At 36.0% G+C, this 52,617-nt stretch overlaps 1 protein-coding gene and 3 long non-coding RNA genes across 6 annotated transcripts; all 4 read left to right on the plus strand.

The window, feature by feature from the left end:
* The first annotated feature begins 9,695 nt into the window (after nucleotides 1–9,695).
* LOC148692250 (uncharacterized) lies at nucleotides 9,696–10,037 on the plus strand. Its single transcript, XR_015954051.1, has 2 exons — nucleotides 9,696–9,758; nucleotides 9,843–10,037. It is a non-coding gene; the product is annotated as an uncharacterized LOC148692250 (long non-coding RNA).
* Nucleotides 10,038–10,453: 416 nt separating this feature from the next.
* Nucleotides 10,454–13,939, plus strand: LOC148692251 (uncharacterized). Of its 3 annotated transcripts, none has more exons than XR_015954028.1 (7): nucleotides 10,455–10,695; nucleotides 11,166–11,229; nucleotides 11,447–11,487; nucleotides 12,601–12,750; nucleotides 12,882–13,023; nucleotides 13,241–13,359; nucleotides 13,471–13,939. It is a non-coding gene; the product is annotated as an uncharacterized LOC148692251 (long non-coding RNA). The 3 variants fall into 3 exon arrangements; XR_015954027.1 differs by having other exon boundaries at nucleotides 10,458–10,695; nucleotides 12,851–13,023; XR_015954026.1 differs by having other exon boundaries at nucleotides 10,454–10,695; nucleotides 12,601–13,023.
* A 7,802-nt stretch (nucleotides 13,940–21,741) lies between these two features.
* Nucleotides 21,742–32,071, plus strand: LOC137745697 (uncharacterized). Its single transcript, XR_015954343.1, has 12 exons — nucleotides 21,742–22,149; nucleotides 22,454–22,925; nucleotides 23,610–23,665; nucleotides 24,078–24,163; nucleotides 24,853–24,897; nucleotides 25,317–25,379; nucleotides 26,304–26,440; nucleotides 26,943–27,034; nucleotides 29,762–29,823; nucleotides 30,445–30,514; nucleotides 31,637–31,705; nucleotides 31,789–32,071. It is a non-coding gene; the product is annotated as an uncharacterized LOC137745697 (long non-coding RNA).
* Nucleotides 32,072–45,164: 13,093 nt separating this feature from the next.
* LOC137744273 ((-)-germacrene D synthase-like) lies at nucleotides 45,165–49,653 on the plus strand. The gene is made up of 7 exons (XM_088681925.1): nucleotides 45,165–45,361; nucleotides 45,851–46,112; nucleotides 46,255–46,630; nucleotides 46,726–46,944; nucleotides 48,397–48,535; nucleotides 48,612–48,857; nucleotides 49,178–49,653. The coding sequence occupies exons 1-7, from the start codon at nucleotides 45,230–45,232 to the stop codon at nucleotides 49,469–49,471; spliced, it is 1,668 nt and encodes a 555-aa protein (XP_088538051.1). The 5' UTR covers nucleotides 45,165–45,229; the 3' UTR covers nucleotides 49,472–49,653.
* The last annotated feature ends 2,964 nt before the right edge of the window (nucleotides 49,654–52,617 follow it).

Raw genomic sequence — 52,617 nt, forward strand, 5'->3', positions numbered from 1 at the left:
AACATAATTTGACCCCAAAAAAAATTGAAAACATAATACTAAATTTGTATATGTATATCATATTGTCACATAAATATTACTTGAAACATAAAAACAACATTTGTCTTTTAAGTATTACATACTCCAAAATAAGAGTCTAATGAAAAAACATTAGTACATTACTACAAAATACCAAATGTTCAAGGATATGCAAAATGAAAGGAGTTGTGTTTCAAGGTTGAGGAAACCTTGCACGGTTTTTGTGGTAAAACCCTTCAATTTTCATCAATCACCAAGGGAAATGATATTGGTTTATTTTGAACTCCCTTAAAAATACTATTCGTGATGTTTGTATGGTTTTAAAATTCAAACGACAATGTACCTATCCTCAAGCGTACAAGATGCAAGACGAGTGTTTGCATATTTTTTCACATTTTTCGCACTTGTAAATTAATTATTATATTATTTTAATGTGTTTGGTATTTTTAAATTACTTGATATTTTTCTTTTTAATGTGTTTTATAATTTTTTATTCTCACTCCCTGCCCACAATATACTAAAAATAAATAAAACTTAATTTTTTAAAATTTATATAGAATAATAATACAATAATACACATTTTAATATACAATATATGCATATACACTATGGCTGTTGTATTTTATAGCAAGTTTTGTTAAGTAGTTCAAAAAATTAAAATCATCAAAATAACTTTTTTCCTAACGTGTCGAAACGGGTTACCTGTGTGTTACTCTCATGTAAACCTGTAAAAAACCCGTTATTAACAGGTTCTTATTGTGTGACTCGATAAAGACCTGATTAGTTATTGTGTCGATCTAAAACCCGTTATCTTCGTGTCGGTTGCGTGTTATGTTAATGGGTCGCGTAAGAAATTGTCAAGTCTAATAAAACTGGCAAGACCGACCAGTTGGTAATATTTTAATTTTCATGTTTTAATTATATTCAATAAACACAGTCTCTCTCGGGCCAACCAAATTTAACTAAATCCAAGGCCCAAAGGGCTGTAACCTAACTAAACCTTGGCTCCTTTTGGTTGTGCCTTCTCTCTTTTTCTTTCTCCTCCGCCATCTCTTATGTCTCCTTCGTGGATCACAAATCTTATAGGTTTATGTTTATATCTTGTAGGCTTCCAGTAATTTGGCTCAAATTTGTATGAATTTATCGGTGGAAACATATTGTTGAATGTTGGAGTAGGACTCAAGAAAAATAATATATATATATATATATATATATATATATATATATATATAAAATTCAGTTTAGAATTGATAAGCGGTCAAACTGATTCAGAGTCGCCCTGCTCGTTTTTGTTAATAAGTTTAAGTAACACCAAACCAATCAAACTGATATTTTATGGTTTCAATTTCGATTTGAGGACTAAACTAGAACAAATTGGAACGTCCCCACCTCTAGTTTTTAGAATTCAAAATTCAAATTGAAGCAAATTATGCATTAATTAATTGTTTAGAATTCTCTTTCTTTATAGACCTAAAGGGCAGTTTTGACATAGTAAAAGAAAAATTTGAGAAGTCTAGGGCTTAGACTAGTTTACGTCACTTAGTATTACGGCCTAGTAGTATCTAGACTAGTTTACGTCACTTAGTATTACGGCCTAGTAGTATCATTCTTTATTTGTAAATGAGAGGTCTTAGGTTCGATTTTAGCTAAAAGTGAATTTGAACCACATTATTGCTAGCCTGTTGTGAGGCTTAACCTATTCCCCCACTCCCTTAGTATAAATAATATCGTTTTGTTCAAAAAATAAATAAAATAGTTTATTGTTTTGCCACTTCGGGTGATATTCTTCTTTATCGGTAGGTGAGAGGTTTTATGTTCGAATCTTGTGACTGACAAATTCAATACCAAGTCTGGAAATCTCTCTTTGCTCCAATTTTCCGAAGAAATAAGCTGGTTGGCATCGTTGATGGCTCTGAAGTTTGTCCGCTGCCTTATGTTCTTGATGAATCTGGTCACAATATTCTGAATCGTGCTTTCGAGATTTGGTATGAAAAAGATCAGAATATATTGATCTGGTTGAATTCAACTCTTTCTGAGGATATTATTCCATTTACTGTTGGTGTCACCTCGGCTTGCGATCTATGGTTGAACCTTGAGCATCGGTTTGGTGGCGTCTCTACCGCTCATATTCATCAACTACGCTCGTCTTCACTCTGTGCACAAGGCGATCTCTCTATCTCTGATTATTTGCAGAAAATTAAAAGTCTTGCTGATTCGTTAATGGCTGCTGGAGCTCCTGTATCTAATCATGATTTGATTGTTGTTACTCTCAATGGATTGCCTGATGAGTATGAGTCTTTCATTGACTCTATCATGCTCCGACTCTTAACCACAACATTGGATGAACTTCATGGATTGTTGCTTAACAAGGAGGTTTTTATGAATCGCAAGAAAAAAGGTGTGCACTCTTCTGCTTCTGAGCCTTTTCAGGCCTTTACTGTGCAGTCTCAACCTCCCCTTCTACCTACACCACCACAGTTCTATAATTTTCCTCAATCTTATGTGGCTTATCAATCATTCTCCAATTCTCCACAAAAGTTTTTTAACAACAATCGTGGTCGTGGTTCATTTCAATGCTATAACCGTTGTAATTTTCATAAGAATTTGAACAATTCTCGTGGTCACTTTTACACTTATGGGGGAACTCATGGAAATTACAGGAACAATTTTGGTAATTGAAATCATTTTGGTGGTGGTCGCAATAATTTTGGTGGAAGAACTCCTTGTCAAATCTGCAACTCTTTTAATCATGAAGCTCTTGACTGCTATGAGAGAATGAACCCCGCCTTTGCTGGAAAAATTCCTCCTGCAAAGTTAGCTGCTATGTGTGCTCACACCAGCTCTAAACAATCTCCAACTACTTGGTTGATGAACTCGGGTGCCACATCCCATATTACTAATGACATCTCTGCTATTCAGTCTCCCCATCCATACTCTGGCGATGACAATGTGTATATTGGTGATGGACAAGGTATCGCTATCCATCACACTGGTAATTCTACAATTTCAACATCACATGCTAATTTCAGATTGAGTAACATTCTTCATGTTCCACTAATGAAATTCAATTTGCTCTCTGCCTATCAATTCCCGAAAGATAACTATTGTTCCTTGACCCTTGATTCTGATGGTTCTAAAATCAAGGATCGTTCTTCGGGGATGACGCTTTTTCGAGGGCCAGTTGAAGAAGGTTTTTATACCTTTCAAGGTCTTCCTCATGTTCCTGCTACAGGGATACTCATGTTCCTGCTACTCATTCTGCGTTCATCAGTATTAAAGCATCGTTGCAAACATGGCATAAAAGGCTTGGTCATCCTTCCTCTGCTATGTTTAGGAGAATATTAAATAAGCAATGTCTTGATCATAGTGGTAAAAAAATTGTATCTTTCTTTTGCACAGATTGTGCCATAGGCAAGAATCACAAGTTGTCTTTTTCTTCTAGCACTAGTTCTGTCTCTACTAGTCAAGAATCGTTACATTGTGATGTTTGGGGTCCATCTCCAATCACTTTTGTCAGTGGTTACAAGTTTTACTTGTTAATTATGGATGAGTTTACAAAATATACCTGGTTGTTCCCCATGGAAACTAAGTCTGAGGTTTTCTCTATCTTTTTCTATTTCAAAGCCTATGTAGAAAATATGACTGGCAATAAAATAAAAGTCTTGAGATCAGATGCATGGGGTGAATTTACCAGCTCTTTGTTCAATTCTTTTTTATCACGCACTGGTATTTCTCATCAGTATAACTGCCCTCATACTCTAGAACAGAACGGATGTGTAGAATGAAAGCACAGACATCTCACAGAGACTGCAAAGACTATTTTGGCTTCTTCTCGGGTTCCACACAGGTTTTGGGTTGAAGCATTTTCAACGGCTCTTTATCTTATCAACAGACTGCCAATTTCTCAACTGGACAAATCTCCCTGGGAACTTCTCTTTCATAAATCTCCAGACTATTCAAGATTAAAGGTGTTTAGCTGCAGTTGCTATCCTTGGCTCAAACCATATGTTTCATCAAAACTGGAAGGCAAAAGCACTCACTGTGTTTTTCTTAGTTATAGTCTTCAGCATAAAGGATATCGCTGTTTAGATATTCAATCTCAACGACTTTATATGTCAAGACATGTTTTGTTTAATGAAGGGCACTTCCCTTTTCATGATGCACATAATCTTTCCTCTTCATCAATGCCACAGCACACCGAGCCTTCCTCTTTTCCAGCCGTTACCCTTCCATTTCCCATCTCTCAGCATGATCCAGCACCTTCTGCAGTACCTTCCCCACCATCAGTCATGTCTTTATCACCTGTTTTATCTCCGCAATCATCATCTCAACCTTCTTCTCTTTATCCCTATTTACCTTTGCCATCTACTATCCCTGCAAACTCTCATCCTATGACTACACGGTCCAAAACAGGTCTTTTTAAACCAAAAGCTTTCTCTGCCACCAAACATCCTATTGATATAGATAACTTTGTGCCTACTACTTATTTGTAACCATCAAAACATGCTCACTGGAATCAAGCTATGTTAGAAGAATTTCAAGCACTACAAAACACAGGCATTTGGACTCTTGTACCATCTTCTCTTCATCAAAACCTTGTTGGCTGCAAATGGGTATTTCGTATTAAGCAAAAACCCGATGGCACAATTGACAGATACAAGGCTCGTCTTGTGGCAAAAGGGTTTCACCAACAAGAGGGTATTAACTTTACATAAACCTTTAGTCCTATTGCCAAACCAGTGACTATTTGCATCTTGTTAACTCTTACTGTTCAGAATGATTGGTTTCTAAATCAGCTGGATATTAGCAATGCGTTCCTTCATGGATCACTGAAAGATGAGGTGTTTATGCAACAACCTCCTGGTTTTGTTGATGCTTCTCAACCTTCCTTTGTCTGCAAGCTCAATCGGTCCATTTATGGCTTGAAACAAGCTCTTCGGGCTTGGTATGATAAACTTGGTCATGCTCTACTCTCTCTTGGTTTTGCTAATTCCAAATCCGATTGTTCCCTGTTTGTGCATACCTCTCCTCATCTTGTGATTGTATTGGTATATGTGGATGACATCATAGTCACCGGTCCCAGTGCATCTTCTTGTCAAGCATTCATTCACAAGCTCAGTTCCTTGTTCCCTGTTAAAGATCTCAGGCCTCTGCATTATTTTCTTGGACTAGAAGTTCATCGTTCATCTGAAGGCATTTTCTTGTCACAAGGAAAATATGCCCTGGATCTTCTTCTTAAGACGAAGGGTGTAAACCGTGTGCTACTCCATTTGGCACTGCCAAATTAGATCATCTCGGAAATCTGTTGTCTGATCCAAAGGAGTACAGGTCCATAGTTGGTGCTCTTCAATACCTAACATGGACACGGCCAAATCTTTCTTTTGTTGTAAACCAAGTGTGTCAATTTCTTCATTGTCCTCGAAATACTCACTTCCAAGCAATCAAACGCATTCTACGGTTTCTCAAAGGTTCTGTTGATCAAGGACTTTGGTTTAAAAAGGGTTCTGTGCAGCTTACAGCCTTCTCGGATGCTGGTTAGGTAGGATGCGTTTTTGATAGAAGATCAACATCTGGTTACTGTGTTTAATTGGGCTCAAATCTTATTAGTTGGAGTGCTAAAAAGCAGCCAACCGTTGCACGATCTTCAACTGAGGCTGAATATCGATCTCTTGCTCTTACTGCTGTAGAAATCACATGGATTTGTAAGATTTTCAAGGATATCACCTTTCCTCTTTCTCATACTCCTACTTTGTGGTGTGACAATGCTTCTGCCATCTCTTTGGCTTCAAATCTTGTGTTTCATGCTCGTACGAAACACATTGAGATTGATTACCACTATATCAGGGAGCTTGTTCTTGTTGATTTAATCAAAGTTTCGTACTCTGAGTTGTATTCCTTTCTCGTTAAGAAAGAAATATAAAAGAAATTCTTTCTTTACAATGTGGTGGTGGATGGCTAAATATTTGACTGGAAAAATTAAATGTCTGCCGAAGCCGACTTAAAGAGTGGAGCAAAAGGAAGTTCAGACAAAGGAGCATTGAGATTGAAAAATAATTAACGGGGCTTGATACTCTTCAAGGCAACTAGAAGGATAATCTTGATCAAATTCAAAATGTGTCCATCTAAATTGATCGTTTATAGGAGCAGGAGGAGAATTATTGGCAACAGAGATCTCGGGTTAAATGGTTATAGGAGGGCGATGCCAATACCTCTTTCTTTCATCAGTCCGCAATTCAACGGCGATGGCGCAACAAAATCCTCAAACTCAAGGATGATCATGGTTTTTGGGTGGATAACCCAAAGAATATACGACGCATCGTGGAAAATCATTACAAAGCTTTGTTTAATTCTGAAGCTCCAGAAATTGGGAGAATGTATTGGCAACTGTTTAGTAGGAAATGAACTCTAGTCTACTATGCCAAATTAGTGATCAAGAGGTGGAGGATGCAGTTTTCCAAATGGGCAAACTTAAAGCACCGGGACCGGATGGCTTTCAAGGAAATTTCTTTCAAATCTATTGGGATATTATTTCTAATGAGGTGAAAGGCTTAGCAAAGGAATTTTTTTTTTCATCGGTGATGTCAGCCCAAAGCGGATTAACTCAACAAATATTATCCTCATCCCTAAGGTTCCAAGTCCGGAAAGTGTTTCTCAATTTCGGCCTGTTAGGTTGTGTAATTTCTCTTGCAAGGTATTGTCGAAGATTTTAACCAATCGTCTCAAGCCATTACTGCCTGAACTAATTTCCCCAACGCAAAATGCCTTTGTTGATGGACAACATATATAAGATAATACTATCATGGCTCACGAAATTTTTCATTTTCTCATACTTCGAAAGGCCAAGCAGAAGTTCGAAATGGCAATTAAACTTGATATGCATAAAGCCTATGATCATGTTGAATGGGATTTCTTGGAGCAGGTGTTGATCAAAATGGGATTCGATAAAAAAATGGATCATGTTAGTCATGTAGTGGGTTACAACAGTGGATTTTTCAGTCATCATCAATGGTCAACAAGGAAAACGGTTTTCACCATCACGTGGCCTTCCTCAAGGTGACCCTCTTTCACCTTATCTCTTTCTTATTGTTACTGAGGTTCTTTCGGGACTTATTCGGGATGCATCTGAACAAGGCTACATCAAGGGCATTAATATTAGTCTTACTAGCGTCATTATTTCACACTGTGGGGAAGATCAAAACAAAATGCTTTTTCTTATATTAAAGAGAGGTTACTGAAGAAAGTTCAAGGATGGAAACATGGGCGCTCGTCTCAAGCAGGAAGAGAGGTTCTTATAAAGGCTGTGGCACACGCGATTCATGTGTACCCTATGAATGTTTTCAAATTTCCCGTCTCGGTTTGTCGTGAATTTGATGCTCTGCTCTCGGGCTTCTGGTGGGGTCAGAAAGCAAATGAAAGGCAAATACATTGGGTTGGTTGGCATTCGTTGGGTAAGCCAAAGAGTGAAGGTGGACCTGGTTTTCGGAATTTGACGAAATTCAATTTAGCACTCCTTGCAAAACAGTGTTGGCGGATCTTACAAGAACCAGACGCTGTCTAGGTTAAGTTATTGAAAAGTAGGTATTTTCCGAATTCTTCTTTCTTGGAGGCTAAGAGAGGTAGTAGGGCCTCATGGGTATGGGCGAGTATTTTAGGACGGGAAATTCTTCTGAAGGGGACACATTGGCAACTTATGAATGACTCTGAAGTACGCATTTGGGTAGATCGATGGCTACCCTCCATTCCTAAAGGACATCCTGTTCCTCGTTCTGCTGGCAATGTTGATGAAGATCAACGAGTAAGTTCTTTAATATGCAGTCATAATGGAAATTGGAACCCATTGCAAATTTTATATCACAGCGAGACCATTTTTTGATCCTGAATTTACCTCTTGGGGTTTCAATTTGCTCTACTCGTCTTATTTGGCCCAAGGAAAAGAAAGGGGTGTTCCCTGTACAGTCGGGTGTTATTGGCTCCATGCACTGAATAATCCTAATGGCCATTTGGGCCCATCTACTTCTATGCAAAATAGCAACCTTGTCTGGAGGAGCGTATGGAAATTAAATGTTCCTGCTAAGATCTCTTGTTTCCTATGGAAAGCTTTACACCGGGCTCTTGCTACCATGGCAGAGCTTTTTAAAAGACGTTCGGCTCCTACTTCTGCTTCTCCTTTATGTTTGCAACAGGATGAGACTATTGAGCACTTGCTACTCTTATGCCCGTGGGTAGAAGCAATATGGTTCGGAGGCCAACTCAACTATCGGGTAAATCATTCGAACATCACTTCTTTTGGCGCTTGGCTACAGACAATGATAGAATTGCGTGTGGGAAATGTGGGGGATAGGAATCAAATTTTCATTTTCATTGCTTTTACTTGTTGGAACATATGGAAAGCAAGGTGTAATGCTGTTTTCAATCATAGTCCAGTCTCCCCTATGCAGGTATTTTTTTTTCTAAGGAAAACTAATGAAAAGAGCTTGAAAACTTTGAGTTTTAACAATAAGGACAAAATAAAGGGTAAAATAAATAGTATTAGGTTTGACTTTTTAATGTAAAAATATGATTTTTTTGTTAAAATAAACAGTACCGCGAACTTTTCGTTAAAACTCTATTTTTTTCTATACAAAATAAAATTAGCGTTTTTTGAGCAGCCATGGAACGGAAGCAACATACTGATCAGGCACATCACGAAATCCCAAGGAGTATTGCATGTGGGTCCCCTCCAACTTCTGATATGTATAAAGTTAACGTAGATGCAAGTTGGCGACACGGGCCACATGGCGGCTATGTCGGGGTGATTATCAAAGACTATGCTTGTTGATTTGTTGCTGCAAAAAAAATTAAAAAATTAAAAATTAAAAAAAAACTCAAGATCTTAGCTTCTAGGGTTGAGGTAGCTGAAGCATCAGCAGTAATGGAAGGATGTTGCCTTGCATCACAGATTGGTCTTACGAGGATTGTAATAGAGTCTGATTCAAAGGAAACAATCCTATGTCTCAACAACTTTCCTATCTCTGGTAGATGGGAAGCATACGCTATCCTTCAAAAAGTTCTTCAACTACGGCAAGCTTTCCAGTTATGTCGCTAGTCATGGATCCCCAGATCACCAAATAGGGCTGCTGATTGGCTAGCGTCCTTTAAAAATATGAGGATGTGCGTTTCTACAAGGGTTGATCGGCACCCATCGTCATTGGTCCATATTTTGAACAAGGGTGGTCTCCCTTGTCCACCTTGAATGTATTGTAGAGGGGTGCTGGAAAGAGACATTACTCTTTGCTTAGTAGTGTTACGTCCTTCCTAGCTTTCCAGCACTCTTTTTCTTTTTCGAAGTTTGAGTTTTCTCTGTTAGTCCCTTGTTTGGGCTTTCTTATGTATTTTGATGCCTTTAGCCCTAGAATGTAACGTCTAGTTTACCAAAAATAATAATAATAATTAACCCTTACTTTTGTTAAAAATTTGTAATTAAATCCAATTTGGAATTGAGCAGCTGGATTTAATGACATGGCAAACGTCACATAATTTAGTACTCGAATTTAAATGCACAAATTTTATATTCTTAACATTATTAATCTAAAATTATAAATTAAGAAGTCACCGCGAGTCAATTATGCAAATGAACATACGGAGGTTAGCCTCTTTTGTCTAATAATTTATATCAACTGATTGAGCACCTACTTCATATGGGAAGAAGAGGCCACAAAGGCAAAACAGGGAACAACAACTACTTCATATGGGAATAAGAGGTTAGTTTAATTGTAATTATTTTTTTATTTGGTTAGATTCGAAGTGGGTTGGCTTGCATCTAATTTGGTCGTTTGCTTACACAGGTTGAAGTCACTGGTTTTATTAATGTTGGTGATCGAAATCAATCCAAGTTAATGTGAAAACGATATCATTATTTTGTTATGGTGAGAACTGATTTAAATTAAGAAATTGAATTACTTTTTTATACCTCTTTTGTGATCATTTACTCAGAATTTGTTAATTGTTTTAATATATATGAGGTAGGATTTCTACGTTCATTTCCCATCTTTAGAGATTGCTGAATTTCTACATTCATTCCTTATCTTTAGAGATTGTTGGATTTCATATTATCAAATAGTTTATGGATTTTCATATTAAGTGCGTCAATACGTTGTTACAGTAATTCAATTAGATGTGATAAAGTTGATGTGTTTATACTTTTAAACACAATCTTTCACACAATTTCTAATCCCACATCAATGCACGGGCAAAATTTTCTAATATATACTAAAACCCGGACCAGGATCCTCTCCTAATCTAAGGATGAGGATCCTCATGACCAAGAGATGTGGGCCGTTGGATTTTTATCCAACGGTTACAAACAAAGGGATTCCTTTAAAGTTATAATAATTATAACTATTGGATTTTTATCCAACGGTCCACATTTCTTGGTCGTGAGGATCCTTATCTTTAGATTAGGAGAGGATCCTGATCCCTAAAACCCAAACACAATGTCATGTTCATTAACAGTGAAGTGGCGAAATTGCCCTTCAAAATTTTTGTTCCGTTCCTTTTCTTTCCTGCTTTCTGCAGTGATTCCTTTTAAACTACTTTTGGTCGATTTTTTTTCCCATTTCTTTTGGTTCTCTTCTTTCATAGCCCTCTGCTCTCTCTTCTCTCTTCGCCTCTGTTGGTCTCAAAGTGGATAGTTTTGTGGTGAGTTCTTCTAATCTTGCATCTACAACTTTTTTATGCAACTGTATGGATTGTGTTATGTTCAATTTTAGTTGTTAGAAGCTTTTAATTTTTTTTGGGTTCAATTTTAAATGGGTTGTTGCTGTGGGAGTTTTCGTTTGATGACAGAGATGGGGTTTTTTGGGGAGAAACTTTTAATCCGTGAGTTTTTTAGTTAGGTTGTGTTGTGGGCCCTGACAAATTTCTAGCATGTTTATGCATGCAGTTTTTGTTTCAGTCCTCATAGATTTTTTTCGGCCGCGGGAGGGATTGTTTTTGGTGAGTTTTGGGGGTTTCTGAACACAAATTTTTGTATTTTTTTTGGTGTGATTTTTTATTTGTAAATGGATTTTCTGTTGAAATTGTTTCTCTTCTAATTTTTGATTTTTTTTTTTTTGGTGCCGTTGGGTTTTGCATATGGGTGTATAATCAGGTTTTCTTTTGAATTTCAGGGGATTCAGGTTTTTATTTTTCTGGAACTTTTGTCTGCAGCTTTGGATGACATTTGTGCTTAAGGTGAGAAACTTTGGTTGCTCGCCTTTGGGTTTTGTTGTAGAATTAAGGTTTTTTTTTTTTTTTTTTCAGAGTTACATTCATGGTAATTCATTTGTTCTTCTTTTTTCCTGCATCTGAAAAATGCCACCTGATGTGAGTTTATAATTAAATATGAATATCAAAATGGGTTTTCTGTGCAAATTTTCTTTTTTTCTAATTTTTCGGTTTTTGTTTTTAGGCTTTAGTGCCGTTGTTTTCCGAAACCCTCTATACTCAAAGGTAAGCAATTTAAATTTTTGGTGGATTTAGATTTTTGTTTTAAGTTTTATTAAATTGGAGTTAAATTCGGTTGCACCTTGGAGTTGGTTTTTGTTTAAGCTTATACTGAAGTTGAATTTGGTTGTGACTTGGGGTTGATTTTGTTTAGTTTTATTTATGCTTTTAACTTAAGGAGTAATGCGGGGTTGATTGAAACAAGCATATGCTACATGGCATATGCCTGACATGATTAGGACTTTAATGTCACAATACCAAGAAAGACATCTCTATGTTCCTACTGAGTCAAGTAAGGCATCGTCAATGATATCCGTTGTTAGTATCTTGGGCAATCGGCACTCTTCTCATTATAAATAATAAATAAATATTCCAAATGCTAAAAATGTAGTCCGCTTATGCTTCAGTTATAGGTATTAATCTTATGCATATGTTATAAGCTCAAGATCTTTTCATTTGATGAAATCATATGTATACACCTTTCGACTTGCTCTTTTAATTTATCATTCTACCAATTTTTATCTTATTTCTTTTAACATCTCTTTCTTTCTTTTTTTTTTTTTCATTCAAATATGCATTACTGATGCTTGGTTATGCAACTAGCTCTTTGCTTCTGTTGTCTACTATCACTTTCTACTATTGTAATAGAACTTTTTACTGTTTTATACACTTTTAAAACGTGCGAGCTCTACTATGAGTACGCCCAACTCTAATTTACTGTTCATTAACAGTAAACTGCCAAAAACGCCCCTAAAGTTAGTCTTCAGTCAATGCTTTTTATACAGTGATTTACCGAATGTACCTTTTCTATCCAGCGATCCACCATCCGCGAAGCCTTTCTTTTATCCTGTTCATGGTTTTTTAACCCCACGCACATGGTTCGTGGTACAGGAAAAGATGAAAAAACAACAATAAAAAATCGGTTGTAGGACGAAAAAATGATTAAAAATATCAAAAGTTAAACCCGGCCACAGGATTGTGTGGCACAAAAACGATAAAAAATGATAAAGAACGTGTACACGTGTTGGTCATCGTGGGAAGGGAAAAGGCTGGGTTTTCCATTTGTTTCCAGAACGAGGCCTTCCCATTTGTTTACTGAAGAATCTCTCGTGTTCTCAGTCTCAGAACCGCGAACCACAAACCACGATATCCTTCTCCGTTCGACATCTCCTTCCTCCTCCTTCGTTGTACAACATCTCACCCTCCAGGCTCCTCCCTTCTTCTTCCTCCTCCTCCATTGGGCAACATCTCCTCCGCTCCTTCTCATGGGTATTTTTTTCATCTATGTTTTTCCTCAGATCCCTCTTGCTTCTAACTTTTAATGAGTTTGATTTAAAAGTGGGTACTTTTTGGTTATTTGGTGAATTAGGTTTTTGTAGTTTTAAGAGAATTTTTAACAGTGGCGACATCTGAAGGAGCTGGTGCAGTGCTACACCACAAACTGGGTAAAGGTCACAATAAGTATTAGTCACTACAAGAGTGGTGCACTGCCCTCATTCTGGAACCAGGTTTAAGAAGGACCTGACACTGACATTGAAATCGGTATATAACCCTCTTCTTTTCATCTTTTAGTCTTTCGCTTACTCGAGCATATGCTGTCATTTAAAGTTAGTGGTCCGGTTAATGTACTAGTATCAGTAATTCCTCTCTTTTTAATGGAGTGATTCCCTTTCTTGCGTATGTAAAATCTTGATGTCTGCATATGCAAACACCATATGACTTTTAACACAAGTCTTGCTTCTATCATTCGATGTTGCAGTGGGACTTTGAGTATTATCTTCAACAACTTCACTGGAGGACGCACTTTTAGTAACGTGGTGGTTGAAGCAAAGCAGGCAGGTACTCAGGCGGATTGATTCATTAGCAAAAGATATAGGGGTAACTGTTTAATTAATAGAATTTTAATGGTGGATTGCATTTCTTGAGTTATAAATATGGTGAACCCATTATTTAATAGTGCTGCTCTAACAAGTTGTTCGTGATTTACAGTTTGCAAGTAAAGATTTGAGAGTGTTCAAATAGCTATGAGGGAACAAAAATGGCATTACATGCAACACTTCCTTGAGAGAATAAAAGATCAACGTTAACGGCATTCTCTCCAATGCTTGGAAGAGTGTACCAAAACAACGTCAAGCTTGGATTAAGCAATCTTTCTATTCTTTTCGTTTTGTTTTTTTTTTTTTTTTTTTTTTTTTGGTGTGTTTTGGTCAGGTTAGGCTCAGATTTAGACTCAGTAAGTTGGCCCACCCGCAAGTCATCATGGACCAAGCGTGGCCCGCGACATGAGACCATTATGACTATCATTTAAACTAGTACATAACTAAATACTAGTATATTTTTGGGGCTTTTAAATCTAGGTCCAAAAACAAAGGTAGTTTTTTAACTAAGTCCAGTTATCCAATTACATATATTTTATACCAATTTTGTCCTTTTAGATAAAAATATTTAAATTCTTTAATGTTTGTATCATTTATTCAGTTTTTAATTTTGAATATTTAAATACTGACTAAAATATTATCTAGTAACCACCTAATGATGTTTACCTACAAAACCGATATAATTTAGTAACTACCTATTGTATAGGAAGAAAATTACTTTATATCAACAAAACAGATGTAATCTACCTACAAAACAAAAATAAACTACCTATTGTATAGGAAGAAAAATGCTTTATACCTACAAAATAGATATAATCTACCAACAAAATAAAAATAAACTACCTATTGTATAGGAAGAAAAATGTTGAACCTCCATGGCAGAACATTAGAATAGAAATATGATATAATATACCTCAATTAAAGGAACAAATACTAAACAAAAAAAGGAACAAATACCAAATTTCAGGTTACCTTTATGATACGCACAAAAATATAATAGAGCAAATATAAATGCATGATACTGTATTATTGCTTGCAATTGATACTGTATTGCCGAACGAATATGTAAAAAAATTGTGAAAGCTATGTAAAAACTGAAATTGTCATGAAGGAATTTGGAGGGAGGAACACAAAATATCACCCATGAAAGATGAGAGAAGAAAGATGATGATTGATTCCATGATCTAACAAAGGGAATTGTTTAGAAGAAGGAAAAAAAAGGAGGGATGAAACGGACTGGGGGTTGAGATTTTATTGCTATAACTAATCCTACAATTAAGGGATTAGTTAAACCACAAATAATCATATAATTAAGAAATTTTGAATATTTACTACAATTTATAAGTCTAAGGGATAAATATGGTACAAATTATAAATAAGCTTACGTGGAATATCAATTATTGGACCTATTTCAATGCAGTGAACTAATTATAGTAATGGCTCACAAAATTGGATCTATATCAAATTATCCCTATATTTTTTTCATTATTGTTCAACTACCGACATACATTTTGGAGCTAATAAGAATAGGTATTTGTGATATTTAGCTTTAAGCTAGATTCGAGTAATTTTTTTTAAATATTTTAAAATAACTAAAGTGTGGTGAGTCGCTTGTTTAGTGGCACGGTCCAAGCATGGTTCAGGCTCGTTTCACACTTGTAGTTGTTAGACCGTTTTGACACTTTTAATTGTTAGTAGTGGTGAGCATAAAACATCGTAGAATTGAGAAACTGAACCGAACCTTGACAAAAATAAAAATAAACTTTTATCCAAGAACTGATTTGAACCGGTTCAGATCGATTTTGATTCCGATTCCCAAATTGAGAAAACTGGCAGGACAGAACCACGTGATAATAGTTTAATTTTCATGTTTTAAATATAGTCAATAAATACAGCCCATCTTATACTAATCTCACTCGGGCCAACCCAAATTTAAATAAATCCAAGGTCGAAAGGCTCGTAGCCTAACTAAACCCTGGCTCCTTTTGGTTGTGCCCTCTCTTTCTTTCTTCGCCCTCTCTTTCTCCTGCGCCATCTCTTATTTCTACTTCTTGGTTCACAAATCTTGTAGATGTATGTTTATATGTTGTAGGCTTCCAGTAGTTTGGCTCAAATTTGTATGAATTTTTCAGTGGAAACATACGGTTGAATGTTGAAGAAGGACTCGAGAAAAATAATATATATAATTCGGTAGATAAGCGGTCAAACCAATCCGGCAGCCATCATGATCATTTTTATTAATAAATTTAAGTAAAATCAAACCGATCAAACTAATTTTTTATGGTTTCGATTTCGATTTGAGGACTAATCAAGAAAAAAATTGGAACGTGCCCACCTCTAGTTGTTACAAAATCCAAATTGAAGCAAATGATGAGTTAGTTAATTGTTTTTTGTTTTGTTTTTTTTTTTTTGAACAAACGATATTAGCTACACTAATAAGGAATGAGTGAGCTTAGTTAATTGTTTTAAATTCTCTTTCTTTATTGACCTAAGGGGTAGTTTTGACACAGTCAAACAAACAATTAAAACGTCAAAGGACATTAATTGAGGAAAGTCTAAGGCTTAAACCAAAATAGTTTAACGCCACTTAGTATTACGCTTTAGTGGTATTCCTTTTCACTTGTAAATAAGAGGTTTTAGGTTCGATTCTCGTCAAAATTGAGTTTGAAACACATTATTGCTAGCTCATTGTGACGCTTAACCCATTTCCCTATCCCCTTAGTGTAGATAATATCGTTTGTTAAAAAAAAAAAAATAGTTTAACATTTTGCCACTCAATACTATAGTCTGGCGGTATTCATCTTTAGTTGTAACTGAGAGGTCTTATGTCCGAATTTCATAGATGGCGAATTCGATACCAAATTAGGCTGTCCATTATATGGTTTAGCCAAACTCCCCTCTTCCCTTAATATAAAATATATCATTGTACGGAAAAAAAAATAGTTTAATGGTTTGGGTCTTTATCTAAAGCTAAAGGTCTTGTAAAAGGAAAGGGATCCTCTCTGGATTACTTCCTCCTAATCCACCAAGTTTGGGGATCAGAACCATTGAAATTTGATCCAACGGCTGAAGTTATTATAACTTTTAAAGTGGGCCCCTATTTGTGGCTATTGGATCAAATTTCAATGACTCGGATCCTTGGACTTGGTGGATTAGGAGGAAGGGATCAATAGATGATCCGTTTCCCTTGTAAAAATAATAACAATAAAGAAAAATTAGCCTAAATTACCGAACCCTCCATCTCAAAACTGAGTCCCAATCTACTATTCTTATCAAACCTCTACCCACCATCTACCATCATTGTTCTTTTGACAACTGTCCTTTAAGTTAACAGAAGTTTAACTCTGTTAGAGTAGTTCTAGTGTTGCTAGGCCCCTAGGCTATAGGCAACTTAAATCCCTTAAATGGATAGTAAATGCCTGTAGTGAATAGTAACTGTCCAGGTGCATCTCCCTTCCTAAACTGAATAGCCCAAGTCACTGGTATTATAATATTATTACTATTTTTTATAAAATAATAAAGATTCATTTATTTTTAATTTTGGATAATAATGAAATATTGGTTGAAAGTATTTGAAGATAATGAAATGTAGTGTAAAATGAAAAAACATGGTTATTATGTATTCATAGAAAAAAATTATAATTTTTTATATATTTAATTAATTTTTAGTTTTTTTTTTTAATTGTGGTTGACATCAGCCTTATGTCACATAGGCCAGGTGCTCACCCGCACGTTTCAACTTCTCCCTTTCCCTCATTCACTATGTGAGTCACCCTATCCAACTAGCAGCAAGCCTCCCCTTGCCGCCCGCAAAACCTCGACCTCTCCTTCTCTTCATTTCTCTTACATTTTTACTTCTACACCAAATTCAAATGTAATCCGTGTTTAAAATATTGGTATCCGTGAAAATATCAACATACAAATTTGTGAAAATATCGACAAATATATCGAATAACAACATCCGTTGCTTTCGATAAAGATGATAGAAATTTAAAATGAAACTTAAGAATGTCAAACACTAGTTTGGACGAAATATAAAAATTTCTTTTATATTTAACGGACATGTTGGAACTGTCGAAAAAATCTATTGATTATAATCTAAACTTTAAGAGTTTCTCCGATATAAGGTGAAGTTTAGACTTTACTTTTCATATCTTTTTTTTTTTTTTTTTTTTTTTAAATTTCAAGTATTTTCACTGAAGTATGTGCGAGAGGAGGCTGATGACTGAAATTAAACAGGGAGTGCTCCGGTGAAATTAAATAGTAGTAGTCATTGTCAACGAAGAGATGTTCGGTACTGGCTGTCCCTCTCCTTGCCGGAAGTCAAGCCCAGGAGCGACGATCTGCCCCTTTACTCTCGTTGGAAAACCTGCAAGTCGTGAAGCCCCTTCCTAATCAGCCACAAAATCAGAAAGCACATTAGGCGGGACTAAGAGGGAGGGACTAGGCAGAGCTATTAAGGTCTGGGCAGGGTGGAGGCTACGCGCGTGAGGAAGAAGATGAGGACCCAACCATCATTTTAATTGCACGGTTTATTTAAGATGGTCCCACCATCTTTTTAATTGTTGCATGTTTATTTTAATTAGTCCCCATCTACTTTTTACTAGTTTTATATCTTTTTATTTTTTGAAAAATTGTCAAAAATGACTCATTTTTCTAATTTTAGAAATGAAATAAGGCAAACCGTCCATGCACAACAATATGACAGAACTAGGATTTTTCCTCAAACTGAAAATGACAGAATTACGCCCATTTTCTGATATCTCTCTCTCTCGAATTGTTGAGATGGGGGACAAGGCAGGCATTGAGCAAGGCAATAATGGAGCTTGAAGACATGTACCAAGGCATCCCAGATGAGTTAGTTGGGTGCGAGGTAGCTGGCAAGCATGCCGGTTATGTGCTTACTGTTGCAGATTGGAGAGTCTCCTTCCTTGACTCGGGAAAGGAATTAGGTGGCGATGGACTTTTCCTTTGCTTTTTTTTTTTCTTCCAAGTCAACCAAACAATGAACAGAATTAAAATTATTCAAATGGGTCAAAGTAAATGTGTGAATCCATAAGGGTTCTTATGTAGATTAACCCATATGGGTTTTTCTCCTCTCTCTCTCTCTCTCTCTCTCCCTCCCTCTCTCCCTCCCCGTCAATTTGCCCTTTTCTTCGTAAAAGTGTGAATCCACACGGGTTCTTCTTTGAAGACGTAATTTGTTCCTATAAATATTAACCATATGGGATGTTGATTCAGAGGGTGGTGGGGATGAGGAAGAGGAGGAGGAGGAGGATGGGAAGTGAAGCAGAAAGTCTGGTACATTACAAAGTTTGGTGAGGAAGGACAAGAGCCCAGTTTTGCCGTTGAACTCACTGTATATACACTACATGCATATGATGTGCTCATAGATTTGAGCCAATCCAAAAACCCAGAGCTCACAACTTTTTTTTCGAAAAAAAAATGACCTCATCACCTGAGTTTTTACATTTTAATGTGGGTACTTTCGTCATTTCGCTTTTGTGCACGGTGTGTATGACTTGTGCATATCCAGTTTGTCTTATTTTAGTCCCAAGATTAAGAAAATGAGTTATTTTTGACAATTTTCCTTATTTTTTTCTCTTAACCCCAATATCACTTTTTATTTCTTTTATGATCACACCATATATTTTGTACTTAAAACTCTCACTTTTTTTTAATTAACATATTATTTAATGTTTATATATAAAATATATTAATTTTTTTGTTTTTTACAATGTTTTAATTTAATTAATTAATAAAATAGATAATAAATGTCACATCCCGGCCCGGGGCAGATCACTTCCCGGGCCCACTCCACCACCCTAGCACGATATTGTCCGCTTTGGGCTTACCATTCCCTCACGTTTTTGTTTTTGGGAACTCACGAGCAACTTCCCAGTGGGTCACCCATCATGGGATTGCTCTAGCCTTTTTCTTGCTTAACTTTGGAGTTCCTACGGAACCCGAAGCCAGTGAGCTCCCAAAAGGCCTCGTGCTAGGTAGGGATGGGAATATACATTTAAGGATCACTCCCCTGGGCGATGTGGGATGTCACAATCCACCCCCCTTAGGGGCCCGACGTCCTCGTCGGCACACACGCGACCAGGGTTAGGCTCTGATACCAAATTGTCACATCCCGGCCCGGGGCAGATCACTTCCCGGGCCCACTCCACCACCCTAGCACGATATTGTCCGCTTTGGGCTTACCATTCCCTCACGGTTTTGTTTTTGGGAACTCACGAGTAACTTCCCAGTGGGTCACCCATCATGGGATTGCTCTAGCCTCTTTCTCGCTTAACTTTGGAGTTCCTACGGAACCCGAAGCCAGTGAGCTCCCAAAAGGCCTCCCGGGGAGGATCACTTCCGGGCCCGCTCCACCACCGTAGCACGATATTGTCCGCTTTGGGCTTACCATTCCCTCACGGTTTTGTTTTTGGGAGCTCACGAGCAACTTCCCAGTGGGTCACCCATCATGAGATTGCTCTAGCCCCCTTCTCGCTTAACTTCGGAGTTCGTACGGAACCCGAAGCCAGTGAGCTCCCAAAAGGCCTTGTGCTAAGTAGAGATGAGAATATACATTTAAGGATCACTCCCCTGGGCGATGTGGGATGTCACAATCCACCCCCCTTAGGGGCCCGACGTCCTCGTCGGCACACACGCGGCCAGGGTTAGGCTCTGATACCAAATGTCACATCCCGGCCCGGGGGGACCACTTCCCCGGCCCGCTCCACCACCATAGCACGATATTGTCCACTTTGGGCTTACCATTCCCTCACGATTTTGTTTTTGGGAACTCACGAGCAACTTCCCAGTGGGTCACCCATCATGGGATTGCTCTAGCCCCCTTCTCGCTTAACTTCGGAGTTCCAACGGAACTCGAAGCCAGTGAGCTCCCAAAAGGCCTCGTGCTAGGTAGGGATGGGAATATACATTTAAGGATCACTCCCCTGGGCGATGTGCGATGTCACAATAAATTTATTTACATCTGCCTAGTCCGCCTAGATCCTGCCTAAGCGCTAGGTCTCAATCCATCATCCAACTAGTGTCTAGCATCTTTTAGAACCTTACCCATGGTCCTCATCTTTGATTCTCTGCCTTTTGTGTGCCACTAATTGGCTGCAGTCCGCATCATTCGATCAACGAATAGCAACCTTGCAGCTACTTTCCTTTCCCTTCCAACAAGTCTCACACTAAAAACCTGACAGAACAAAATATAACCTCATATTAAGTGGTTCCACTTCTAAGTACACCGAACATTTTTATGACAAAATTTTACACTTGATGGGCTAGCAAATGGTTAAGTTAGAATAATATCATTGTTTGACCAATTAGTAGTGGCCCCTCCCCTTCTCTCTGAAATCTTGACAAAGCACGACTATTATGATTGGATTAATACTTATGTTACTTTTTATCTTAATCCTCATGCATGACTAGTTTGAGCAAGAGAAAGAACATTTTATCTCAGCTGTGAACTGTTACATGAAGAAATATGGTGTCACAGAAGAAGAAGCGATAATTGAACTTAAAAGACAAGTGCATAATGCATGGAAGGACATAAACGAAGCATGCCTCCACCCTACCGCTGTCCCCATGCCCCTGTTAATTCGTATTCTTAATTTTGCTCGGCTCATGGATGTTGTGTACAAATGTGAAGATGGCTACACTAATGCTAAGAGCGTGCTAAAAGATCTTATAGTTTCTACACTAGTGGAACCCGTGGCTTTATGAGCCTAAAATATCTAGGTGTTGTGATGTTTCTTTTAAAAGTAGTCTGTAGGGCCTAAGTTGCCTACAAAAAATAAGGAGTTACGATCCGTTAAGACCGTAAAAATGTAATTTGGGTTGTGCGTTTGCTTTACATATTATGATTTTATGATTAATAAAAGAACTTCTATGCAGTTGGAAATGAATCATATATTAATTATTCAGCTCAAATAGCACACTAAAACATGCATTTATATGGCTGTTGGTGCCAAAACTTGGACGGAGCTTGGTTACGCAGTTTAACACGTATTTGCCCTGAGTATTGTTTTTAGTCTCAGTGCACAAGATTGTTCGAGAGAAGAGAGAATATGTGTGCCTCTGTTGGAGACTGTCAACATAGACAATGTTTGTGTGTTGTGCATGTGTGCAAGTTACGTGTTAATCTGACTTCGGAACCACACTACAAGACAGTACCACATTTATCGCAGTTAATTCACCACGGACATAAAAGACTTGTAGAATATCCAATATTACCACGGACATTTAAAGTCCATTGTGAGTAAATGGTTTTAACAACGAGCAAAACCGGTCTGTAATAGAACATGTTAAAATAATAACACGCAAGTAAAGCTTGTTGCAGTTATTTGATATGATCACGAAGATAGCCCGTTGTTGAAATAAATTTAATCACAGCGCCTTCTTGAAATCAATCACGGTATATGAATGTTGTAGATTAATTTATTTAATATTACTCCAAATTTGTTATCAGAACCAACTCTATCTTAAACCCAATCTATATACCAATTCCAGATCTGATACCACCAACCACCCAGTCTCACCCATTCGCTTCCTTCGGCGGTTTCTCTGAAATCTCCAAACTACTCATTTCTCTCTCCAAAGCCCCGCCCCCCTCTTCTTCGAAATCACAACCGTCTTCTGTCTGGCGCCCACACAAGAACTCGTCACTGATGTAGAGCCCGCTGGAAGCTTTCCCTAGAGAACGACATGTCGGTCGCCGTCCCCATGGCCTCGCCCAGTCGCCGGCTCGACTTGGATGACCAGCCATTCCTCAATTCCAGGATTAGTATGTCTCTCGATTTCTTTGTAAAGATATTAAAATTTAATTCCGTTCATTGAAATGATACCGGATTATTCTGCCATTAAAGTGTAATTATGAATAAGTATTTTTTTTTACAATTCGATTTTGGCTAGATGTGATAAATATTAAAGCTTTACTTAGTTTTGGTTCAATACGATAAGGTGCAAGAGAAAGGGATATGTTGATAACTAGGAGGCAAGCATGCCCAAGCATAGAACGAGTAGTGTGAAATTTGTTGGGGTCGAATTGTGCCCTGACAATGTGGCTATTGCCATGTATTTTGTTCAAGGTGTCCTAGGCCTTGCAGGGCTTGCTGTCTGAACGAAATCAAGTGAAAACTGGAAAACTCGTTGAAAACTGGACAAACTTTAAACGTTCATAACCTCTTCAATACTGAACGAAATCAAGTGATTCAAAAACAAAAATCATATTTCCCGACGAGACGAAGAGAATGGTACCTTTTTTCAACGGCTAACTCGTCGTGGTTTGGCTGGAAAGCAGCTCGAAAGTAGCTATCTTGGTCTCGAGCCATTTTTTGGCCAAACCACGGCAATTTAGTCATCAAAAGGGGTACCATTGTCTTTGTCTCATCGAGAAGTATGATTTTCTTTTTTGAATCACTTGATTTCGTTGAGTATTAAAGAAGTTATGAACATTTAAAGTTTACCTAGTTTCCGGCAAGTTTTTTAGTTTCCCCTCAGACCAGTCAACTTTGAGGCTATTTTCCGGCCATCTCCGGCAACCATTAGGCTTCCAAATAGGTATAATCTTATTCTACACTTTCCTATCTTCATTTTGATATATTATGGGTCGATTTGGTTAAGAAATGATTGAGTTATGAAGCTTTGAAAATTGCCCAAACTTCCGACCAAGAGCTCCGAGACATAATGGAGTTTTTAACAGAAGGACCAAAATGATGGATAGTGCACAATTTCAGGGACCACTTCTATTGATTTGAAATTTCAGGGACCAAATTGATGTGTTATGCAAATCTCAATGATCATTTTGGCGATTTAGCCTTGTTTGAAATTCTCTCTTTATTGACCTAAAGGGCAATTTTGACAAAGTCAACCAAAAATTTGAGAAAAGTCTAGGGCTTAGACTAGTTTACGTCACTTAATACTATGGTCTAGTAGTATTATTTTTTATTTGTAAATGAGAGGTCTTAGGTTCGATTCTAACCAAAAGCGAATTTGAACCACATTATTGCTAGTCCATTGTGAGGCTTAGCCTACTCTCTCACTCCCTTAGTATAAATAATATTGATTGTTCAAAAAATAAATAAAATAGTTTATCGTTTTGCCAGTCAATACTATAGTCTGGTGATATTTATCTTTATCGGTAAGTAAGAGGTTTTATGTTCGAACTTGTGAATGACAAATTCAATACCTAATGAAATTGCCTACAGTATCATTGTTATCTTTGATTTTGCATTTTGGTTGCAGGAAACATTCTTCTTCGAGTTTTAGGGTTTTGTTCTTCCTAGCTTTTTCTGGGTCAGGTATATAATTTATCTCTTTGGTGTTTTTTTTTTTTTTTTTTTTTTTTTTTTTTTTTTTTTTTTTTTTTTTTTTTGGTTTTTTGATTGTTTGTGCTTCCATTTTTCCCCCAAACTTTAAAAAAAAAAGGGGAACACTGTTGATTAGTTTTTGGGTTTTGCTTTGTATGTTTCGGTTTTGTACTGTGAGTGAGGAATTTTTTATTTTGGTGTTTTAATTAAGGGCTAAACATTTCCAGCAATACAAATGGATGATCATGATTAATTTTTGGGTTTAATTTAGCTTTTGATTATTGTGGATGAGTTGCGAAACTTCTTTTCGATTATGTGATCTGTGCCTGTTATGTTGTTCTTATCTTGATTATATTTGGTTGAGGTCATGATGATTTATGAGTTTTTTAAAAATATGATCCAGGTTTGAGCATTCTGGTTAGCAGGCCCGCTTAGTTGAATCAGCTAAGTTTCATGTCTGACATCGACGTACTGCTTCTAATGCATTTGGTATGTTTTCTGTTGACTCGTAACTCATCTGAGAGATCATTTTTTTATTGAATTCAATTGAATAAGTTTTTTAATTGAAAACCTGGGTACCTAGATGCTCCAGAGATCATTTTCAATCATCGATACAATACTGTTGTAATTTAGTAGTTGTGCAGTTTGAGAATTGGTGTGTAGTTGTTCCTTCAGCAACCTGACTAACCTGATATACTCAAGAAACCAAGCAAAACTGCTTATCTGGGCATTATTGACAACCTAAATGCTTTGGTTTGGCTTGGCTATAATTCATATGAATCTGAAGTCGTTAGTTCTGGTGTTAGGAACATGGTCTTTAAGATCTGATTTAACAACCTGGAGCAATATGCATATATACTGGTGAAAATATAAGGTTGTGAGTGTGGTACTGATTCTTTCTTTGTATTAATTGAGCTTATAATATATTTTAAGGCCTCAAATATAGATTTGTTTTCCGTATCAATTCTTAACTTATCGGTGTTAATAGAATTGATTTGGTTTTGTAGATCAGAATTTTTAAACAATAAAATTAACCTGCAAATTCAGTTCAGGTATCAATGCTTGCGCTTATTTAGATTGTTGAATTCATCTTTACCTTTACTAGATTTTATTTTTCAATGTTGTTTGATGCATTATCGTGTTACTTTATTATTAATAAAATTAATTTGGTTTTGTAGATTAAGATTTTTTAGCGAGAGAATCAAGTTCAAAATTCAATTGAGGTATGAATCTTTTTGCTTATTTGGCCTGTTGAATTCATGTTTGCCTTTGATGCATTTTATTTTTTACAGTTGTTTGGTACATTATGGTATTAATTTCATTGTAATTTTATGGATTTGAAGTCGTTATTTGGATTTTGGACTGTGAGAAGGATCTGGTGGGTATAAAGCTTCACTGCTTTGTATTGCAGCTCATTTTGATAACATTTATAATGGTATATAATCTGCTGGATTAATATTCCAGTTTAATAGTGTTGTTTATTATGTGTGACAAGTTATATTAGTAACATTTACACTGTTATCTGTCGTAGTTAGACTTGCTGACCATTTTTATCCTGTTTATGACATTTTTGTGCTAGGGTTTTTGAGCTTTGTTACTTACCCTTTCGTTTTTTTTTTTGGTTGCTTGATTTGTTTTGCAGGTTGCATTTGCAAAAGGGAGAACAACATCTTAGATAGTTTTTGTGCTTATGAAACATTTGAGGGTAAGATTCACATGGTTATTTAAATCTGTGGGTTTTGTTTCTTTGATTTTAAAATGGAAAAAACTTAACATTTTTTTTCCCTAGATTTTAATTAGAATGTGTTGTAAAACTTTTTATGCATTGCTGTGGTTTATTGTAATAAGTTGGCAACTATGTATAAGGAGCTATTAGTTTTGGATTTACAGAAATTAGGTGTTCAATTAGTTGAGATTATTTGGTTTCCCTTCAATTTTCTTTGCTTTCTACTTTCTCTTATTGTCATGTATTTTTGTGACTTATTCTTATTCTGCGGTTTGGTATTATGTTAGTTTGGCAGAACATTATTATTTAGTCAGTGGTGGTTCTGTTTATACCCAGAAAATGGTTAGCTAAAGTGTATTGACACATGGTCTTTTTTATCAATGTGTTGTAAATTTTTTTTATATGTTGTGGTTTACTATGGTAACTTTTAGCAAGTATGTATGGGGGGAAATGCTTTTGCTTTCCCCTATTTCCCTTTTTTTTTTTCGCAGAAAAAAAATTTCATGCAATATTTTTCTGTTTTTGTTAAAATAATGTCCTGATGTGATTAAGTGCCTAAAGGTTACACATTTGGTCTTAAGTGTTATACTCTAATATATTAAGTATACATGAAATATCTAATTTATCTTATTTATTAGCTGTATATATGCTGCTTAGCAACTTGATTAGCTGAAAAATTTGGCCAGCAAGGCAAATTTTTTTATGCTAAAACTGTTGCAGAGATGTTAGTTAACAAAAAGTGGGTCACTGTTTTTATCTTCTCAATTAAGTTTTAGAGAAACATTTACAATTTTTTGAGGCATTATTTCATCCTTTTTCCATTTAAGTTTTCATTGGCATTTCATCTTTATTTGAATTCTTTTTTTTCGTTTCAAATTAACATTGCTTCCCACTTGACTACAGGCTTTCTGTCACATCCCGGCCTAGGCCCACACCACAACCCGTGCTCGACTCCACCGTAACACGATATTGTCCGCTTTGGGCCCCGACCACGTCCTTATGGTTTTGTTTATGGGAACTCACGCAAGCAAAACTTTCCAGTGAGTCATCCATTCTGAAAATGCTCTGGTCCCTTGCTCACTTAACTTTGGAGTTCCGACAAGCCTTGATTTCGGTTGGGGTGTGTCACTTTCTGTACAGATTTCATTTTGTGGCAGAAAAAATTCATTATATGTAACTATCATTAGTCAAATTCAAACTTAGCAATAAGATAACTTTTTAATTATATACCTATTAATTCTCAATTCCGTCATCAGAATTGCTCTTAATCTCAGTTTCTCAATTCTTTAGTGTCTAGAACACCCATTCCAAAACACTAGCTTCACTCTTACTAATAGACTTTATCTTTTATGTTTAGCATAAAATAGATAACAATGCATGATAATGAATTACAAATTGTTTTTTATTTCTTATATTCAAATTTAGTTTTTGCTCTTTCATCCTACGTATGCCTCCATTTTTCCATCCATCTCAACTAATTATTATATATTATTTATTAACTGCCATACAACCTTTTTTTAACACTTTATTTTACAATTTTAGGAAAAAAAAAAGAAAAAAAAAAGCTAATTCAGCAAGGGATTTACAACGTTGACAAATACATTTTCAAGCAATGAAGACACAAATATTCAAAGGTATGTAAAATTAATTAATACTTTGTTAACTTTGTTTTATTGACGTTCTACGTTTAATTACAATTTTTACTAAACTTTGTTTTATTGGCGAATTAGCTATTACTAATACACACACACACACACACACACACTAGCTTCTTTTCACTAGAGATAAAAGTATAAAAGTAGACATTTGCACTAGAGATATACCCTCTCCACATATTTTAATCTAATATGTTTTTTCACAGATTTACAAAATATAGGCAGGATTTATCTTTAGTGGAAGGACGTCTGTTTATACTTTTGAATATTGGCCTTAAATCTTTCACTAGACAAATAAATAATAAGCCATGTATTCACAATAAGTTAGAAGAAGAAAGTATCTATATAAATTAATAATAGTTAATTCCTCTGAAGAGAAAAGACAGAAATGTTTATGCTTACTCTAGATAATCAAAACTAAGTTTATCAATTTACATAAATCTGATCCGTCTTAGAGCACCATTTAATTTTGTTTTAAAAATTATAAAATTGGCAAATACACTGCTATTTAATCATAGCATGATTTGCAACACTTTTGTAACTCTTATATAACGCTATCACTAGATATATTTTATTGCATAAGACACCAATTTCCATCTTTGTTGTACTAAATTGCAACAAACTTATCTTTTCTTAGACGTTATTCAAATTCTCATTCCTCGTATGTATCCAATTTCACTTACTCTTTATTTCTCAATACATTTGTCTGTATAAATTAATATAACATTAGCCAAAACTGAACAACTTACAAATTATGCTCAATCTATTTTTAATAATTTTTTTAATTGTTATTACCTACGAATTTTCTTATCTCGTAGCAACGCGCGGGCATCATTTCCTAATTTATATACACTAAAACCCAAACACTCGGTTACTGTTCATTAACAGTAAAGTGTTGAAATTGCCCTCCAATTGCTCTTTGGCATTGTATTTTTTTCGTTTCTATACAGCGAAATGGTGGACTTACCCTTGCTGGCCACGCTTCTCTCAACGCTGCACCTTCTGTTTCTCGACTCTTCTACTTCATTCCACTCTCTCATTCAAAAAATCAGATCGCTCATCGCTTCTTCTACAAACCTCTACTTCGACTACAACTTCTAAATTTTTCCTTTTGTGTTCACTTATCTCTCTCTCAAATGTCTGCTTCCATCGCACTTGAACTCCTTCCGTCGCTTTCAAACGCCGGCTAAGGTATCGACCACCCCTTCTCTATCTTCTTCTTACGCTTCTCCTATGCAAATCTCAGCATAAAATTAGTTTTCATGTGTCCTTAAATGCTAATCTTTTTCCTCTCTCTAAAATCCATCTAAAAAAATGTATAATGGGTATTGTTTCTCTCAGCAGTTACTCGGAGAAGTCTGTGAAGGGTCAATAGGACAAGATGGATTGCGTTTCAAAGTGCAAAAGTTACAGGGCCTGCCTCTCTATGCGTTTCCAATCTTCCAAAAATCATGTTCGTGGAGGCGATTTGAGAAGGATTTGAAGCTCGGCTACAGAGATTTGATTCAAATTGGTGGATTTGGGTAAGAAACTAAGAAACCCTAATACTGTCTTTTGGTTTTAAGAGAACTATCATAAAATCCCTCTGAAGTGTTTGTGATTTCCAAATCTAATCAACTTTTCTTAAACTCATCCCTTTCCCATGTAGCAAATCACAGCTCTAAAATATTCCAATTAATTAATTAATTAAGTATCATGAGCTTTTTTTATCGTATTACTTCCATATATCTTTTGTTGCAATGGATTTGAAGTTTCCTGGGCTTGGATTCTTGGAGTATTCCCTATGTTTGCTGCTAAACAACTGCCTTTCGTTTGCTATATCGCATGGTGTTTACGACTTGTTGCAAAACTGAGTTCTCTTCATATTTGTTGTTGTTTTAAAATGCATAATTTACTGCAACTAAATCGTTTGGTTGGTTTATATTTTAGAATCCTATTGTATTCAGTGATTTTATGTGTTATATTATGTCTTTTACTGCAAAACTGAACTTTATTTTTTCGCTTTGTGTGCAGTTCGAGCTGACTATATGAGTACCCAAATTGTTACTCGCAACTTGGTAAACTTCCATACTAAATCTTACTTCTTTGAAACCTTTCTTTTAGTTTTAGCCTTTTTAATGTGGAATATTGGTGAAAATAAGAAGTGTATTCAATGTGCACAGTTGTTATATTAATGTGCTTGATTTCAGCCTTCTCTTCTGAATTCCTAAAAGAGTGGTATCGTTCTCTCATTCACTTCCTTCTTCTTTCAATACATACTTGGTTACAATTTCATTATTTTTGTTCAAATGAGTGATGGAGATTTCAAATAGGTTGTGCACTCTGTATTCTGCAGTTTATAATTCCCCTCCTCATTTGAGTTTTCCTTATCATAAGTATTTATGATCTTATTTTTCATCTTGCACTCTGTGTGAAGTGTTCCTTGTAATAGCAGTGTATCTTATGGTGGGTTTATAATAGCAAATGTGAAGTATTGTTTCTAATAGCACTGTATCTCATTTTATGTCATAAAATAAGGAGGGGAATTTTGAATACAGTTTTCAATTCAAATTGTATGTGAAGTGTTGCTTGTTGTTGTTATTGGTTTTTTTTTTCATACAATTATCATCATTTGGTCATAGCTGCTCGAGTTTGAGTAGTTTGTGTCCAACTTTCGGATTGTACTTTCTGTTGACAATGATCTCATTGTTTTTGATGTGGGACAAGGTTTGAAGTTGGAGAGACCAAGAACTGGGCACCCTCTACAGATTGCAGTACTACTATTGCTAAGATCTATTTCAGTTCCTCTCTACTCTCTTAGTCTTCATAACTTGCTTTTTATCTGTCTATCAATCTATCTTTCTTCACATTTATATATTAGAATAGACTTAAACCACTTACTACTTGATTATAAGGCTATTTCCTTTAGCATTTATCTGTGGAATGATCCATGTGGTTTCACCAATGAACTCACATCCTTGGATGGCAAGAGGACTCAATAGAGCTCAGTATATAACTCAAAATCTAGTAAGCTCTTGGATGTATACTACTTGAAATCAATTAAAATCTTACGATTAAAATACTTATGGAATTACCGTCTATGATATCATTTTCCAGTTCATTGAAATGTGGCGAAGATTGTCCATGCTCATTGCTCCTCTCATCCGTACGCATGCTCCTCTCTTTTTTTTACTCTTACCATTTTTTCTTTTTAAATTGTAATATTTTGTATATGTCTTTTATAAATGCTTTCAACTTTGAATTTTGGTTTTGTAATGGCATACAATTGCACCTTGATGTTTGTAGATTACAATTTTTTCGTTTCACTGTAGGCTTATATCTTCTACACTCTTGAGCAAGAATATCAGATTGTATATATGTTTTGACTTCACATTTGTTGGTTTTATTTCAGTAGTTTTATGGGTGATACAATTACGAAGGTACTGTACGAAGTTACAGGATTTCATGCGAACTTTCAAGGTTGGACTCTTGGTCTTTCTCTCACTTTTTACTTGAATGTTGATCGGGCTTTAAGTATTGTTACTTAATTATTTTATTTTATTATTTTTCTCAATCAAATTTTTTCACTGAAAAATTCAGTTTATATTCATCAATAAACAAAAATAAGTTAATGTTAGTGATGTGTCTTTCTATCTGTACGTTATCTCACTTAGTTTGGGGTTAACTAATAATTAGGACTCATAAGAAATTTATAATCCACTCATGGGAAAAGTTTTTCCCGCACTAATCACTACTATAGTGTTAACGTCTGATTAAATTGGGTAATCATTAAAAAATTCAGAACAAAAGCTCATTGTAACCTCCTCCCTCCCTCCCTCCCTCCCTCCCTCCTATTGCATTTGGGTTTTCTCATGTTTCTCTTTCTGTTGATCTAATTTGGGGTGAATTTGTTGAATTTTGGTTGAATTGGAATGTGGGTTTAATTGTGTTGAGTTTTTATTTAACTTCTAGAGTTAGTGGATTCAAAATTAAGAAATAGTAATTGGTTGTAGTTAATCATATAAAAGATGTGTATTATTTTCATGTTGCATGTGAGATGTTAAAATACAGTAATTTTATTCTTAGTCTTGCTGTTAAAAGTTGTTTCATTGGTGTATATACACCCTTTTTTGTTGTGGATCAGCGGGTCCAGCTCAAGATATAAATAAAAGAATACAAGCTCTTAAAAAAAAAAAAAAAAAAGGTATAATTTATTAACCCTTTTGGCAGGTTAGGAATATGTACTCCTTTCCTTGCTTCGGTATGACTATAGAAATTGTTTGGCAGGTTAGGAATATGTACCCCTTTTCTTGGGGTTTTCAGTGGTGTTTTTAATAGAATTACAGATTTGAGTGATGAGTTTTTTCAATGGTGTTAATTTTTTAACGATTTATGATGCTATTTGTAAAATTTAGTCAGATTTTTTTTATTAACAACTATTATATCGTTTTTTATTCCAATTCGCAATCACGTCGTTTGTTAAATTTAAGCTTGATTATTTTAGTAAATTTTTTTACCTTATGTCCAAATACATATACAATACTGTATATGTATAGTTTTCATAATGTTGCTGAGCATTTTGAGTGTGCATTTTTTGTGTAGAGAGTGAAGAATGTACTGTTCACAAAGGCAAAACAGGGAACAACTACTACTTCATATGGGAAGTAAGAGGTTAGTTTAATTGTAATTTTTTTTTATTTGGTTAAATTCGAAGTTGGTTGGCTTGCATCAAATTCGGTCATTTGCTGGCACAGGTTGAAGTCACTGGTTTTATTAATGCTGGTGACCGAAATCAATCCAAGTTAATGTTAATACGATATCACTATTTTTGTTATGGTGAGGACCAAGAACTTGTAACCTTTTCTTTATCTCTCATTTTTTAAATTAAGAAATTTACTTTTTTATACCTCTTTTGTGATCATTTACTCAGAATTTGTTAATTGTTTTAATATGTATGAGGTAGGATTTCTACGTTCATTTCTCATCTTTAGAGATTGCTGGATTTCATGTTGTCAAATAGTTTATGGATTTTTCATATTAAGTGTGTCAATATGTTATTGCAGTAATTCAATTAATGTGATATAAGTTGATGTATTTATGCCTTTAAACATAAAAAAATTCACATAATTTTTAATCCCGCAGCAACACGCGGGCAAAACTTTCTAGTGTAAAACGATAATTGCGTTATATATGTAGTTGTAGACATAATCTAATGGTTGTTGTCTTCCATTAACTTTTATTCCTTAAACATCATCAATTCATTTAATCCGACGGTCAAAAATTGAAAGGGTTTGTAAAAGATAAAAAGAGGTGTATGGTTAACACCACCCTATTTCTATTTCAAAGTCTTTTTTTTTTTTTTTTTGAACAAACAATATTATCTGCACTAAAGAGGAGGGGTGAGCTTAGCTTTACAATGAGCTAGCAATAATGTGGTTCAAATTCGCATTTGGCGAGAACAGAACCTAAGATCTCTCACTTATAAGTGAATAAAAATATTACTAGACCGTAGTCTTCGAAGTCATATTTTAGCATAACTATTGGCAGTTGCTGGTTAAAGGACCAATATGATTAGAAGTTAGAACATAAGTAATTACCACCAAAGCATCCATTTTCTGAGGACATCAACCATTTCTTTACAAGATCCATTTGTCTCCCATACAGTCACATATAAGTTGATAAACCAGGAGGATAATGCAGACTCATTATACAGGAGGGAACTTTAACACATAAATCATAACTGACTACTTAAACTCATAGGACCCCAATAGAAATCCTCCACGCACAACTGCAACCCCCCTCTCCCATTGTAAAACGGAAAATTATGGACGGTGAATGAAATAGTATGTTTGTGAGATAGTAAGAACGGAAGGGGAAGCCGCAACAATGAACTATGTCAATGACCGTACCTTATTAAATTAGGCACGACCCAAGCTTTTTCTGATAATATAAAATAAATAAAGTTTGTTGAGCCGCTTGTTTAGTGGCACAGCCCAAGAATGGCTTAGGCCCATATGACACCTATAGGTGTTAGACCGTTTGATACCTTTAGTTTTTAGGGGTGGGCATGAGAACCTAGAATCAAGAAACCATACCTTTAGTTTTTAGGGGTGGGCATGAGAACCTAGAATCGAGAAACCATACCTTTAGTTTTTAGGGGTGGGCATGAGAACCTAGAATCAAGAAACCATACCTTTAGTTTTTAGGGGTGGGCATGAGAACCTAGAATCGAGAAACCGAATTGAACCATGACAAAAAAAAAAAAAAAAAAAAAAAAAAAAAATTGAAAAATGAAAATTTGTGTTTGTTGACCAAAAAAAAAAAAAAAAAAAATTTGACAAGAATTGAATTGAGTCGATTTAGACTGGTTTCGATTCAGGTTCTCAACTTGAAAAAACTAGCAGGACCGAACTGAACCAACTAATAGTAATTTAATTTTTATTTTTATTTTTTAATAAACGATATTATCTATATTAAGAGGAGGGGGTGAAAATTTATTTTTTATGTTTTTAAATATATTCAATAAACAACCCATTTAACAGGCCCTTAAAGGGATCCCCATTTTTTTAAAAAAAATTGCGGATACCCTCTTGACCATTAGATTTGACTTTAATGAAATTCTGTGGTTGAGATTAAATCACAAGCCACATAATCTCAACCACAAAATTTCATTCAAGCTAAATCTAACGGTTAAGAGGATGTCCCCACTTTTTTTGTAAAATGGGAATCCCTCCCTACAGGCTTCCACCCATCTAATACTTATCTCTTGCAAAGGCCTACCAAATTTAACTAAATCGAAGGTCCAAAGGCCCATAACCTAACTAAACCCTAGTGACTATATGTCTCTTCCTCTTCCTTTTCTTTATGCAGTCTAGCCACCAAACCAGTCTCACATTTTGTCTCTCCCCCTTTAGAGCCAGTCTCTCTTTTCTTCTCTACCATTTCTTCTCTCTCTTTCCTTCTTTGCCCTCTCGTTTCTTCTCTACCAGTCTCACAAATCTTGCAGGTTTATGTTTTTACCTTGTACACTTCCAGCAGTTTGGCTCAAATTTGTAAGAATTTGTTGGTGGAATCATACTGTTGGACGTTGAAGCAGGACTCGAAGGAAAAATATATCTCTACAATAGAATGCCAGAAGAGTACTTTGGTGTCTCAAGCCCCTTAAACAAAAAAAATAAAACAAAAAACAAAAAATTAAAAAAACGTACAGTTAGAACAATAAACTCAAGCGTAAGAGTGGAAAGGTTCTTAAAAAAGAAGAATAAAGAAAGTATAACGTGGGAGAAAGGATGGATCACCACGTTCAGTTTTGCAACTACATTCAGCAGTTACCCTTTCGGTTTTGCAGACTACCACACTCGTACGTGGGATAATGTTCGTTTTTGTAGACTCCGACACTCCAACACTCCAAAGTGGGATAAAAGGGGTAGAAACCAACGTCCAGGTCACCGATTCTTCTTTTTTCAATTTTTTGCTTTGAGATTTGCGGTAATTCCTCTCCCTCTCTCCCTCCCTATCCCAGGTGCTCAAATGAAATTAATCTGGGTATAAGCTTCCGTTTTGCTTTGAGGTACACAGTGTTTGCTTTTGTTTGTTTTGCTTGCTTCTGTTTTCTCCACTGATAAAATTATTTGTATTTTTACGATGCCAAGTTTGGTAGCAAGAAAGCGCCGGAGCCGCAGCAAAACGGGCAGTCCACTGATGGTGCGGTGAGTAATCGGAGTAGTTCACATGAAGAGAACAGGTAGTGGATTTGATCTTATCATGTGGTGCATTGCATGGACTTTGTAGAGTTGGACTCATTTGTTCTTCGATTTTGTCTGTTTTTCAGGCAAAAAACTCGGCAACTCCTTCAAATGGAGTCTTATCTGCATGACGTGTTAAATTTCATTGAGGATGTCTTCTGGAAATTCCAGTGCGAGGGTTCTATGTGATGTTCCCGTGGATGAGGAAGCGATGCAAAGGCATCTTTAAATTCATATGCCTTCTGGAAATTCCAGTGTGAGGGTTCTATATGTTGTTCCTGTTTGCACCTAAAATGTGCACCATTTCACTTATTTGGGCCATTTGGGTAAAATATGGCATTTGGAGGATTAATGTGCAACAAGGCTAACTTGGAAAGATATTTGGCTGCAAGTGGAGTTATTTGACGTTATAATATTGCTTTTCCCATTTGTTTGGGTGGTGGAGGTTTCCCAAGAACTTTGTTTAAACAACAATTGCATGTTTTCCTAATGCAAGTAGATGGGAAGACACAGACATTCTGACAGAGGATACATGATGAAAGAGGCTAACTTGCTTCTTTTAATTAATAGTTTATTGCAAGTGGTGAAAACATGTGGTGGAAATGCAAGTTCCCATTTTAATATTATTTCACAATGCAAGCTGGCCAAGCTTTTTCCGGGCAAGTTCATTGTTCTCAGCAAGGGGGTTCTTTCAGATCTCTATATAAAGAAGCAGAGGTAGAAGGATTATGGACACTCAAACAACCAATCAATCAACTCTACTCAAATCAACTCATCAGCTTCCTTGTAGACATTTAGCTTCTAACCAATCATCCATTGCTTTCCTTGTTTATTAGCTCTGCTGTTTACTAGTAGTATCGATCTCATATTAGTTTATGTACAACTCATTTTCAGTCATTTAAATTACAAGCAATCTACAAAACCAGTCATTTATTTTCCTCTGTCATTCAGACTTCCAGCAACCTTGTGATTTAGTTGTTGTTACATTTCTCCATATAAGTAAAGTCCTTATCTTTAAGGCAAAGAAAGAACCCTGATTTGAGTCACTCCCACTCAATGACACAATCTCTTGGTTTGAAGTCGAATTTAGGCGCAACCTCAATCATTCAAATCCCGTCTGCTAGCGGCATCTAGTAGTGGCACGCTCGCACCCACCAGTTTCATGTTTGAGTAAATTCCCGGCATGCCCGAGAGGCCCATGGTGAATATAGGGAGCAAACAGTTCCCGTGGATGAGGAGGCGATGCAAAGTACGATTTAATTTTGACGATGGAGTTCGTTTCTTTTTTCTATTTTACTCGTGTCTTTTTTTCATTTATGTTTGACTGGATTTTGATAATTTGATGGTGGTCTTTCGTTTCTCATATGGATGCTTCGCCTCCATGACTTAGGTTAGAAAATTTTTGTCTTTTAAATTACTCTTCTCTCGGTAGAGAAGAATATATAGCTCAGTTGAATATCAAAGTGCGCGATAAACAATACTACAAACTAATAGAAATATTATTAAACAAATAAAAATGCTGAAACGGCTACAAAACCGTAAGGCGTTACATTGTGACTAACTTGTTTCTCAAATTAAATTACAAGTAATATTTATAGAGAACTAAACATAAGAAACCCTAAGTTGGATGGGTTAGGCCCAATTCTTAAACTAACAAGGAAAACCCAAATACTAATATTTTCCAACACCGCTTGTCAAACTCATGGCAGTGTACGACATGGGTTTGCAAACAAGCAGATGTGGACTGGCTCCGTTAGGCGGATTGGCAGGCATGCAATCTTGACTTGACTGAACTTGACTTGACTGGCGAACTTGATTTGACTGGATTGGCAAACTGATTCTTACTGGAAAACTGATTTTGACTAGTGTTGAGAGTATGGAAAGAACCCGTCACTAAACGAACGAGGTTTCCATATCTCAATTGTAACGTCAACAAATTCTGACAACTATCACTTGAGTGGTCAACACTCCAAGCACCCGAGGAACTGTTGCGGTCAGCAACAACATACTCCAAACACAAACCCAATATCAAACGTGGGCCCAAAGAAAAAAACAAAAAACCAACAATTTCTTCTCCTGCCCGTGTGGGCCTAAAACACAATTTTTATTTTAGAAAAACTAATGAAAATGACTTGAAAACTTTGAGTTTTAATAATAAGGACAAACTAAAAGATAAAGTGAATAGTACCATGATTGACTTTTTAGTGTAAAAATGTGGTTTTTCGTTAAAGTAAACAATACCGTGGGTTTTTCGTTAAAACTCCCTTTTTTTTCTTCCTTCTCTCTGCCTTTCTTCAATTCATGCAAAACCAATTGTAGCAAACCAAAAAACTTCTAGTGCAAAGTCAAACTGCAGAAGGGGACTTCATAGGATTGTGACAAATCCGACTTGTACGAGTCGGTGCGGGTACGGTGAACGGGTGGATGTAGCAGCGGAGATGGTGGTGCGGGTTAGAATGCAGGTGATCCAAGGCGAAGACGAACTCGATCAGAGTTTATGGTTCTCGGGTCTGGGCTTCGTCAAACAAGCAAGTGACCAGAGGCAAATACGAACGGCGGGAAAGGACCAGAAGGCCGTCAACACAACTAAAAAAATTATCACTTTTTTTCCTTGCAAACTGTCAAACACAACTAGACAATTTGAACACGAACGACAACGGACATAAGCAAACGGATACCAACCCAAAGCAGATTACATCCCGAATGATGAAACCTGCTCTGATACCAAGTTGAATATCAGAGTGGGCGATAACCAATACTACAAACTAATAGGAATATTATTAAACAAACAAAAATGCCAAGATGGCTACAAAACCCTAAGGGTGTGTTTTTTTGCCCTCGTTAAAGTTCACTAGACTAGACTGCTTTATTAAGACTACTAATCCCGTGTTTGGTGCAAGCTGGACTAAACTTAAATGGGATTAAGTCGGACTCGTTCCGACTAAGTGCTTCGCTAAGTCATCCTTGTGAGACCCCCTAAAAACCACGAGATTGCTAATCTCGTCTCCAACATCGTTTGCATACCTTTGTCGTTTGCAACTCCTACTCCCTTACCCCTGCCCAGATCTGAAACCCACACCCACCCACTGCCTAAATCTCAAAATCCAACATCTAAAATTCCCCCAAAAGCACATGCAGACGAATCTCCCAAACAAATTCAAAACAAAAACGCAAAATCAAAAGAAAATCCTAAAATTTTCCGAGAAAATTAGAGGAGGCATTGGGTGGTGAGCTCTGATGAATCCTTTGCACGAATCCTCTTCATAAGGAAAAAAGGGAGAGGTTAGGGAGAGAGTGGACGTTGGAAAAGAGGGGATGGGAAGGAGATGGGAAGAGGAAAATAGGGAGATGTATATGGAGAGTGGAAGAGAATTCTAGAAAATGGTGAACTAGATAAAAAAGGGATATGGGGGGAGAGAGAGAGAGTAGCGGAGGAAAGAAGAACATGTTAGAAAGAGGTGTTTCTAGAAACAAATAAAATGATAGATTAATACTAACATATTAATAAATAGGAATCAGATAATGTAATATCTAAATTTGATAGTTATCCTATTTTTTAGTTTGATACTGTATCAAAAGCTTGATTAAGCCAATCCATCTTAGTCCTTGAAGCTGATCCAGTTCGAGATTATCCGGTGCAACAAACACACCCTAAGAGGCTACATTGTGACTAACTTGTTTCTCAAACTAAATGACAAGCAATATTTATAGAGAACTAAACATAAGAAACCCTAACTTGGATGGGTTAGGCCCAATTCTTAAACTAACAAGGAAAACCCAAACACTAAAATAAATATAAATACTAATATTTTCTAACAAGCTCTTCTCTGCATTGATATTAATATGCAAGTTATTGTTATTGCATATATTGTTTCCTCATGTTATCTTTTCTTTTGTCAAAAAAATTATTGTGTTCTTGTTTTTTTTGGTTTATGTAGGAATACGAAGAAAATTTAAAGTGGATTTCAACAAATCGAGAATGGACACAAATGATAGGAGCAAGAATTTAATTTTACATAATGAATAGCATTTGTGACCTATATAAATTAATTTGATTTGCTTCTGTATCTCCAGTTAATGCTTGACTTCACGTATAAAGACATTCTTGATTTCTTGGTTTATTCATTTGATACCTTTCATAATGTAGGTTACAAATTATAAATGATTATAAGAATGTCTTTATGCGTGACCAAATGTAAAAAAGAAAAAAGAACTTCATAAGCCGTACGTAGCGCACCGTGATGTAAAAAGGCATTTTGCAAGTGCATGAGTACGTGCAAAAAGGTTAGTATAAATAAAGCTTTTTATATTAACATCCTACATATTGTTGAATACATGGTACACCACACAATTGCTTTTACAATTAAAATTTAGAGACGTTTTGATATAGGCACCTCGTTTTTTGATTTTTTTAGACTAAACATACACTCCTTATAAAAATTTGATCAAACATTTTCCTAAAATTTTGGTTATTAATTTCAACTTTTCATATAAATTCAACTTTGTTTAGAATTTTAATTTTTCACGACTTCTCTTGAATATTTCATTTCGTTTCCAATCGCGAATTCTTTGAGCCACTCGTAAACAACGTTAAGTTGATTGGTCTCCTTCTTCAAAGTACTTTGACATTGATAGCTGATAGTACCTACCTGGCAACAGGTACATAACACGCGGCAGGATTCAAATCCTAAAAAGACACGAGTTACACACAAAAACAAAATGAAAGACGTAGCTTTACGCCATAGGCCCACAGGTATAAGTTTCAACCCGTCGTTTTCGTACTCGCTCTTCGTATGCGGAGGCACCCATGCCCGACAAAGACGACAACGTTGGCTAGCATCATGCGTGGCAGAATCTTCAAACCACCCATCGTCTGCAATTGCGAATTCTCTGAGCCACTCGTAAACAACGTTAAGTTGACTGGTCTGCTTCTTCAATCCCTATTAAGACACGAATTACACACAAAAAATGAAAGATGTAGCTTCATGCCATAGGCCCATATAAGTAGATTGAAAGATGATGTGTGGAATTGAATGACGATGTGTGTAAAATGGATGATATCACATGTTTCTATATAAAACGATTGAATGATGATGTGTGTAAAAATGAGGATATCATATGTTTCTTGAGATACGACTCATATATTTTGTATTTGTGTTTATTTTTTATTTTAATGGTTTATATTATGTCCATTGGTTAAGTTAACAATTAATACAATTCAAATTCAAACTCGAACCGTTAAAATAATTGGTGATACGACCTGACACATTAAGAAATTTGTTGAAGCATGAAACTTCATTTCAAATAAGGTATCCAAAAGTTAGTGATGAGGATTGTTAGAATGAGTTTGATAAGGGAGGTATGTACAATTATTGAAAAAGTCAGTCTCTGGTTTAAACTGATACTTGTAGTTGACACTAAATCAATCAGTTAATTAACATGTCACTAACGAGTCTACCCGTTTCAACCCGAACCCATTAATGCTCAACTCAAATATTTAATTTTTCATATTGTATAGTTTTATGTTAGTACTGTGTTGTTTGCAATATTGTCAAGTCTATCTCGTATATTTCCAATAGTTTGGCTATGAATTTGTTGGTGGAAACATACAGGTTGAATGTTGAAGTAGGACTCGAAAAAAATAATATATAATTCGGTTTACAATCGATAACCGGTCAAACCGAATTGGAACTGCAGGAACTGAATTGCTCAGGTTCATTAAGAAATTTAAGTAAAACCAAACATTTCGGTTTGGAAAGTTATTCGGACCGAATCACCGACGTTTTCTCTGCGTCCACATGTCTCAGAAAATGTTTTAGCCACGCTGAGCCACTCGTAAACAATGTCAAGAGAGGGTGAGTGATATAATAGAGAAATTTTTCATTGTGACAGGAATATAAGTGGTACATCAAGTGTTTTAATAGAAGTGATGGGAAATTTTATTCTTTAAGTTATTAACTTTTTAGCACACATATCTCACTCTTTGTATAATGACATGTGATATATCACCTTATGTACCGGTCTCACTGAAAAATCTCTCACCAGAGCTAGAAGAAAAATTACTTGATTGTTCACCTTCAATCCCTTTTAAATTTCGCAAAAAATGTGAGCACCAAAGAGTTGGTTCTTTTGGGCTTCACTGGCCTCTTTCTGTTTTTCTGTTGGTTTCGGCTCTTTTTTGGTTGTGTATATTTGTAAGTTGGGCCTTTGGTTTGCTTGTAATTTTAGACTTGTTGTTTAATAAAAGTTAAGGGAGTTTTAGTTGTAGTTTTGCTACAGTCATTTTCCAAAATAAAAAAACAAAGAGTCGGTCCTTATAAGACATGAATTACACACAAAAAATGAAAGATGTACTGGTGTAGGTTTGAAAGTTGACGTATTTTGAAATTGGGCTGATTGTGGGACTTTAAATAAGAAACGAGACATATTTTTTGTGCTTGTGTTTATTTATTATTTTAATGATTTATGTTGTGTCAATCGATTAAGCTAACAAGTAATACAACTCAAATTGAAATCCGACTTGTTAAAATAATTAGTGACGCTACCTAACATGTTAAGAATTTTTTTTTTTTTTTTGGCGATTGAAGCTTGAAACAAGAATCAACAAGGCCCAAAAATCCAGCTATAATCTTCTATGCATGTACTGTAGGAAATTATTTGCCTTTCCGATAACCAAAAGTTAGTTAGAATGAGTTTGATAAGGGAGTTATGTACAATTATTAAAGGGAAAACTAATAAAAAAAGGTTTGAAAACTTTGAGTTTTAACGATAAAGACAAAATAGAGGGTAAAATGAATAGTACCAGGATTGACTTTTTAGTGTAAAAATGTGATTTTTTGTTAAAGTGAACAGTACCAGGACTTTTTCGTTAAATTTTCCTTTATAATATTAACCGAAAGGGAGCTGCCATTTGTCCCTTGTGCTTCAATCATAAACTTGTTGTCTATTAGCTGCCAAGAAATAATATTTAATTCTATCTTGGGTCTCTGTTTCAACTAACCCAAATCCAAAAAGCCCTTGCATGCTTGGGCTCTTAATATTTTTCAGCCCAATATTAATTAATTACCCAAACACTAACAACTATTAGTGATTAATCAAATACAACACTATCAACTTTTAATGATTAATCAAATACATTAATCATTGTCAACGAATCTAGACCCTTGCATTCTTGGGGTGTTAATATTTTTCAGCCCAATATTAATTAATTACCCGAACACTAACAACTATTAGTGATTAATCAAATACAACACTATCAACTTTTAATGATTAATCGAATACATTAATCATTGTCAACGAATCTAGACAACTAATCAAACAATTGGGTCCATTTTCCAAAAAAAATAATTAGTGACGCTACCTAACATGTTAAGAAATTTTTTTTTTTTTTTTTTGGGCGATTGAAGCTTGAAACAAGAATCAACAAGGCCCAAAAATCCAGCTATAATCTTCTAAGCATGTACTGTAGGAAATTATTTGCCTTTCCGATAACCAAAAGTTAGTTAGAATGAGTTTGATAAGGGAGTTATGTACAATTATTAAAAGGAAAACTAATAAAAATAGCTTAAAATTTTTGAGTTTTAACGATAAAGACAAAATAGAGGGTAAAATGAATAGTACCAGGATTGACTTTTTAGTGTAAAATGTGATTTTTTGTTAAAGTGAACAGTACCGAGATTTTTTCGTTAAATTTTCCTTTATAATATTAACCAAAAGTGAGCTGCCATTTGTCTCTTATCACTTCAATCATAAGCTTGTTGTCCATTAGCTGCCAAGAAATAATATTTAATTCTGTCTTGGGTCTCTGTTTCAACTAACCCAAATCCAAAAAGCCCTTGTATGCTTGGGCTTTTAATATTTTTCAGCCCAATATTAATTAATTACCCAAACACTAACAACTATTAGTGATTAATCAAATACAACACTATCAACTTTTAATGATTAATCAAATACATTAATCATTGTCAACGAATCTAGACCCTTGCATGCTTGGGCTTTTAATATTTTTCAGCCCAATATTAATTAATTACCCAAACACTAACAACTATTAGTGATTAATCAAATACAACACTATCAACTTTTAATGATTAATCATTGTCAACGAATCTAGACAACTAATCAAACAAATGGGTCCATTTTCCAAAAAAAATAATTAGTGACGCTACCTAACATGTTATGAATTTTTTTTTTTTTTTTTTGGCGATTGAAGCTTGGAACAACAATCAACAAGGCCCAAAAATCCAGCTATAATCTTCTAAGTATGTACTGTAGGAAATTATTTGCCTTTCCGATAACCAAAAGTTAGTTAGAATGAGTTTGATAAGGGAGTTATGTACAATTATTAAAAGGAAAACTAATAAAAATGGTTTGAAAACTTTGAGTTTTAATGATAAAGATAAAATAGAGAGTAAAATGAATAGTACCATGATTGACTTTTTAGTGTAAAAATGTGATTTTTTGTTAAAATAAACAGTACCGGAAACTTTTCGTCAAATTTTCCTTTATAACATTAAACGAAGGTGAGCTGCCATTTGTTCTTTATCACTTCAATCATAAGCTTATTGTCTATTAGCTGTCAAGAAATAATATTTAATTCTATCTTGAGTCTCTGCTTCAACTAACCCAAATCCAAAAAGCCCTTGCATGCTTGGGCTTTTAATATTTTTCAGCCCAATATTAATTAATTACCCAAACACTAACAACTATTAGTGATTAATCAAATACAACACTATCAACTTTTAACGATTAATCAAATACATTAATCATTGTCAACGAATGTAGACAACTAATCAAACAAATGGGTCCATTTTCCCAAAAATAAAAAATAAAAAAAAAAATCAAAGAAATGGGTCCACTGTAAAAAAAAAAAAAAGGTAAATTACATTTTACCTCCTCAAATTTGGAGTCAAATTCAATTCCTTACAATATCTTTAAAACATTTCAATTTCATACATTCGTTAGAAAATCTGTTAAGTTAACCGTTAATTCATGACTTGACAAATATGAGATCCCCATTTATACTGACGTGGCTACCATATTTGTACCGCGTGGCTAAACACTTTTTTAAAAAAATTTAAAATATTTATTAAAAAAAAAAAAAAAAAAGGAACCCAGAAATCCCCTTCCCCCTTCGTCTTCCCCACCCCCAAATCAGCGCGCACACACTCTCTCTATCTAATCACCCTCTTCCTCCTCTCCCTTTACCTCACCTCCTGCCACCACTCCCAGGCCTAGAAAGCCCAGCCCAAGCCCGCCACCGCCGTCCAACCAGGTCGCCATGGTCTGCAACAATCTCTCATTTCTCACCTTCGTTCTTCACCTTCTCGGTGACGGGAAGGATGAAGAACTTCCATCGCCATCAGATTTGATAGGATGCAAATCGTGGAGCAGAGAAGGGAGTGGAGGAGGGAAGGAAATGGTTGATCTGGGGAGAGAGAAGGGACGAGAGGTGAAGAGAGTGGAGGAGAGGGAGAAGGTGGGTCGGGGAGGTGAAGAGGGAGGAGTGGATCGGAGAAGGATGGCTCGGGTGGGCAAAGGGTGGATGATGGGGGTGGGAGAAAGGGGTGCTCCGGTGGAAAAGATGGAGGGGTGGAGTCGTGGAGGGGGTGGAGGGGATGGAAGGGTGCTCGGCGGGGAAGACGAAGTCTGGGTTTTTGGTTTTTTTATTTTTAATTTTTAATTTTTTATAATAATTATTTTAATATTTTAAATTTTTTATTAAGTGTTTAGCCATGTGGCACAAATGTGGCAACCACGTCATCACAAATTGGGACCTCATATTTGTCATGTCATCACTTAACGGTTAACTTAACAGATTTTTTAACGGATATATGAAATTGAAATAAAATGATAAGTAAATGTATGAAATTGAAATATTTTAAAGATACTGTAAGGAATTGAAATTGATCCTCAACCTGAGGGGGTAAAATGTAATTTACCTAAAAAACAAACCACCAAAGCAGATGAAAGAAGAGAAATGCATATGAAATCAAACCCAAAAGAAGAAACAAATGGGACCACTGTAAAAAAATCACAAAAGCAGATGAAAGAATAAAACGCAGGTGAAATCAAACCCAAAAGCAGAAACGAATGGTACCATTGTAAAAAAAAATTCAAAAGCAGATGAAAGTAAACCCAAAAGCAGAAGTCTTTTGATTATTACCTGTTAAACGATGAAGGACGATCTACTGAAGAGATGGGGAAGACAACGGTAGGGTTGGCTCGGTTAACTGATGTCCAAGAATTATAGGAACTGCTCATCAAACCAACCGGTTAACTGATGACCAACCGGTAAAATTTCTGTAGATATAATTTTTTTTCCAATGGGTGCGGTAGCTAGTCAGCAATACTATAAATAGCAAAGCTTATGGAGCTCCTGAACTCAAACCAGCACTTGATACAAAAGCAATAACACTTGGCTAGTTCGCTTCAGGCTTGAAATCTTTGAAATATGTCTTCTGTGGAAGTTCCACTATCTCAATCTTCAAACCCAAATGACACTTTTGATGTTCATCGGCCTAAGCCTTCAGCCATTTTTTCTCCCAGCATTTGGGGTGACCATTTTCTGTCCTATGCTTCTTTGGTAAGACTTCTTTCTAACTACAATAAACTATTATATATTTTGAACACTATATTATTATGAAAATTAAATTTGTAATTTTAAACAAAGAGGAAAAAAACCAAAGAGTACTTTAATCATTTAAAATGCTACTGATTCGAAATCATTTTATCTAACTTTCTCTTCTTTATGGCAAACATGTTGCGAATCTAACTACCAAAGTTAAATTCACACTATTTTTTCTTTTTTGTTTTTGGGAAAAACAAGTTCTTAAAGTCATGAAAATTGCCACGCAATAACTATTTCAGGCTAGGTGTCTTTCTTTTCTCAATGTTTACAATTTAGAAATTGACATCATAAGGGTTATGCGTTTTCTAATATGTCACCAGACTTATAATCATCTTATATTAATTGTAGTCTATATCTTTTGGTACTTGGAAACCTCCTCATTCAAACATATCATAAAGGTTATGCGTTTTCTTTTTTCTTAAATCAAAATGTGATCCTGTGGAGGAAGTGGATGCTGAACTTGAACAACATGTACAAGAACTGAAGGAAGAAGTGAGAAGGATGCTAACAACATCACCTGAAAATGTTTCCCAAAAGTTGAACTTGATCGATGACATTCAGCACTTAGGTGTGTCCTACCATTTTGGAAATGAAATTGAAGAAATTTTACAGAAATTTCACAAGAGCTCTTATGATTTGGATGACCTGTACACAGCTGCTCTTCTTTTTCGATTGCTTAGACAACAAGGTTATAACGTTTCATGTGGTAAGTAATCTCGGATGGTGGTTTGGTCATATATTTTGTTGTTTTTCGTTTTTTTGTTTATTTATTTTTTTTTATTATTATTATTATTTTTTGTCTAAATGCTTCTTGAGGTTCTGAATTTTCCATTTTGTTGGTCATGCAGACTTATTCAACAAGTTCAAGGACGGTGATGGAAATTTCAAGGAATCACTCGTTGATGATGTTGTAGGACTACTAGGCTTGTATGAAGCCACACACCTTAGGATACATGGAGAGGAGATACTAGATGAGGCTCTAACCTTCACCACGACTAATCTCGAGTCGGCGACATTCCGTTTAAGCCCCCCACTTGCAAAAGCAGTAACCCATGCCTTAAATCAGCCGCTCCGAAAGGGTTTACCAAGGGTTGAAGCAAGGTATCACTTGTCAGTCTACCAGGAACTAAGAGAATCACCGAATGAAACTCTCCTAACGTTCGCCAAGTTGGATTTCAACCGACTGCAACGAGTCCATCAGAAAGAACTAAGCGAAATCACTAGGTAAATTAATTCCTTTTTCATCCAAATACATCACTTACTAAAGAGTTGAATTCTCCACCTCTAGCTACAAATAAATAATTATTTTTGTAACTCAGGTGGTGGAAGGACTTGGACGTGCCAAACAAGCTACCTTTCGCAAGAGACAGATTGGTTGAGGTCTACTTCTGCTGGAGTATGTCAGTCTATTTTCAGCCTCAGTATTCCTTTGCTAGGAGAACATCATGCAAAGTTACTGCTATAACATCCATTATCGATGACCTTTACGAATATGGCACAGATGAACAACTAAAGCTCTTTACTGAAGCTATTGAGAGGTATGAATATATCATTAGTTAAAATTATCTTATACATAAAAGAGTTAATTTCAGTTTACTAAACTCAAGTTTTGTGGTTTTCAACATTTAGTATATAAAGTTTTTTTCATCCTAGAGTTATACCTAAAATGTTAATTTTGTGACAGTCTCATACATCTATTAAGTCTCATACATCTATTAAGTTTTCCGTTAGAACGTCTGTTAACTGATGACGTAGCGTCCACGTGGACAATTACTGAACGTGTCAATACGAGCCCACTTCAATATTAAAAAATTATAAAAAAAAAAAAAAAAATCCGTACCCACCTCGTGCCCCGTACCCTCTCACTCCCTTCTCTGCAACCCCCTTCTCTCTTCTGCACCTGCACCACCCTCCCTTCTCTCCTCCGCAACCCGCACCACCCACGTCTCAAACAACAATCTCCATCCTCCACATCTCATCACATCTCACGAATCAGATCAGAAACCCTCCCCCCTCTCTTTTCCCCTCCCCAAATCTTCGCCCACAATTTCACGTCTACGATTAGGGTTTCTGAAAATGTCAGGTGCAGCAATAGCGGTGAGCTACTTGAGCTCCTGGGCACGCGCCCTCGTCCAGATCTCTCCTTACACTTTCTCCGCTATCGGCGTTTCTGTCCTTGGCGCCGCCTGGTTTTTCCCTTTTCCTTGTTTCCTATCCATTTAGTAATTAAAGTTCTAATCTTTAGATTAAATACTGATAATGAATATTATTGGATGGAAATTAGGGGGATTTATATAACTGGGAGGGTGGCTACGGGTGCTACCGCATCGGGTGCGCCTTCGCACCCAAAAAAGAGCATACCTTCACCCGAAAAAGAGCATACCTTCATCCAGCCCTCTCTCCTCCACCATGCCTCCTGATACGGCATCGATTTAGTCCCCATTTCAATCCCGATTCCACCACCACCGCCAAGACCTTGATCGAGCAAGGCCCCTTCGACTGCATCATCCACAAGAGAGAAGGGAGGGAAAGGGTGCGGGTGCAGGTGCAGAGGAGAGAAAGGAGGGTGGTGCAAGTGCAGAAGAGAGAAGGGAGGGAATGGGTGCGGGTTCCAGAAGAGAGAAGGGAGGGAGAGAGTGAGGGGGTGAAGGTGGGTAGATATATATATATATATATATATATATATATTTTTTTTTTTAATATTGAAACGGGCCCATATTGACACTTGTTAGTCAGTAATTGTCCACGTGAGCGTCACGTGGAGTTCTAATGGAAAATTTAATAGATATATGAAGCTGTTCTAAAATTAACACTTTAGGTATGATTTTGGGATGAAAAAAACTTTAAGTATTAAATGTTGAAAACCATAAAACTTGTGGGTAATAAACTGAGATTAACTCTATATAAAATATCTTACCTTACATCACCATCCGATCAAAAGGAAAGACTAACCTAATTACACACAACTGATTTATGTATTACTTGATAAGGTGGGATGTTTCAGCCATGGATCAACTACCAGAGTATATGAAAGTCTGCTATAGAGCGTTGTTAGATGTATACAATGAAATTCATGAAAAGCTTTTGCACGATGGGAAGCTATATCGCATCCACCATGCAAGAGAAGCGGTACTAATCCTCAATATGAATTAGCGGTAGAGATGATTTTTGAATTATTATAATCTCATGATCTGGTATGTGTCAGATGAAAAAACAAGTTAGAAGCTACTTCGATGAAGCCAAATTGTTCCACCAGAAGCACATACCATCACTGGATGAATATATGTCTCTATCCCTCGTCACCAGTGGCTACCCGTTGCTAATAACCACATCCTTTGTTGGAATGGAAGAAGCTACAATAAACTCCTTTGATTGGTTGTCAACTTTCCCTCAGGCGGTGAAGGCTGCATCAAAAATTGTCAGACTCATGGATGACATAGTGGACCACAAGGTACTTAATCGTATATGTAAATTCTATTAATGAGTATTGTCAAATGCAACAAGTCTCACACTAAAAACCTGACAGAACAAAATATAACCTCATATTAAGTGGTTCCACTTCTAAGTACACCGAACGTTTTTATGACAAAATTTTGTACTTGATGGGCTAGCAAATGGTTAAGTTAGAATAATATCACTGTTTGACCAATTAGTAGTGGCCCCTCCCCTTCCCCTTCCCTCCCCTTCTCTCTGAAATCTTGACAAAGCACGACTATTATGATTGGATTAATACTTATGTTACTTTTTATCTTAATCCTCATGCATGACTAGTTTGAGCAAGAGAAAGAACATTTTATCTCAGCTGTGAACTGTTACATGAAGAAATATGGTGTCACGGAAGAAGAAGCGATAATTGAACTTAAAAGACAAGTGCATAATGCATGGAAGGACATAAACGAAGCATGCCTCCACCCTACCGCTGTCCCCATGCCCCTGTTAATTCGTATTCTTAATTTTGCTCGGCTCATGGATGTTGTGTACAAGTGTGAAGATGGCTACACTAATGCTAAGGGCGTGCTAAAAGATCTTATAGTTTCTACACTAGTGGAACCCGTGGCTTTATGAGCCTAAAATATCTAGGTGTTGTGATGTTTCTTTTAAAAGTAGTCTGTAGGGCCTAAGTTGCCTACAAAAAATAAGGAGTTACGATCCGTTAAAACCGTAAAAATGTAATTTGGGTTGTGCGTTTGCTTTACATATTATGATTTTATGATTAATAAAAGAACTTCTATGCAGTTGGAAATGAATCATATATTAATTATTCAGCTCAAATAGCACACTAAAACATGCATTTATATGGCTGTTGGTGCCAAAACTTGGACAGAGCTTGGTTACGCAGTTTAACACGTATTTGCCCTGAGTATTGTTTTTAGTCTTAGTGCCACAAGATTGTTCGAGAGAAGAGAGAATATGTGTGCCTCTGTTGGAGACTGTCAACATAGACAATGTTTGTGTGTTGTGCATGTGTGCAAGTTACGTGTTAATCTGACTTCGGAACCACACTACAAGACAGCACCACATTTATCGCAGTTAATTCACCACAAACATAAGAGACTTGTTGTACAATATCCAATATTACCACGGACATTTAAAGTCCGTTGTGAGTAAATGGTTTTAACAACGAGCAAAACCAGTCTGTAATAGAACATGTTAGAATAATAACGCACAAGTAAAGCTTGTTGCAGTTATTTGATATGACCACGAGGATAGCCCGTTGTTGAAATAAATTTAATCACAGCGCCTTCTTGAAATCAATCACAGTATATGAATGTTGTAGGTTAATTATTTAATATTACTCCAAATTTGTTATCAGAACCAACTCTATCTTAAACCCAATCTATATACCAATTCCAGATCTGATACCACCAACCACCCAGTCTCACCCATTCGCTCCCTTCGGCGGTTTCTCTGAAATCTCCAAACTACTCATTTCTCTCTCCAAAGCCCCGCCCCCCTCTTCTTCGAAATCACAACCGTCTTCTGTCTGGCGCCCACACAAGAACTCGTCACTGATGTAGAGCCCGCTGGAAGCTTTCCCTAGAGAACGACATGTCGGTCGCCGTCCCCATGGCCTCGCCCAGTCGCCGGCTCGACTTGGATGACCAGCCATTCCTCAATTCCAGGATTAGTATGTCCCTCGATTTCTTTGTAAAGATATTAAAATTTAATTCCGTTCATTGAAATGATACCGGATTATTCTGCCATTAAAGTGTAATTATGAATAAGTATGTTTTTTTACAATTCGATTTTGGCTAAATGTGATAAATATTAAAGCTTTACTTAGTTTTGGTTCAATACGATAAGGTGCAAGAGAAAGGGATATGTTGATAACTAGGAGGCAAGCATGCCCAAGCATAGAACGAGCAGTGTGAAATTTGTTGGGGTCGAATTGTGCCCTGACAATGTGGCTATTGCCATGTATTTTGTTCAAGGTGTCCTAGGCCTTGCAGGGCTTGCTGTCAGTACTGAACGAAATCAAGTGAAAACTGGAAAACTCGTTGAAAACTGGACAAACTTTAAACGTTCATAACCTCTTCAATACTGAACGAAATCAAGTGATTCAAAAACAAAAATCATATTTCCCGACGAGACGAAGAGAATGGTACCTTTTTTCAACGGCTAACTCATCGTGGTTTGGCTGGAAAGCAGCTCGAAAGTAGCTATCTTGGTCTCGAGCCATTTTTTGGCCAAACCACGGCAATTTAGTCATCAAAAGGGGTACCATTGTCTTTGTCTCATCGAGAAATATGATTTTCTTTTTTGAATCACTTGATTTCGTTGAGTATTAAAGAAGTTATGAACATTTAAAGTTTACCTAGTTTCCGGCAAGTTTTTTAGTTTCCCCTCAGACCAGTCAACTTTGAGGCTATTTTCCGGCCATCTCCGGCAACCATTGGGCTTCCAAATAGGTATAATCTTATTCTACACTTTCCTATCTTCATTTTGATATATTATGGGTCGATTTGGTTAAGAAATGATTGAGTTATGAAGCTTTGAAAATTGCCCAAACTTCCGACCAAGAGCTCCGAGACATAATGGAGTTTTTAACAGAAGGACCAAAATGATGGATAGTGCACAATTTCAGGGACCACTTCTATTGATTTGAAATCTCAGGGACCAAATTGATGTGTTATGCAAATCTCAATGATCATTTTGGCGATTTAGCCTTGTTTGAAATTCTCTCTTTATTGACCTAAAGGGCAATTTTGACAAAGTCAACCAAAAATTTGAGAAAAGTCTAGAGCTTAGACTAGTTTACGTCACTTAATACTATGGTCTAGTAGTATTATTTTTTATTTGTAAATGAGAGGTCTTAGGTTCGATTCTAACCAAAAGCGAATTTGAACCACATTATTGCTAGCCCATTGTGAGGCTTAGCCTACTCCCCCACTCCCTTAGTATAAATAATATTGATTGTTCAAAAAATAAATAAAATAGTTTATCGTTTTGCCAGTCAATACTATAGTCTGGTGATATTTATCTTTATCGGTAAGTAAGAGGTTTTATGTTCGAACTTGTGAATGACAAATTCAATACCTAATGAAATTGCCTACAGTATCGTTGTTATCTTTGATTTTGCATTTTGGTTGCAGGAAACATTCTTCTTCGAGTTTTAGGGTTTTGTTCTTCCTAGCTTTTTCTGGGTCAGGTATATAATTTATCTCTTTGGTGTTTTTTTTTTTTTTTTTTTTTTTTTTTTTTTTTTTTTGTGGTTTTTTGATTGTTTGTGCTTCCATTTTTCCCCCAAACTTAAAAAAAAAAAAAAAAAAAGAGGAACACTGTTGATTAGTTTTTGGGTTTTGCTTTGTATGTTTCGGTTTTGTACTGTGAGTGAGGAATTTTTTATTTTGGTGTTTTAATTAAGGGCTAAACATTTCCAGCAATACAAATGGATGATCATGATTAATTTTTGGGTTTAATTTAGCTTTTGATTATTGTGGATGAGTTGCGAAACTTCTTTTCGATTATGTGATCTGTGCCTGTTATGTTGTTCTTATCTTGATTATATTTGGTTGAGGTCATGATGATTTATGAGTTTTTTAAAAATATGATCCAGGTTTGAGCATTCTGGTTAGCAGGCCCGCTTAGTTGAATCAGCTAAGTTTCATGTCTGACATCGACGTACTGCTTCTAATGCATTTGGTATGTTTTCTGTTAACTCGTAACTCATCTGAGAGATCATTTTTTTATTGAATTCAATTGAATAAGTT

This window comes from Pyrus communis, chromosome 12, assembly GCF_041283825.1.
Source record: "Pyrus communis isolate YQ-2024b chromosome 12, ASM4128382v1, whole genome shotgun sequence".
NCBI lineage: Eukaryota > Viridiplantae > Streptophyta > Magnoliopsida > Rosales > Rosaceae > Pyrus > Pyrus communis.

What these genes read in the sequence shown, in the direction of transcription:
- LOC137744273 (XM_088681925.1), top strand. Translation starts at nt 45,230, where the DNA reads ATGTCTTCTGTGGAAGTTCCACTATCTCAATCTTCAAACCCAAATGAC. An exon ending in TTCTGTCCTATGCTTCTTTG is followed by an intron (nt 45,362 to 45,850) that starts GTAAGACTTCTT and finishes GATCCTGTGGAG; the next exon opens with GAAGTGGATGCTGAACTTGA. An exon ending in TCCACCATGCAAGAGAAGCG is followed by an intron (nt 48,536 to 48,611) that starts GTACTAATCCTC and finishes GGTATGTGTCAG; the next exon opens with ATGAAAAAACAAGTTAGAAG.